Raw genomic sequence first — 64,267 nt, forward strand, 5'->3', positions numbered from 1 at the left:
CTTGGGTTTCAGACTTATCCTGCAAAAAGAACACCCAAGTGAAGCGGGAAAAGTCATCAACAATAACTAGACCATACTTACTTCCCCCTATGCTTAGATAGGCGACGGGTCCGAAGAGGTCCATATGCAGCAGCTCCAGGGGTCTTGAAGTGGTCATCACATTCTTGCTGTGATGCGCTCCTCCCACCTGTTTCCCTGCTTGACAAGCTGCACAAGGTCTATCTTTTTCGAATTGAACATTGGTTAGACCTATCACGTGTTCTCCCTTTAGAAGCTTGTGAAGGTTCTTCATCCCCACATGTGCTAAGCGGCGATGCCACAGCCAGCCCATGCAAGTCTTAGCCATTAAGCATGCATCTAGACCGACCTCTTCTTTTGCAAAATCAACTAAATAAAGTTTGCCGTCTAATACACCCTTAAAAGCTAGTGAACCATCACTTCTTCTAAAGACAGACACATCTATATTTGTAAACAGACAGTTATATCCCATATTGCACAATTGACTAACAGATAGTAAATTATATCCTAGTGACTCTACTAAAAACACATTAGAGATAGAGTGCTCATTAGAAATTGCAATTTTACCTAACCCTTTTACCTTGCCTTGATTCCCATCACCGAATATGATTGAATCTTGGGAATCCTTATTCTTGACGTAGGAGGTGAACATCTTCTTCTCCCCCGTCATATGGTTTGTGCATCCGCTATCAATAATCCAGCTTGAACCCCCGGATGCATAAACCTGCAAGGCAAATTTAGGCTTGGGTCTTAGGTACCCAACTCATGTTGGGTCCTACAAGGTTAGTGCAAATATCCTTAGGGACCCAAATGCAAGTTTTGTCTCCCTTGCATTTTGCCCCTAACTTCCTAGCAACAATTTTCTTATCCTTTCTACAAATAGCAAAGGAAGCATTTAAAGCATAATAAATTGTGGAAGGTTCATTTGCTATTTTCCTAGGAGCATGAATAACATTCCTTCTAGGCACATGATGAATAGCATTTCTTTTAGGAACAACATTTCTCCTAGTAACATTTCTATCATACACATAAGAGGAACTAGGAGCAAACATGGTATGAGAATCATAAACATATGAATCATAAGCAACATGACTTACATTTCTAGTTTGTCTTCTATCATGATACAAAAATGCATGGTTCCTTTTAGCACTAGTAGCCATAGGGGCCTTCCCTTTCTCCTTGGCGGGAATGGGAGCCTTATGGCTTGTTAAGTTCTTAGCTTCTCTCTTGAAGCCAAGTCCATCCTTAATTGAGGGGTGTCTACCAATTGTGTAGGCATCCCTTGCAAATTTTAGCTTATCGAAATCATTCTTGCTAGTCTTAAGTTGAGCATTAAGACTAGCCAGTTCATCATTAAGCTTGGAAATTGAAACTAGGTGTTCACTACAAGCATTAATGTCAAAGTCTTTACACCTAGTACAAATTTCAACATGTTCTACACAAGAATTGGATTTGTTTGCTACTTCTAATTTAGCATTTAAATCATTGTTGACACCTTTCAAAGTAGAAATGGTTTCATGACAAGTAGATAGTTCAAAAGAAAGCATTTCATTTCTCTTAACTTCTAAAGCATAGGATTTTTGTGCCTCAACAAATTTATCATGCTCTTCATACAACAAATCCTCTTGTTTTTCTAAAAGTATATTCTTTTCATTCAAGGCATCAATTAATTCATTAATTTTGTCTATCTTAGATCTATCTAAGCCCTTGAACAAACATGAATAATCTACTTCATCCTTATCACTAGATTCGTCCTCACTTGAAGAAGCATAGGTAGAGTTGCGAGAACATACCTTCTTCTCTCTTGCCATAAGGCATGTGTGACGCTCGTTGGGGAAGAGGGTTGATTTGTTGAAGGCGGTGGCGGCGAGTCCTTCATTGTCGGAGTCGGACGAGGAGCAATCCGAGTCCCACTCCTTGCCTAGATGCGCCTCGCCCTTTGCCTTCTTGTAATGCTTCTTCTTTTCCCTCTTGTTCCCCTTTTCCTGGTCACTATCATTATCAGGACAGTTAGCAATAAAATGACCAAGCTTACCGCATTTGAAGCATGATCGCTTCCCCTTGGTCTTAGTCTTGCTCGGCTGTCCATTGCGACCCTTTAGCACCGTCTTGAATCTCTTGATAATGAGGGCCATTTCTTCTTCATTAAGACCGGCCGCCTCAATTTGCGCCACCTTGCTGGGTAGCGCCTCCTTGTTCCCTGTGGCTTTGAGAGCAAAAGGTTGCGGCTCGTTGATCGGTCCATTCAAGGCGTCGTCCACATACCTTGCCTCCTTGATCATCATTCGCCCGCTGACGAATTTTCCTAGTACTTCTTCGGGCGACATTTTGGTGTACCTGGGATTCTCACGAATATTATTCACCAAATGAGGATCAAGAACGGTAAAGGACCTGAGCATTAGTCGGACGACGTCGTGGTCCATCCATCGCGTGCTTCCGTAGCTCCTTATTTTGTTGACAAGGGTCTTGAGCCGGTTGTATGTTTGAGTTGGCTCCTCGCCCCTTATCATCGCGAACCGTCCAAGCTCGCCCTCCACCAACTCCATTTTGGTGAGCAAGGTAGCGTCATTTCCCTCATGAGAGATCTTGAGGGTATCCCAGATTTGCTTGGCGTTATCCAAGCCACTCACTTTATTATATTCATCCCTGCACAATGAGGCTAGAAGAACAGTAGTAGCTTGTGCATTCTTATGGATTTGCTCATTAATGAATATAGGACTATCCGAACTATTAAAGTGCATTCCACTATCTACAATCTCCCATATGCTAGGATGGAGAGAGAATAGGTGACTACGCATTTTGTGGCTCCAAAATCCGTAGTCCTCCCCATCAAAGTGTGGGGGCTTGCCGAGTGGAATAGAAAGCAAATGTGAATTTGAACTTTGCGGAATACGAGAGTAGTCAAAAGAAAAGTTAGAATTAACCGGTTTCCTTTGTCTGTCGTGGTCGTCGTCCTTTTGGGAAGAAGAGGACTCATCGCTGTCGTAGTAGACGATCTCCTTGATGCGTCTTGTCTTCTTCTTCTTCCCATCTCTTCGCTTGTGGCCCGAGCCCGAGTCATTGGACTTGTCATCCCTTGGCTCGTTGACGAAGGACTCCTTCTCCTTGTCGTTGATCACAATTCCCTTCCCCTTAGGATCCATCTCTTCGGGCGGTTAGTCCCTTTCTTGAAGAGAACGGCTCTGATACCAATTGAGAGCACCTAGAGGGGGGGGGTGAATAGGTGATCCTGTAAAAACTTAAACTTATAGCCACAAAACTTGATTAGGTGTTAGCACAGTTTATGCCAAGTGGCTAGAGAGGAGTCAAAACACAATAACCACAAGAATCCAATCACAGAGATGACACAGTGGTTATCCCGTGGTTCGGCCAAGTACAAAACTTGCCTACTCCACGTTGTGGCGTCCCAACGGACGAGAGTTGCACTCAACTCCTCTCAAGTGATCCAATGATCAACTTGAATACCACGGTGTTCTTGCTTTTCTTTTCTCAATCCCGTTTGCGAGGAATCTCCACAACTTGGAGCCTCTCGCCCTTACAAAAGATGTTCACAGAGAATCACAGAGCAAAGGAGGGATTAGCAACTCACACACGACACAAAGATCACAGCGAATACGCACACACAAGACCCAGACTTGAGCTCAAAAGACTAGCACACTAGAACGGAGCTCAAATCACTAGAATGTCGAACAAGTGCGCGAGATTGATGTGTGAGTGATCAAGAGTGCTCAAGGAATGCTTGGTGTACTCCTCCATGCGCCAAGGGGTCCCTTTTATAGCCCCAAGGCAGCTAGGAGCCGTTGGGAACAAATCTGGAAGGCCATCTTTGCCTTCTGTCTCGTGGCGCACCGGACAGTCCGGTGCACACCGGACACTGTCCGGTGCCCGATTTGTTTCCTTAAATGGCGAAACCGACCGTTGCCGACCGTTGCAGATCTGGCGCACCGGACAGTCCGGTGCACACCGGACAGTCCGGTGCTTCCTTCCGACCGTTGGCTCGGCCACGTGTCGCGCGCCGATCGCGCGGCCGACCGTTGGCCCGGCCGACCGTTGGCTCACCGGACAGTCCGGTGCACACCGGACAGTCCGGTGAATTTTAGCCGAAGTCGCCGGAGAAAAACCCGAGAGCGGCTGGTTTGCGCTGCGCTGATCTGGCGCACCGGACACTGTCCGGTGCACACCGGACAGTCCGGTGCCCCAGCCCGAAGCAGCCTTTGGCTGTACACAGCCACTCTCCACTTCTTTTCTTTTCTTCTTTCTCCTGTTTCTAACACTTAGACAAGATGTTAGTACACAAAACTAATGTACTAAGGCTTAGAAACATACCTTTACTTGTGATTTACACTTTGTTCATCCATGAGCATATTTTCACATTTAGGCCCTTGTGTTTGCACTCAATCACCAAAATACTTAGAAATGGCCCAAAGGCACATTTCCCTTTCAGGGAGAGGAGAACTCATGCTTGATGCCCTCCTCCTCAAGGAAGCCTTCGATTTGAGAGTTCTTGAACTCTGTCCCGTTGTCGCTTCTTATTTTCTTGATTCTTAAGCCAAACTCATTTTGAGCCCGTCTCAAGAATCCTTTTAAGGTCTCTTGGGTTTGAGATTTTTCCTGTAAAAAGAATACCCAAGTGAAGCGAGAATAATCATCCACTATTACAAGACAATACTTACTCCCGCCGATGCTTATGTAAGCAATCGGGCCGAATAGATCCATGTGGAGTAGCTCAAGCGGCCTGTCGGTAGTCATGATGTTCTTGTGTGGATGATGGGTTCCAACTTGCTTCCCTGCTTGGCATGCGCTACAAATCCTGTCTTTCTCAAAATGAACATTTGTTAATCCTAAAATGTGCTCTACCTTTAGAAGCTTATGAAGATTCTTCATCCCAACATGGGCTAGTCGGCGGTGCCAGAGCCAACCCATGTTAGTCTTAGCAATCAAGCAAGTGTCGAGTTCAGCTCTATCAAAATCCACCAAGTATAGCTGACCCTCTAACACTCCTTTGAATGCTATTGAATCATCACTTCTTCTAAAGACAGTAACACCTACATCAGTAAATATACAGTTGTAGCCCATTTGGCATAATTGAGAAACGGAAAGCAAATTGTAATCTAATGAATCAACAAGAAAAACATTGGAAATGGAATGGTCAGGTGATATAGCAATTTTACCCAGTCCTTTGACCAAACCTTGATTTCCATCCCCGAATGTGATCGCTCTTTGGGGATCTTGGTTTTTCTCATATGAGGAGAACATCCTTTTCTCCCCTGTCATGTGGTTTGTGCACCCGCTGTCGAGTATCCAACTTGAGCCCCCGGATGCATAAACCTACAAAACAAGTTTAGTTCTTGACTTTAGGTACCCAAACGGTTTTGGGTCCTTTGGCATTAGACACAAGAACTTTGGGTACCCAAACACAAGTCTTTGACCCCTTGTGTTTGCCCCCAACAAACTTGGCAACTACTTTGCCGGATTTGTTAGTAAGCACATAAGAAGCATCAAAAGTTTTAAATGAAATGGCCTGATCATTTGATGCATTAGGAGTTTTCTTCTTAGGCAACTTAGCACGGGTTGGTTGCCTAGAGCTAGATGTCTCACCCTTATACATAAAAGCATGATTAGGGCCAGAGTGAGACTTCCTAGAGTGAATTCTCCTAATTTTGCTCTCGGGATAACCGGCAGGGTACAAAATGTAACCCTCGTTATCCTGAGGCATGGGAGCCTTGCCCTTAACAAAATTTGACAATCTTTTAGGAGGGGCACTAAGTTTGACATTGTCTCCGCTTTGGTAGCCAATGCCATCCTTAATGCCAGGGCGTCTCCCATTATAAAGCATGCTACGAGCAAATTTAAATTTCTCATTTTCTAAGTTGTGCTCGGCAATTTTAGCATCTAGTTTTGCTATATGATCATTTTGTTGTTTAATTAAAGCCATATGATCATGAATAGCATCAATATCAACATTTCTACATCTAGTACAAATAGTGACATGCTCAATGGTAGATGTAGATGGTTTGCAAGAATTAAGTTCAACAATCTTAGCACGAAGTATATCATTTTTATCTCTAAGATCGGCAATTGTAACTTTGCAAACATCAAAATCTTTAGCCTTAGCAATCAAATTTTCATTCTCTAATCTAAGGCTAGCAAGAGAAATGTTTAATTCTTTAATCTTAGCAAGCAAATCATCATTATTATCTCTAGGATTGGGAATTGAAACATTACAAACATGAGAATCAACCTTAGCATTTAAACTAGCATTTTCATTTCTAAGGTTGTCAATCATCTCACGGCAAGTGCTTAGCTCACTAGACAATTTTTCACATTTTTCAACTTGTAGAGCGTAAGCATTTTTAACCTTAACATGTTTTTTATTTTCCTTGATTAGGAAGTCCTCTTGGGAGTCCAAGAGATCATCCTTCTCATGGATGGCACTAATTAGTTCATTCAATTTCTCCTTTTGTTCCATGTTAAGGTTGGCAAAAAGAGTACGCAGATTATCTTCCTCACAACTAGCATTATCATCACTAGAAGACTCATATTTAGTGGAGGAGTTGGATTTAACCTTCTTCTTTTTGCCGTCCTTTGCCATGAGGCACTTGTGGCCGACGTTGGGGAAGAGGAGTCCCTTGGTAACGGCGATGTTGGCGGCGTCCTCGTCGTCGGAGGAGTCGCTTGAGCTTTCGTCGGAGTCCCACTCCCGACAAACATGGGCATCACCGCCCTTCTTCTTGTAGTACCTCTTCTTCTCCTTTCGCCTCCCCTTCTTGTTGTCACCTCGGTCACTGTCACTAGATATAGGACATTTAGCAATAAAATGACCGGGCTTACCACACTTGTAGCAAACCTTCTTGGAGTGGGACTTGTAATCCTTCCCCCTCCTTTGCTTGAGGATTTGGCGGAAGCTCTTGATGACGAGCGCCATTTCCTCATTGTCGAGCTTGGAGGCGTCTATTGGTTGTCGACTTGGTGTAGACTCCTCCTTCTTTTCCTCCGTTGCCTTGAATGCAACGGGTTGAGCTTCGGATGTGGTGGCATCATCAAGCTCGTTGATCTTCCTCGAGCCTTCGATCATGCACTCAAAACTTACAAAATTCCCGATAACTTCCTCGGGGGTCATTTTAGTATATCTAGGATTACCACGGATCAATTGAACTTGAGTAGGGTTAAGGAAAATAAGAGATCTTAGAATAACCTTAACCATCTCGTGGTCATCCCACTTTACGCTCCCGAGGTTGCGCACTTGATTCACTAAGGTCTTGAGCCGGTTGTACATGTGTTGTGGCTCCTCCCCTTTGCGAAGCCGGAACCGACCGAGCTCCCCCTCGATCGTTTCCCGCTTGGTGATCTTAGTGAGCTCGTCTCCCTCGTGCGCGGTTTTGAGCACATCCCAAATCTCCTTGGCGCTCTTCAACCCTTGTACTTTGTTATACTCCTCTCTACTTAGAGAGGCGAGGAGTATTGTTGTTGCTTGAGAGTTGAAGTGCTCGATTTGGGCCACCTCATCCTCATCATAGTTCTCATCCCCTACCGACGGTACCTGTGCACCAAACTCAACAACATCCCATATACCTTTGTGGAGCGAGGTTAGATGAAATCGCATTAAATCGCTCCACCTAGCGTAATCTTCACCATCAAAAGTTGGTGGTTTGCCTAATGGGACGGAAAGTAAAGGTGTATGTTTGGAAATGCGAGGGTAGTGTAGGGGGATCTTACTATACTTCTTGCGCTCTTGGCGCTTAGAAGTGACGGAGGGCGCATCGGAGTCGGAGGTCGATGTTGATGAAGTGTCGGTCTCGTAGTAGACCACTTTCCTCATCCTCTTGTGCTTGTTGCTTTTCCGATGCGGCTTGTGGGAAGAAGATTTTTCCTTCTTCTCTTTGTGGTGAGAAGAGGAAGACTTTTTCTCCTTCCGTTTGGAGGAGTCCTTCTTCTTTTCCTTCCTCTTGGTGCGGGACTCTTCCGATGAAGTGCTCCCGTGGCTTGTAGTGGGCTTTTCGCCGGTCTCCATCTCCTTCTTGGCGTGATCTCCCGACATCACTTCGAGCGGTTAGGCTCTAATGAAGCACCGGGCTCCGATACCAATTGAAAGTCGCCTAGAGGGGGGGTGAATAGGGCGAAACTGAAATTCTCAAAAATAATCACAACTACAAGCCGGGTTAGCGTTAGAAATATAATTGAGTCCGCGAGAGAGGGTGCAAAACAAATCGCAAGCGAATAAAGAGGTGAGACACGCGGATTTGTTTTACCGAGGTTCGGTTCTCTCAAACCTACTCCCCGTTGAGGAGGCAACAAAGGCCGGGTCTCTTTCAACCCTTTCCTCTCTCAAACGGTCCCTCGGACCGAGTGAGCTTCTCTTCTCAAATCACTTGGGAATCAAACTTCCCGCAAGGACCACCACACAATTGGTGTCTCTTGCCTCAATTACAAGTGAGTGTTTGATCACAAGAAAGAATGCGAAAGAAAAGAAGCGATCCAAGCGCAAGAGCTCAATTGAACACTACAAATCACTCTCTCTAGTCACTAGGGCTTTGAATGAAGTTGGGAGAGGATTTGATCTCTATTGGTGTGCCTTGCAATGAAAGCTAGCTCTTGTAAGGTGGTTGGAAGGTGAAAACTTGGATACAATGAATGGTGGGGTGGTTGGGGTATTTATAGCCACAACCACCAAAAGTGGCCGTTGGGAGGCTGTCTGCTCGATGGCGCACCGGACAGTCCGGTGCACACCGGACAGTCCGGTGCCCCCTGCCACGTCATCACTGCCGTTGGATTCTGACCGTTGGAGCTTCTGACTTGTGGGCCCGCCTGGGTGTCCGGTGCACACCGGACAGGTACTGTTTGCTGTCCGGTGTGCCAGCATGGGCGCGCCTGACTTCTGCGCGCGCAGAGCGTGCATTAAATGCGCGGCAGAGAGCCGTTGTTCCGGAGTCGCTCCGGACAGTCCGGTGCACACCGGACAGTCCGGTGAATTATAGCGGACTAGCCGTTGGAGTTTCCCGAAGCTGGCGAGTTCCTGAGGCCGACCTCCCTTGGCGCACCGGACACTGTCCGGTGTACACCGGACAGTCCGGTGAATTATAGCGCGAGTGCCTCTGGAAATTCTCGAAGGTGGCGAGTTTGAGTCTGAGTCCCCCTGGTGCACCGGACATGTCCGGTGGCACACCGGACAGTCCGGTGCGCCAGACCAGGGGTGCCTTCGGTTGCCCCTTTGCTCCTTTGTTGAATCCTAAATTTGATCTTTTTATTGGCTAAGTGTGAACCTTTGACACCTGTATAACTTATACACTAGAGCAAACTAGTTAGTCCAAAGATTTGTGTTGGGCAATTCAACCACCAAAATTATTTAGGAACTAGGTGTAAGCCTAATTCCCTTTCACTAGGCAAGTGTTACTTGGCCGAACCACGGGGTAAAAAACGCGTGTCTCTTGTGTTGCTTTCTCTGTGATTGTTGTGTTCACAAGAACTCGCTTCAAAGCTACTTAGTCGCACTAACACTTTAATAACCAAGTTTATGGCTATTTCGAGTTTGATTTTACAGGATCGCCTATTCACCCCCTCTAGGTGCTCTAAAAAACGATCTATTTAAGTGAAGGACAATTTTGCTACCATTTAGATGCTTGTAAAAATCACCACCTTTACAATCAAAGCACTTCAAGTCATTTGTAAAGATCAACATTTACAAGCACACTGCCTTAAACAAGACCGCCTGCAAAGATAGTTTTTATGCAAACGGATGCACGTTAAGTCAACCATTTAAAAAGATTTTGTTACAAGCCTCTTAGCGTGTGTACACAAGTTACATACATGAAACATCAAGCTATAAACATGTCAACACAAAAAACATGAAAACATGGGACAATGATCATTTCCAGTCATTACAAACGTGTTCATGCATGTTCAATCGCCGATGAGCCACAATGACACCCTCACTGCCTTGTAAGTTGCAAGCAGCAAACCACATATACTACTCCAACCAACCTACTTCTAAATGAAAAGAAAGGGTTGCAAACATGGTCCATTGGTCTATTTCTTCATTGTCTCTTCTCTTCCTACTATTTTTTTACGTCTAGGGATGCAAAGGAACTGGATCACTTGGGATAACCATCTACCATTTTCATTTTCACATTTAATTTTGGAAACAAGATAAAAAATAGGACCATCGAAACTGGTCTAGTGAGATGACGAAAACGAACCAAAACAAACTGAACAAATCGATAACGAGTAAGAATCGGACGTAAAAAACGGAAACAACACCACATATAGTATAAAAAGTAGTATTGAGATCAATTGAATTATCTATGGACTTATGGGAGTAATATATTATGATATATATGGCTACCAAAGAAAATAATCAATGTACGGATTAGTTTGTTGCGATGTGACATAGTCATCTATGATTTGTTCATTGTATTATCTAAAACGTGATATTATATGCGGGTAAATACGTGATATTCTGACTAAAAACCAGGAAAGCAAAAACAGTCGGAAAAACATCCATGCCATTTTCGTTCCGTTTTCATATTTGTCAAAAAGGAAAAACATCTGAGATGTTCATAAATACAAATTCAAACAACAATGTAGAAATCGGAACAGAACAAGATATATCCCAATCATTTTCACCCCTATCACATCTCCTTTGACGCAGTCATCATTAATCATGTTTAGTCCAGAGGCCCAACATATGTATATGTAGGGGGGAGGGGGCGAAATAGTACTTTACTTCTCTGGTTTTAGTAAATACTTTCGAAAACTAGGTTTACTGACTGAACTTGGAATGAAGACCTTTTCAATAGCTTGGGAAACTGAGTAAAACCTATGCTATCAATAAATTAACTTTGGGAAACTGAGTTCAGTCAATGAGGCAACTTTCTTGCCTATTGTAACCTGTACTGATGCCCTCATGTTATTGGTTTGTTTGTTGACAGCTCTAAAGAACTGGAGTACTAGAAACATAGGAGTGGGGTGAAATGGACGTGATTTGACCTCATGCTCACGAGCTGCATACGAAATATTGGAGTGTGTGTGTTTTTTAAATCCGTGTGAAATGCTAGTGTTTTATTTATTTAACCTATGCTAAATGCTGCTACCGTGCTTGTGTGCTTGCAAGAACAAAGTTCTCTTGCATAGACGTGTAAGCAAGCATGCTGTGCAATTGTGCATGGACTTCAATGAAACTTGATTAAAACTATACATGCAAGACTACTTTGCTGCCAAATGGAAAGGTCTATTTGAGAGTGAAGTATTTTTACCGTTTCTAATAATACTATGGTTTTTAGTAATACTATAATATTCTGTACCTGAAAACTATGTTTTCAAAACCATGGTACTATAGATACTTATGTATTTTTTGAGTATTGGAAATTCCAGTCCAACCCAAAATTTCCATGACATGACTAGTTTTTGCCTAATAACATGGTTTACAATGATGTATTAAACAGTGTTTCTCAAAACCATAGTATTTTTGGAGCTACCAAAACTACGTTATTGCTATACCAATTATAAAGTATAGTATTATAAACCATGATTTTAAGAAACAATGTTGCTAAACAGGGACGAAGTTGGATTGTACTTCTATAAAAAACTACGGTAATTAGTAAACCATGGTATTGTAATATTATAGTGTTTAAAACTGGGTTGCCAAACAGCCCCTAAGGCTATCTCTAACAGTTTACCTATCTCTCTATATATATTTAAACTCTACTCTGTGAACAGTATAAATAATCTATATTAAATAACATATGATGAGGTCTAAGAAAAACAGGCAAGCTCAGAACGGTAGCAATTTGAAACAATATATGGGCCCAAAAACATGGCTGTCAGCCTTCGAGAGTCCGTCGTAACAGCCCATCTGAACTCTCACCAGCCTAGCAGCTTCTGCTGCCAGTCCACCAGCTCGACAAGTTTGCCCGAAATATCATGGACAGCCCGTGGGCCAGAAGTCTGGGTGGTGGATTCGACAAGTGTTCGCAGCCCAGCCGGTGAAGATTTCATCCTCACTGGACAACGGACCCCAGTATCAGCCACGACAGCCGGCCCCACTCCGCAGCCTCTCTGCTGCTGGTGGGCCAGCGTTACGGCGCGCAAACCTCCGCCTCTCCCCTCCCCTGTCCCCTCCAATCCTCCATTCTCCGGCCACCCTCGCTTCTCCGTCCCTCGGCAATCCGCTTGTCCCCCGTTGCCCGCTCCGTTCAGAAGCGCCTCGCCGCTGACCGGTCGTGACCCGCCTCGCACCTCCGCCTTCTCCGTCCCTCGCGGCCGCGGCTGCCGCCGAATGGAAGCCGCCTCATGCTGCCGCGTAAGCGCCGCCGCCACCCCTTCCGTTCTAGGAGAACCTACTAGAGAGAGGCTTGACTTATACTACCTGCTGCTTCTCCCCCCTCGCAGGTCTTCTCCACGCAGCGGTGCCGCTTCCCGCTCCGCAGGCTGTCGGCGCCGCCGTGGCCGCAGCCGTTCTGCACCGAGTCCAGCGGCGGCCTCGTCACCCCGTCGGCCTCCAAGCGGAGGTCCAGGGGCCCCGTCATGGCCGCGAAGAAGGCCGCGGAGGGTCAGCCTCGTCCCTATCACATTGTTTTTGTTCTGCCATTGCTATTTAGGACTTTGTATCTGGTCATGATTTGTTTGGCCATGGTTTTGGATGAGGAATCCATGCCCGTTTGTATGGTATCGCGATACTTTTGAAGTTCATTGAAACGGAGTAGCCGAATTTGGGTAAAATTTTGACGCAGGTGCTTTGAGCGGTCTGTGCTTGCGGTCATTTGCTTAAGGGATTCCGTTTTTGTTTTTGTTTTTGTTTTTTGTCTGCGAAGCTTGGGATTGGTGAGCTTCTGTGAGATTGCCTATTTGATTGAGGTGATCAGGAGTTGACATAGACAATTGGCTTGGGATTTGGTCACATTGCGATGATGCGATCTATCATCTATGTCATCCAGATGAGCAGTGCCTGTAACTTTAACATCTATTTACTCAGTTTACGTTGAAAGTAGGTATAACTGTGACAACTTTAGCAACTATTGCGGCTTTGTTTATTCCGAATTCTATGCATATTTGACTCATCTATTTTCATAGCTAGCATTGTCTCGGTAAACATAAATAGTAGACTACTGTTATTTAGTTTAAGCAAGCACCTTCATCACTGTTCAGTGCAATTTATCCATATGACATTGCTTGGTTATACCCGTAAATTTGATCTGATTTGTTTTTTTTTTGAGATAAAAAAGTGAAGCAGTCTGTTGATATTTGACAGTTTGATCTCTGCTCTGGCAATCAGTCCTGCTTTTATTGTCGGGAACAAAGTAGTAGAATTGAGTTTGGCTCGTTTGCTCTTGCTAGGCGAAAAACAAGAAGATGGAAAATACAAGCACACTGTGGATCTCCCGAAAACAACATTTGGGCTGAGAGCGAATTCTGTACAGCGGGAGCCAGAGCTCCAAAAATTATGGGACGATAATCAGGTTCTGAAAAGGGTTTCTGAAAGGAACACTGGGGTGAGTCGATATATTCAAGTATATAACTTTAAATATTTAATAGATCTGTGAATCTGATTTAGTTGCTTGTTCTGTTTGGATGATTGATTAGACTGCTTTTGTTCTCCACGATGGCCCTCCCTATGCTAATGGTGATCTTCACATGGGCCATGCGCTCAATAAAATCCTCAAGGATTTTATAAATCGCTACAAGGTATTAACTGCCATTCATATGACTATTGCTGTAGGTTAGTGTTTCAGAATCACAGCTCTGCTTATACTTTCTTGAGTTCTTCTGTATGCAGCTGCTTCAGAATCATAAAGTGTCCTTTGTTCCTGGTTGGGATTGCCACGGCCTTCCAATAGAACTAAAAGGCAAGTTCATTTGTACAAAGGTCTATATAAGTTCATCAAGTTATGCTAATTTATTAGATTTGGTGGATTAATAGCTGCAAACTTTTGTGCATACATGAGACTGACCAAGTAACTGCAAATTATTTTCTGCAGTTTTGAAGTCAATGGATAAGGAAACTTTGAGTGCTCTTACACCCATAAAATTAAGACAAAAAGCTGCAAAATTTGCTAAAGCAACAGTCGATGCACAAATGAAATCTTTCAAGGTAGTCTTTTCATCCCTTAAATTGTTTTAATGGCAAGTTGATCTAACCTGTCAACAGTTGCTATCTGTTTTGGTGATGTTTTTATGTGTGTTTGCAGTTTTTTTTAAACCGAAGCCAAATTCATGTTGTGGCTCTTGTTCTGTTGATTGATCCAAGCCTTTCATTTTTTAGCCTTTCGTATCATGTAATTAATTAATAAGTCTACTGTTTGCAGCGGTATGGTGTATGGGCCGATTGGGACAACCCTTACCTAACTCTGTCACCGGAATACGAAGCTGCTCAGGTTTTCTGTCTGCTTTCTGCTTTTACAGAATATGGCAATGATATTAACGTGTATATTTGACATAAATGAGAACTTGGAGGTCTGACATTACTTGAGTTGTCTTCCGTATCTCTCTTGTGGACGACATTAGATTAGTGCATTTAATTTTCTTTATTGAAATCCATCTGTGTGGCCAGCAAATATTTATCGACAATATGGTGTACTATAACTGTAAATTTTGTGTTATGATGATTAGCATGTTCCATCGCAATCAGAACCTCTTACAGAACAAAAGTCATTTTGTTTGCTTATCCATTTTGTTATTCCAGTTGGAAGTGTTTGGGCAAATGGTTATGAAAGGATATATCTATAGAGGACGAAAGCCTGTCCATTGGAGTCCATCATCACGTACGGCTTTGGCAGAAGCTGAACTGGAGGTATGCATGGAATACACTATTGTAATGTGTCAAATAGGTAGGAAAAATGCTTAACTGTTTTGATTCTGTCATTGTAATTATGCATCCTGAGGGCGGATATTTCTTGTAACATTTGTTTAAACCAAGGAAACAGAACATTTCGGTTAATAAGTTGCATAGCTCTGTTCTAATTTTGTAGAAAAAGGCATTTGATTAATTGTGTCACCGTAAGTTGAAATTAAGTTTGTTTGGATAATAGGAATTCAGATTCAAATCCTAAATATTTGTAGAACAAATCCTCTCTTCTAGTCACATCCTAAATCTGCATGTCTCTTGTTTGTGGATAAAATGGAAAGTAATTACCTAAGCGTTCTTTTCTTGTTGTATATTTGATACTCTTAGAGAACATATGACATGTACTGTGTTGGTAATTCCATTGTTTTTGGTTCCTCACATATGCCCCTTTTATCTTTCTCCAGTATTCCGAAAATCACATTTCCAGAAGCATATATGCCGCATTCAAGATTACTAATCCATCTAAATCTGGGATGCTAGACGATTTTTTTCCAAATGTATCTTTGGTCATATGGACCACCACTCCATGGACAATTCCGGCTAATGCTGGTGAGGTGATGCCTTGATTGCTTAATTTTAAGGGAAACATCCAGTGAGAGACCTTCTAAATAAGATATCATGAGAGCTACCTGAAATTATCTCTGAAATTTAAAATTGTTGCTAGCTATGAAAATAGAGTATTCAGCCTGCATGTATTTGTATATGGAAAAACAATGAGATTTAACTATCAAAGGAGTAAATGATATAGCTCTTAACCGTTTAAGTTTTCCCCATGTGAATTTTGTTCTATTTCAATTCAACAAAGAATATCCCTATCTACAATTTTGTGTAGTAAACTAGTAAAATACACAAAATATGGATATATCACATGGACATGAATTGCATGGGAACTTGTGAGTATGATTGATCTGCTTATCCTGCTACTGAAACAAACATGCTCATTGTGCAATGTTGCAGTTAGATCTGCCTGTCTATGCTAACTTTTATCTGTTATATTCCTTTGATTAAATATTTAGGAAATATAACGACTTATCTAAAATTGTCTCTACCTTTCTTTACCAGCTGTTGCTGTGAACCCAAAGCTTATTTATGCAGTAGCTGAGGTACAGTCTGTATTTGAAAGTGAGTCAACATCCGGTGGTAAACAAAGAAAAGTTGGAAATATATTGAGTTCTGAGAAAGGAAAACTGTTCGTTATTGTGGCTTCTGATCTTATCACAACTCTTGAGTCCAAATGGGGTGTGAAGCTTGTAGTACACAAATCATTTCCCGGATCTGCCTTGGAGCACTGCAGGTCTGTTTTCGTGTTGCCCCTCTCACTTAATTATGGTTGCTCAACTTTTATTTGAACCATCTATATGTGCTTATTTCATGCCATGCTTGATGCCTTCAGGTATGCCCATCCTGTGAATAGCAACGAATGTTCCGTCATTCTAGGAGGAGATTACATTACAACTGAATCGGGCACTGGCCTTGTTCATACTGCCCCTGGCCATGGCCAGGAAGACTACATAACAGGTTTGAAGTATGGGCTTCCTATCATTTCTCCTGTGGACGATGAAGGGAACTTCACGGCTGAAGCTGGACAGTTCGGTGGTTTGTCTGTCCTGGGGGCTGGCAATGCTGCAGTTGTGAAGTATCTGGATGAACAGTATTCACTCATTTTAGAGGAACCATACAGTTAGTAACTTGACAATAGTCTTCATGTTCTTTTGTTTCCACTTTTATCATAGAAGTTTGGCTGATTAGTTTCACCTGGTTTTCAGAACACAAGTACCCCTATGACTGGAGATCTAAAGAACCAACTATATTCCGAGCAACTGAGCAGTGGTTTGCATCTGTGGATGGTTTTCGTGATGCTGCAATGGATGCAATCAGACGAGTAACTTGGGTTCCTTCTCAGGTATTTAAGTTGTGTTCTCTCTGTTTTTTTAAGTTAGCAGTTCATGTTTGATGCCAGATCATGTAATTATTTTTCTTATTTACGCTTCATCAGTAATTTCTCAATTTGTACTCATGTGCTTGAAGAGACAATGCTTAGTAGGATACTACTTGTCAGAAGTGTTTTCATTTTCATTTTTGTGCATATTTCTTGCCTTTACTTTGGAAGAAGACGGTTAGTGTAATCTAAACTAAACTAGTCTGGTCTTGAATTATGCCTTCTGAGTTCTGAGCGTAAGTGATTGCTTGATCCCATTTTCTGTGACCAAGTAAATGCATTTCTGTCACTATGTAGTACTCCCTCCGTTCCGTAATATAGTTCGTTTTAGACCAAACACACATTCATTAATCAATCTATGAATGTAGTCCATATGTATGTTTGCATTCATTGTCATTCATTCAAATATGGATGGAAAAAAAGAGGACTAGAAAGAACTATATTTTGGGATGGAGTATGTAATATTTTTGAGTTATATATTTCCTTTTTAAACCCTCTGCCAATCAGCAATGATGAAATGCTACTGCTTGTTACTTCTATTGTTGCTATCTTGTGTTGTTTGATAAGAAGACCATGTTTTATGGCTTTTGTTTTGACGTTCCCAGGCACAAAACAGGATTGTTGCCATGACCTCTAGCCGTTCTGATTGGTGTATTTCACGGCAGAGAACTTGGGGTGTCCCTATTCCAGTTTTTTACCATGTGGACTCACAGGAACCTCTTATAACTGAAGAAACGATTGAACACATCAAGGGTATATCAGTCTATTTCTTGCATTTCTTTGCGACATTTCTGTTGTGGTTGGAACATCATCACTGTTTGCTGGTGTCTGGGAAGGGTACCAAGTTTTAGGCACTTATCCTCTAAGAGCTTTTATGAACAAAACATTAACTGAACGATATGTACATTTCAGTCTCAGATCCATTTTGCTTAATCCTTTGAAAGTTCAATTGACATGTCTAATCTGCCTTCCATCTATTATGGAACGACTGTTATGAGACTTGTAGTTTTCTACTCCATTCCAAATTGTAAATTGTCTTCTGGCTTTTCTAAGTGTTGAAGTGTATGAGTGGATTGTCTACCTTGTCCTGACAACTTAAGCTTTTTGGGTTGAACTGGTTAGTGCATCCACTCTAATATGGTATCAAAGCCAGATGTATTGAGTTCGAATCCTGACAGAGACTTTATTTGTGCCTCCGCCCCTTTATTTCCACATTTACGTCTTCCTCTCTGGCGGCACGTAAGTGGTGGTGTTGAAGTGTATATGTGAATTGCCTAACTTCTCCCAACAACTTAAGCTTTTGGATTGAACTGGTTAGTGCGTCCACTCTAACACTAAGTATTGGAGTGGGGAACCCTTGATGTATTTCATAGGAGAAGGTTACATATGTATAGAGACTTAACCCTAACCCTAATGGGCCGACAGCCCAACAGTGGTGCCCCCACAGTCTAACATCCTCCGACAGTCGCAACGGGGCACCGCACACGATGAGACTGGAGTAGAAGCCGAAGGTAGGGGCCGATGGGTTGAAATCCCCCCGCAGTCGCGTCGTCGTGAGGATGCGAATGTTGCGGCTGGAGTAGAGACCAGTGTGGACTCCGAGAAGACGATAGCCCCTAGATACCGAGGTAGCCGAAGTCGAGGTGGTCGTGGTCGGGAGACACACAACAATAGCCTGTTCTTCGGGAGAGGTCGACGTTCGAGCGTTAATTGTCGGCAGGGCGACACAACTAAACAACACCAGCATGCCGACCTCCTTGCTTCTTCGATTGTCTAGACATCGAGGACCCCCCCAGGGAGGCCGGCGACAGCGCACGTGTCTGCGCCGATCATGGTGGCCGCGCCCACGGCATAATAGAAGGGGTAACGACGGATCCTGCCGGGAAGGCCACGACAACGATAGATCCAGTCAGGAAACCGACGATCCGGCCGAAGGGACGACAAATATATCCGGGAAGGTCGTGGCAACAGTGAATCCGACCGAAAAAGCCATGACTGCGAAGGATCCAACGAAGGCGATGAAGGGGAGGGCGACGGGGCGGGTCCAGCCGGGTAGGGGCTTGCTCCGGACCTGGCAAGGGGTGGTTTGACGCCGGCGACGGGAGAAGCTCGAAGTGGGAGGCGCTGCTGGGGTGTCAGTGCGGGTAGTTACGAGGTGGCCAGTGTGATGACGAGGGGATGCACGGGTGGAGATGCCGGCGCAGGGGAGAGGTGCGCATGGCAGCCACGCCAGGGAAGAGGTGGCCGACGCTGGTGAGGACGGCACAAAGGGGCGAGAGCGGCCAAGGGGAAGGAGGCCCCCACGACCAGAGAGGCGGCGGAGCGGGCGACCGACATGAGCACCGGCAGCGGCAGATCTAGACCAGTGGCAGGGTTCCGGGTCATGGTGGCCAGCCCTGGACGTGGCGGCCAGCCCTGGACGTGGTGGCGGCCAGCCCTGGACATGGTGGCGGCCAGCCCTGGACGTGGTGGCGGCGCGGATTCGGGTGATGCTGTAGAGCCTCAAGAGGGAGGGGTGAGCGGCGCAGGGGCTTGCTCGGCCATGGACGGGGAGTCGACAGTGCAGAAGGAGAGGGAACCGCTGCCGGGGGCGCCTGCTGCAGCGGCGGCGAGGCCACCCACGCCAACGGTTGTCGCGGTGAGGTCGCCCGCGCCCACTGTAGTGGCAGCATAGCTGAGGAGCGTGCCCGGCGGCGGATCTGGGCCGGTAGCGGGGAGACTGTGCGGGCTTCGTCGACGGGCGCAAGGGACGCGCGGAAGCAGGGGAGGTCGCTGCAGTTGTGGAGGCCAGCGCTGGGGTGTGCACGTCGGCAACCCGATGAGGAGACGACCAGCGGTGGGTTGGAGGCGCAGGGTAAGGAGCTGCTCGCGGCTGGCGGCTGCTCCCGCGCTTGGCTGCACAGGAGGACGACGACTGGCCCGTGGGCATCGGCACGGGCTTGCGCACTCGGTCCGGCGGCGAGAGCGGCCAGGGAGAGTCGCCGGCCATAGTGAGAGGGAAGGGCGTCCAGTGGCTGCTGCTGCAGTTAGGAAGAGCTGTCGGGCTGGGGGAGGGGCGACTGGGGGAAGGAGGTGCCAGCAGAGGCAGAGGACCGACGACTTGCAGGGGCTGCAGGTGGCCGGCGGAGAGGGAGGAGAGCCGGCGACCTGGGGAATGGCCTGACAGTGGGGTTGGGGAGGGGGGCCCTGGAGGGAAGGGCGAATTTCCTCGGGCCGGCGGCGCGTACGGAGTGGTGGGTGGCGGCTGTGGAGTGGGAGGGCCAAAACCTAGCTTTCTGATACCATATTGGAGTGGGAAACCCTTGATGTATTGCATAGGAGAATGTTACATATATATAGAGACTTAACCCTAACCCTAATGGGCCGGCAACCCATGGTGTCGGCCCACACACACATTCTAACACTAAGTATGTAGCTTTTGTCATGTATCTAGATACACTTTATGTCTAGATGCATGATAAACGCTCTGTATGTAGAAAAAGATAGAAGTACATTGTTATAGAACAACCCAGTGTTTAGCAGGTTTATGTTCAAGTGCTTGATATACTTTGGTTTTTTTGGGGGAAAGAATTCTGTGTCTTTTTCTTGTGCTTGAAGAATTATATGTTGCATTTTGTGCAGCTATTGTGTTGAAGAAAGGTAGCGATGCATGGTGGTATATGACAACTGAGGAACTTCTTCCAGATAGATATCGGGACAAAGCATCTGAATATCGCAAGGGAACTGATACAATGGATGTTTGGTTTGACTCTGGTATATTGTTTTCATTATTCCTCTACTGAAATATATAGCTCCGTGATTGATGTTTTCCAATGGATATAAATTAATTTGTCATGGAAAATGTTTTCCTGTGCTGTCCAAACACTCCTCCCCCATCCCTCCCTAACTGTACATGTCAATAATGATGATACTGTAATGCTGTAGAAGTATTTTTAGTAGCCATTTAGTTTTATAGTTTTGATGTCCAGTTTTGGTTGTAAAAACATATTGAATATTGTTGGTCAAATTATGTAAGTTTTGGTTTCATAAATTTGTAAACATGAAATAGAAAAAGATTGGATGGATTTTTTTCCTTTGACTTGAATCTATCTTTTTTACTATATCCTGAAAATTGAGGAAATCTCAAAGCGATGTTGTTATCTTGTGCATTGATGGTTGATGCTGGTTTTGTACTTTTTACTGCATCAATTTCTCTGAGTTCTACATTCTTCTCTCATCAGAAATTGATTTATATTATATTTATATCTTTCCTTGATTCAGGCTCTTCATGGGCAGCTGTTTTAGCAAAAAGGGACGGTCTTAATTTTCCTGCGGATATTTATCTTGAAGGTTCAGATCAACATCGTGGATGGTTCCAGAGCTCATTGTTGACTAGCATTGCTACAACAGGTATTTGTGTTTTTTTAGTTTTCAGAGTTATTTTCTTGTCATTGTTTTCTGATTCCTCTATGGTTATATCTTTCCCAACAATCAATTTCCATGCCTTTTCAATTTTTTGTTCTAGTTTTTTTTTTTGACATTTTTCTATGCAGAAGTGTGGAAAGCCTGCCACTCATACTGTTTGCTTTTCTATGATGTGTCTGTAGTTTGGAAGAATAACAGTATTTTTCTATAACTCTTTTTTCCATCTAAAGTTCCATTTGTCTAAATATTCTTCAATTTTTTCCATGAGAAAACAGGGAAGGCTCCCTACTCCAGTGTTATTACACATGGATTTGTACTGGATGAAAAGGGTTTCAAAATGAGTAAATCAATTGGTAATGTAGTGGACCCAGAGAAAATCATTGTTGGTGGCAAAAACCATAGGGTATGTTCCTGAAAGAGCTTTTTTTGCTTTTAGTTTTACAGAATGAAATGTTCATTGGTCTTGTGCAGGAAGAACCTGGCTATGGAGCAGATGTTCTCCGTCTATGGGTTTCTAGTGTTGATTACACTACAGATGTGTTGATTGGCCCACAAATCTTGCGCCAGATGTCTGACATGTATAGAAAACTACGAGGCACGATGCGATTTCTTTTGTCGAATCTCCATGATTGGAAGGTACGTCCATCTGGTCAAACACAACAACAACAAAGCCTTTTCATGGACTTCTTTAAAATGATTGAAGCTGCAAGGAATTACTTCGGCTACCGATTTTTCATGGAAATCATCGCAATAGTTGCTTGGGAAATTTGGAAACAGAGAAACGCCTCTATCTTCAGGGACTCGGTTTCCTCTTTCTTCTCATGGCGGAGCTGCTTCAATGACACATTGAAGCTTCAGATGTTTAGATTTGGCCCTGATCTTTTTTCTCTCGAACGTGCAGGAGAACTGCGCATCTTTATAAAAATTAGGGAAAGGAAACAAAACAAAAGGGTTTACAAAGCAGAGAACCTGCTAAAAAACACAAACACAAGACCAAAGAGCTAGATGGCGAAGGAACCGGCCACATTCAAAGGCCCTAGCTAGGTATATGGAACCTAGGCCCCTAGCATCAGCCATAAGTCCATAACCCAACAAACTGATTCATCAAGGAAGCTCCTTTGAAGCCTTCCCAAAGAAGGGGAATCCCCATCAAAGACCACCCTGTTACGATGAAGCCATATACACCACGCCCCTAAGATGATGACACTGTTAAGCCCCTTTTTTGTGCTTTTCTGCACACTGATCTTAAATTTCGAATTTCCTTATGGCTGAATTCTCTTTAGCTCCCTCTTCCTCTTCTCTTGGCTTCTTTTGACTTTGTAAAGTCTGTTTTCCTTAGTCTTAATAAAATTTTGCTCTAGGGGTTTCCCCTACAACATTTATACGTAAAAAAACAAAGCCTTTTCATGCGGTCAAACACATCTCTTCATTTTGTATTCTGATAACAATGTGCCAAAAGCTTGAAGGAAATGTCTATATGTTAAGGAATATATTGCTTGGACCAGGAAATTATTTCAGTAGATGTTTCCTTGACTGATGATATTCTAAAGTGCCCTTTTGATTAGTATTTTCATAACTCTTACTTTTGCCTCTTCTTTTGTTTCTTTTGCCTCCATTTCAATGAACATCTATTTTCCTATAAAATCATCTTTGTCTCTGTATGTTTTTTATAGCCGGATAATTCTGTGCCGTACAATGATCTGCCAAAAATCGACAAGTATGCACTTTTCCATTTGGAGACTGTCATGACTTCCATGAAGGATAGTTATGAAAGTTATCAATTCTATAAAGTATACCAGGTATGTCTATATTTTGTTTGTCTGTGCCAATTTCACAAATTTGACTTCTTAGTTCTCCTTTTCCTTTCTTTGAACTTTGCATTGTAACGAGTATATGTACATGTGCGTTCTCATGAATGCAGTCTGTGTTTGGATAATATTTCATTGGGTTTATTGTAGATGGGCTTCTGGTAAACATAAATCATGCTTGGTGATCACATAGTTGACTCCTTGGTAGGCATTGGTTTATCGATCATAGCTTGGATGGTCAAAGCGTCAACATTTAGAGTTTTTGCTTGAAAGTGGCAATTATGTTGTTCAGTAAACTCCCTGGCCTTTTGAATCTGTAGGTTTGTGTAGCTTTCTTAATTTTCTAGCATGTTCTCAAATCATAAACATAAACACATGACATGATTGTACAATTTGTACTATGTTGTGTTTTTGATGGCACTGACTTAATATATTCCTAATTTCTTTGTTACGTGCTCAGGATGATCTACTTTACATATGTTTTATGTTTTTACATTACTGACTTCTTTTCCTCCATGTCTCAGATCCTTCAAAGATTTGCTACTGTTGGTTTGTCCAATTTCTATTTGGATGTTGCAAAGGATCGCCTTTATGTTGGGTATTGCCTTTTCTCTCATATGGAGTATTCCTGATTTTATTCTATTAGGTCAAAATCTTAGCCATTATCGTTGGATAATATGGATTCAGAATTTTGATGATGTAATTTCTGTCTTATCAGAGGCCGAGTCAGCTTCACAAGGAAAAGTTGTCAGACTGTGCTCATGGCACATCTGCTCTACCTTGTTAGGGCCATTTCCCCGATTATGCCTCACCTAGCTGAGGATGTCTGGCAGAACCTACCCTTTCAATACACCTTGCAGGATGGATCCCTTGCAAACTTTGTTTTTGATCTGAAATGGCCAGAAAAGAATGAAGAATGGCTCTCGGCCCCGAAGGATGATGTTGATTTCCTGGGTGTTATCCTGGAGGTACTCAACTTTTTGCATCACTTTGACATGTTCATTGCCCTAAGAAACGGAAAGAAAGAAGCAGCTGTATTGTCTTTCCACAAATATGGTTCATTATATATATATGGTTTCATATTCTATAGCATTAAAAATCTTTTCTTCCTAAAGGTTAAGCAAACATGCAAAACTAGTGATGTCAGAAATCTGCTTTCAAGTTTGAACATTTTTTCTTGAACGTGCAGGAGAGCCGCACATCATCATATTAAGAAGAGGGGTTCAAAATAGACCAACTCCAACCAAATACAAGCCTCCTTATGGAGGACGGAAACAAAGATACATAAAAACTGTCATAAGAAAGAACTACCCTACAACTACTCTAACTTAGGCCAAATACCTGCCAACCCAAAAGCTCCAACTAGAGACCATTTAATGGTGTCATCCCGGATGGACTGCAACAGCTGATGGGCACACGAGGACTGCCCCTCGAAGACACAAGCGTTCCGATGTTTCCACAACCACCAAGCGATTAAGATTACAGCTGAATTGAAGCCTTTGCCTTGACTTTTATCCACCTGTTGCTTTACATTCCTCCACCAGTCTTGAAAAACATGATCATGAGGTTGAGGAGTCAAGACTTGCCAGCCCTGTGGGAAAAAACATGCCAACAGATTTGTCTAGCAAATACACACGACACTAAAAGGTATTGCGTCCTCTCAGGATGGTCAAGCCCTCGTCGCGCAAGACAATCAGCCATCTAACACCTATTAAGAGTGGGAAGCCAAATAAAGAATTTACACCTTGGTGGTGCTCAACATTTCCCTATTCTCTGGCAGGGTTCAAACCCAATAGAACCTTCAAAAAAACCTTCTTAGGCTGATTTGGAGTAAATTCCTAAGGTTGCTGGTGCCCAGAGATGGTGGTCTAGCACCCCGTGTATGAGTTGAATGCCTAGTAGAACTTCCCAGAGCAAGAGAAAATCAAGGCTTGCACATGTAGACCCTCCCCTATTGTCCTTGACCCACTGCTTATTCAACAAGGCATCCTTGAGTGTCCTTTCTTTAAAAACTCTCTTTGGGATGAGCAGAGAGAGTTATGGAGCCATTTGGGCCAAGGAGACTGCGTGTAACCATTTGTCCGTCCAGAAAAGAGTAGTTTCCCATTCCCAACTGAAGTCACCACCAAGATTGCAAATATAGCAACAACATTAGGATGCACCTGAATATCTAACCCAGACCAAGGCCGACCAGGTTGTGTTCAACTTTGAACATTTAACCTAGGCAAATAAAAGAATTTGACTTGACCATAATAAACCTCTTGTGATGTGAAATGTCAGCATTTATACTGTTTTTGCTGATCATACACTAGATAAGTGTGTAGTCCAGTCGTGAAGTCATGATTACTGTCAAGGGCGTCAAGCCCCCAACTAGCCGAACCGCGGCTACGCAGCTCGTAGCTGTTGGCCGTCCTCTTCGGTGAGGTTATCCCCCTCAACCTCAGGCTTAACAAAGAGAGAGATTAAAGATATAATTCTTGCTTAATTGATTGTCAAGTGCTTCCAAGTATATATAGCCAATGGTCCAACCGACATGGAGAAGGTTCTCCTTGATTCTAGGGATTTCCAAAACAACTCTCCTTGATTCTAGGGATTTCCAACAACTTACTAATCTAACACATGCAGCGCCTGCCCAGCGCGCTTAGCCGCGCGACGTAGGTCACAGGCGCGTCTGCGCCTGGCATATGTGCGTCCGCACATGACATCTCTCCCCGCCTCGAAGTCCAGCTCGTCCTCGAGCTGAAAGGAAGGTAACCGAGCATGGAGGTCGTCTAGATCCTCCCATGTAGCCGAAGCCGGTGGTTCACCTTGCCATTCAACGAGCACCTGGCGCACTCCTCGGGCTAGCCGAGCTCGAGTCACCCGAGCAGGTGCAGGAACCACAACACCGTGCAGGAGTGGAGGCAGCAGCGGTGGAACGGCCGGTGGGGTACCGACAAACTTCTTGAGGACACCTGGCATGGAACACATCATGAAGGCGAGCGTCGAGAGGAAGTTGTAGCCGCATTGCCACCTCGTTGATGAGCTTCGTCACCTGGTACGACCCGACGTATTGCGGCTTGAGCTTCCCTGTTGCCGAGCGTGGGAGGGATGCTGCTGCCTGCTGCCGAAGGCGAAGAAGAGCCCACTCACCGACCTGGAAGGACACCGACCTGTGGTGCTGCTCGTAGACGCGCTTCTGGACCACCTGTGCCTGTTCAAGGTGATAGCGGATGTCGTCGAGGAAGGCAATGCGCTTCTCCATCTCATGGGCGACCATTGCGACACGGGACTCGCCGGGCTCATAGGAGCGGATGGTCGGGGGGTCCCGACCATAGTCCACACGAAATGGAGTTTCGCGGAGCGATGATTGATAGGCGGTGTTGTAGGTGTACCCCGCCCACAGCAGCCAACAGAGCCACTACCGGGGACGGTCGCCGGTGAAGCAGCGCAAATACATGACAATGACCCGGTTGGCGGCCTCGGTCTGGCCGTTCATCTGCGTGTGAAAGGCAGGTGGACGACATTTAGAGCTTTGTCCCAGTGAGCCGCATGAGTTCTTGCCAGAACGCCAAGGTGAACACTGGATCACGGTCCAAGACGATGGACTGCGGAATGCCATGGAGGCGAACGATGTCAGCGAAGAAGGCGTGAGCGACGGACTCAGCGGTGTAGGGGTGCGCCAGGGGGATGAAATGGCAGTACTTGCTGAAGCGATCCACAACAGAGAGGATGACCGTCTTGCCTTGCACCTTGGGCAGCGCCTCAATGAAGTCGATGCCGATGTCAGCCCACACAGTAGACGGAACCGACAGTGGCTGCAGCAGACCGGCTGGCCTGAGGTGGTCAGACTTGTACTGCTGACAGGTGACGCAGGCCTTCACGAAATCCTGCACCAAGCGACACATGTTGGGAAAATGGTAATCCCGTCGGAGCCTGTGGAGGGTGCGGTGGATGCCCTCATGGCCGTCGTTGTGGACCGCGACCAAGATCTCCTACAGTAGTGGCAACGCCGGGGGAATGTACAGGCGGCCGTCGAAGGCGACCATGCCGTCCACCAGCGCCCATGGAGCGGCGCGGGTGCTAGCCTGGACCTCATCGTGGATGGTGACCAGGGCCGGATCAGTGGCCTGGGCGTGGTGGAGGCGCTGGATGAAGTCAAAGCGGGGCGCCGAAATAGCCATCACCTCGCCTACGTCATTGTCGCGACGGGAGAGGGCATCAGCGACGACGTTCGTGGCGCCCGACCGGTACTCCACCGAGAAATCGAAGCCAGGAGCTTGCCGTCCTAGACTCCTAATGGTGCTGAGGGGTCGTGGCGAGGCGCCGATCGAGGAGGTACTTCAGGCTGTAGTGGTTGGTTTTGACGATGAAGCGCCGCTCCAAAGATACGGGCGCCAGTGCCGTACCGCCCGGACGAGGCCGATGAGCTCGCGCTCGTATGCGGCTAGCGAGCGGTGGTGCGGCGTCACAGGCCTACTGAAGAAGGCGACCAGATGGCCCTCCTGGACCAAGACCGCGCCGAAGCCGAACGACGACGCGTCGCACTCGACGGTGAACAGCTTGGCGAAGTCGGGCATGGCAAGGATGGGGGCGGACGTGACGGCGGCCATGAGTGCTGTGAATGTCGCGGCCCTCGCGTCGTCCCAGGAGAAGCCCTCCTTGAGTAGGGCCGTCAGTGGTGCAGCGATCGCCCCGTAGTTATGGACAAACTTGCGGTAGTGCCCGACGAGGCCGAGGAAACCGCGCACAACCCGTTGCGAACCTGGAGTCGGCCAATCATGGATCACCTGCACCTTGGCTGGGTCCATGGCCACACCCACCGCAGATCTGACATGGCCGAGGTAGGCGACGGAGGAAGCACCAAAAGAGCACTTGGTGCGCTTGACGAAGAGTTGGTGGCAGCGTAGTTCGTCGAGGACGGCTCGAAGGTGGCGAAGGTGATCAGCCCATGTCTTGCTGTAAATCAGAATATTGTTAAAAAAATACCAGGATGAAGCGGCGCAGGAACGGGCGGAGCACGTCGTTCATCAAGGTCTGGAATGTCGCCGGGGCGTTGCACAGCCCGAATGCCATCAACAGGAACTCATACAGGACGCCGTGGCTGCGGAACGCCGTCTTGTGCATGTCCTCCAGCCGCATACGCACCTGGTGGTACCCGGACCGAAGGTCCAGCTTGGTGAAGAACTTGGCGCCATGGAGCTCATCGACCACTGGGATCGGGAAAGCATTCTTGACATTGAGCGCGTTCAGCGCCCGATAGTCGATGCAGAAGCGCCACGAACCATCGGGCTTCTTGACGAGGAGGACGGGCGACGAGAACGGCGAGTAGCTGCGACGGACGATCTCTTGATCAATCATGGCGGCACACTGCCGCTCCAACTCGTCCTTGTGCGTCGTGGGGTACCGGTAAGGGCAGACGGCGACGGGCTGGCCGTCGGGCTTGAGAATAATGCGGTGGTCGTGCGCACGCTTGGGGGGCAGACCGACGCGTGAAGAGCCCCCCAAACGAAAGCAGCAGCGCCTCCAAGAGGGGACCAGCCTTTGTTGTTGCGCCCAGGGCCGACACGGAAGGGCTAGCCACGCCGGTCCAATAGATGGTGCGTCCCTAGCGTTGGAAAGACATGCGCCGAAGTCCCAAACAATGGGCCCCCACTCGCCGAGCCACCGGGTGCCGAGGACGACGTCGTACCCGGCCAGTGGCATGACGTAGAGGTCGGCCGGGAACGAATCGCCGTCGATGAGCAGGGGCGCGTCGCGAATGACGCCGACGCAGGTGACCCGCTCGCCATTGGTGACCAAGGCTGTGAGGCGGTGGGGGCGTTGGCGGAGGGGTAGACCGGAGCGTCGCACCACCTCCTCCGAGATGAAGTTGTGCATGCTGCCGGAGTCGAGGAGGGCTACGAGGGACGCGACGCCTAGTGCCACGGTGATCTGCATGGTGCCCACCATGGGAACCCCAACCATGACCTGCAGGGAAAAACAGGGCGCCTCGGCGTCGTGCTCCGCGTTGCCCGCGTCGTCCTCGATCTCCACGCCTTCAAGGAAGAAGATGCGCCGCAGAACCTGTTGTGGCCAAGGGTATATTTTTCATTGCAATTAAAACAGAGGCCCAGACGACGCCATCTCGTCCGGGTTGAGGCGCCTCTAGTTGCCCTCGTCGCGACCCTGCTAGGGGTGGTAACGGGCCATTTAATTTAGCCTAGCAAATTTAAGGATCGAATCAAGTTAGGGTCGGATCATAAAACAATATAATTTTGAACTAACAAAATTAAGGGCCTTTTGGTTTGTGAAGCAAGTATTAGGGCCATGATCCATTACCACCCCTAGACCCTGCTAGCCGGCCACCGGAGGGCCAGGGAGCGCCAGCGGCTGCTGGGGCGCCGAGAGCGCTGGCCGAGGCGCGGGAACGGGAAGGAGGCCGCACGGGGGCGCCCGAGGGGGAGGCTGCATCGGGCAGTCGATCTCCATCAACTCCACTTGGCGAGCCAGGCTCATGGCGACTGCGAGCGTCTCCGGGTTGTGGAAGCGGACGACGTGGCTGAGCGGTGGCAGGAGTTCACCAGTGAAGAGTTGGACGCACTGAGCCTCATCAAGACGACCCGCGCGAGGCAGGAGGGCCTGGAAGCGATTGGAGTACTCCACGGTCCCTGCACGCCAGCACTCGGCGAGCTCGAATAGCGGGGCCAAGCGGAGGGGAGGCCCAAACCACAAGCTCAGGAGCTCCTTGAATCGCCCCCACGCGGCGTACCCTCGTCCTCCTGGAGTTGGATGTACCAGAGTTGCGCAACGACCTCCAAATTGTACGAGGCCATCCACACGCGTTCCTCCGCCAAGGTGCGCTGTTGGCGAAAATAGGATTCACGCTTGTTGATGAAGAGCATCAGATCGGTCTTGCCGTCGTAGCGAGGAAATCTAATTTTTGGAATCCTGGGGGGCGATCAAGATCGCGTGGCCCCTCTGGGTGGCCGCCGGCGCCGCTGTCCGCCGACAAGGCCGACTTCTCCTTCATAGCCTCCATGTCGGCCTTCATGGTTTTCATCTCCGTGGTGATGGATTTAAACATCTCAATCACATCGACGATGGTGGGATCGCTCATGACTGCTGGTTGCGGCGCGAAAGCGGAGGAGGACTGCGGCGATGGTGGAGGGCTAGGGTGGTGGGCGGCGGCTGTGGAAGAATGGGTGGAGCGGGTGGGAGAGGACCGATGTGACCGAGATACCAGGTTGTCAAGGGTGTTGAGCCCCCAACTAGCCGGACCGCGGCTACGCAGCTCGTAGTCGTCGGCCATCCTCTCCGGTGAGGTTATCCCCCTCAACCGCAAGCTTAACAGAGAGAGATTAAAGATATAATTCTTGCTTAATTGATTGTCAAGCGCTTACAAGTATATATAGCCAATGGTCCAACCGACATGGAGAATGTTCTCCTTGATTCTAGGGATTTCCAAAACAACTCTCCTTGATTCTAGGGATTTCCAACAACTTACTAATCTAACACATGCAGCGCGCTTAGCCGCGCGGCGCACGTCACGGGTGCGTCTACGCCTGGCATATGTGCGTCCGCACATTACAATTACTCTTTTCATTGGTATATTTCAGTTGCACACTTAGTTTTTTCTTCAAAATTGGTTATTTATTATGTAAATTGTAAAATTATGTTGGTATGTGCAGTTGAGGTCAGAGGTCAACAAAATTTTGGAGAATGCTCGCACTGGAAAGTTGATTGGTTCTAGCTTAGATGCAAAGGTTTATCTCCATACCGAAAGTTCAGATACGGTATTAAAGCTAAAGGAGCTATCTTCTGCATCCAATGATGCAGACGCTCTGCATCGCCTGTTTATCACATCTCAGGTCAGATATACTTTTCAAAACAACCATCTTCCACTATCTCTGCACGTACGATGCTTAGCATTTCCTTCTTTTTCTGCAGGTCGATATTCTTCCAATCCTAAATGAAGAGATTACATCATCTGTACCATACACAGGAAAGTTCAGTAACCCACGCACTGGAGTCATATGGATTGGTGTGACTCGTGCGGATGGTGCAAAATGTGAGAGGTGTTGGAATTACACACAGGACGTTGGATCTTTCCATGACCATCCTACTCTCTGCGTTCGGTGCTATGGTGTCATTGAGTTGCAGACACAACCTGCGGCCGCAGCTGTCAGTTGAAAGGAGTGATGTTAACGTATCCTATCGAACCATCTAATTTTGAGGATCATTGGTGGAATTCATTCTTTTGGAGAGCTTTCACGCTACCATGTGGCGGTAGCCTGGGACTCCAGCTTGAATCAAGTTTTGCATGCAGCAAGCTGTACTTTAGATTCTTCATACATAGGTCACGAGAGTTGTTTGGAGCTTGGGTCATCGCTTACTTTCCCATACTACTGGGGGGCTTATTTGGAACAGTTTTTTACACAAAACTCCTGACCTGTAAATCAATTTTGGAAAACCGTATCCGGTGGTCGATCCATGTATTAATAGAGTAATAATGTTACTATGTTCATCCAAATCTCAAAGACGTGATGGTTGTGTTGAAAAAACAGCTTGAATCACTTGCTTATGCTCAACTGTTTTTTCTTCATGTACATGTGACGGAAGTTTACTGCTGATTGTTTATTACATCCAGTTATCATAATCAAATGTCCAACGAGGTGGCCCCACCTGCAGAGTCCCCATCAAACCTTACGAGGTGGGCCATCCCTGACTAGTTAACCACGGGATGTTACGAGGCAGGAGGTGGCACCGCACCGCATTCCACTTCCACCGCGCCGCGTCATCTTCTTCCTTCAGCGTTGAGCGGAATCGCGAATTGAAAACGGAAGTTACCAATTCACCCGACTCGATAGACACACCGGCTCTGCTCTAAGCGAGAATCCGAGGAGCGCTGCCAAGCGCCTCCGCGACGGGATCGACGCGACTTGATTCGCGAGTTTCAACGTCGCGAGGAGAGCAGAAAATTACGCAGGCAGAGCGGCTGCCGGCTGGGTGTTGAAGCTAGAGCGGCTAGGAGCAGGTTCGGAGCGCTACCAAACAGGCCCTTAACCTAAGCGCTCCTGCCCTTCGGATCCGGAAGTTGGAGGCGCGCGAGGAGGCGAGGCTTGCAAGGTCTCCCTTGCTAGACGGCAACGGGGTGACGATGGCGCACGAGCGGGGCGCCGCCGCATCCGCCCACCCAGCGGCTCCAACCTCCGAGGAAGACGCGCTGTGAGTCTACTTGTGAACCCTAAGGTCTTAGTAGGCATGCCAGCGGACGCTGCGACTGCGCATTTGGTGATCTTTGATCTGAAGCCCGCGGCAAATGGCAGCGCAATTTTGGTCCAGGTCATTGATGGTTAGGATTTCCGTGATGTCTGGTCTTTGTGCGGGGCGGGATCGGAAGTTTGGCATCTCGCTGGGGCTTTGGCGTGTTCATGCCGCATGCTCCCGTGACTATAGACCGAAGTTCTATACTAATGCCTTTATTTGCTAAATTTACGTTAAAGTAGCATGGGCAAGTTAATTTTGAAGCATCTGAAAATTCTTCTGTTATCTAGGTTTATTGATTTATTACATGAAGCGCCCCTGTCTGGTCACCGGGAGCCTAGAAGCATAGTTGGTGGGACCTTGTACTGTATCTTATTGGTAAGTGGAAATTTCTTACCCATGTTTTATCGTGCCTAACAGAAGATCTTCTCAGATAAATAACTGTGTATCATGAATTATAAAGAAGAACCGAAACATTGTGCAATTTGTCATCTCCTTCTGGCTGTTGTTGGATGTTGTCATGACATTGCTTCACTACTATATTCATTTTATATGAGGCTATCCGCACTCATACTACTCTAAATTCGTACTCTAAAAGGAATATTCTATCCTATTCAGCAAGATTATCTACCCTATACCACAATCATCTGCGGTCATGTTTACTCTATATCTCTACCCTATACAAACTACCACATATTTTATTATTTATTTTCACCCCGCTCTTCCCAGCCTCCAGCTCCGTCTGCCTCCGGCCCCACGTCTGGTCCCATTTCTGGGTTTGCAGTAGCACGGAAGGGACGCTGTATATAGCGTTTGTGTGGTCTCGGTAAAGTTTACAGTATCAGATAGCGTGCGCCGCTGCAGAATTATTCTACTGCATATTTCACTCGATCTGTCGTAGCGTTTCATTTACAGTTCGCCGGTGCGGGTAGCCTGATAGCTGTATTTGTTTATCTTGTAGGTAGGTTTTGCTGCTGTTGCCATTTCAGCTCCATGGATATTTCTTTTCGCGCCAGATATGATCTCTCCATTGCTATGTAGCTCCAATGCTATCCTCCTCGTTCTTACAGGTTTTCTTTTCTATACCTGCTTCCTTTGGGTTTGTTTCACATTATGTTTCTGGCTGTGAAGAATGGTTCACATGAAATTCAATGCAGGCATTTTTCAACAATATTGGGTTCACCAGGTCAGGAAAGTGAGATTGCAGGTATTACCACTTAAAAGGGTGTTTTGACTTTGTTTTGTTTCAAACTTCCAATCATATCTCATGCAATGGAGTCGATGCATTAGTTGTAATAATTGATTTTATCAGATTTAATATATGCATTTTGGTGAAGAATGTATTTTCAAATTACTTAATGTGTTCTACTTTTACATGCAGGGCTATTACGATTTTAGCCAGAAACTGAAGCGTATTGCTCGACTTCCATTTGCTACTATTGCTTGTGGTGAGAATCACCAACAAATCTATGTGACACTCTAGCGGAGCGCTAGCATTTATCATTATTTTCTTTTACTTATTACAAACATCAGTCGCTTTGTGAAGAACCATTTTTCACTTTATTGCTTTATACCTTTTTTCTCGAAAGCGCAGGAGAGCTGCGCATCATTATATTAAGAAAGGAAAGGTCCAAAATGGACCGAATTACAACACCAAGACCAAACCCTCAAGCCTCCCCCACAAGGGGAAGCCTGAAGGGCCCTACGAGACCCTATTTAAAGCGACAATAATTCCCAAACTGTCTAAATGCTTCGCTCCCGCCTTACTCCAACTAATCAACTCATCTAGAAACAACCTCTTTGTCAAATTAATGGAAGGGCTCACTGCATCAAAAACAGCCCTATTACGAGAGAGCCACAAGCACCAAGCTCCAAGGATAATGACACTATTGAAACCCCTCCTCTTGCACCTATGGACTCTTTTAGAGACCCTCTCCCACCATGCAACAAAGGACTGTTCAGCAGCAATAGGAGTGAAGTTACCAAACCCGATGGACGACAAAATGAGATGCCAAAAATCCCTAGAAAAACTGCAGTTGCAAAGAATATGCTGGATTGTTTCCTGCTCCTGATCACATAGGGGGCAACTCGCCGGGTAATGTAACCCTCTCCTCTGAAGTCTGTCCGCAGTCCAACATTTATTCCTTATAGCCAGCCAAAGAAAAAATTTGCATTTAGGGGGGGCCCAAGTCTTCCACAATCGTTTCCAAGGCTCAAAGAAAATGGACCCCAGGAAGAAGGCATTATAGCAAGACTTTGAGGAAAACTGCCCAGAAGTCGTGTGTCTCCAAACAAGCCTGTCCGCCTCCTGTGAAAGAGTCACCTGTCCAATCTCATCCCATAATTTTAAGTACTGCTGCAGCCCAAGCATAGAAAGATGACTCCCAATATCCCTAACCCAACGCCAGTTGTCCAAAGCTTGAGCAACCGTCCGGGTCGAGCTGACTCTACTGTCCACCAGACAGACAACCTCTGGAGCAATATCAAAGATAGCCTTCCCATTCAACCATTTATCAAACCAAAAGAGAGTGCTAGTTCCATCTCCGACCACATGAAAGACCGAAAGATTGAAAAACTGTCTCACTTGCTGCTGAATAGGAAGACTCATTCCCTGCCATGGTCTGGACGGATCGGTTCTTTGCAGCCATAACCATTTCACCTGTAGAGCCCAACTTTTGAATTGTAAATTAGAAACTCCAAGACCGCCATACTTTAGAGGCCTAGTTACTATCTCCCAAGGAACAAGACAGCTTCCACCATTAACATTCTTCCTTCCTTTCCATAGAAAACCTCTCCTGAGTTTATCATGTGACTAACCTGGATTAGGTGAGATTATCATCCCCTCGGGGTACTGTAGCATATATATAGGCAGTCAATAATATATGGGCCTTATGGGCCTTAACACCCCCTGTCAAACTCAAGGCGGAAGTGGAGGATTTGAAGCATTGAGTTTGAGTAGATGAAACTGATGTTGTGCCCTAGTTTGTGCTTTTGTGAAGAAATCCGCAAGCTGTAATTCTGAGGGCACATATTGAAGATCAATGGTCTTCTGATGACAATGAGATCTAGTGAATGAGACATCAACACCAATGTGTTTTGTGAGTTCACGCTTCACTGGATCATGACAGATTTGTATAGCTCCAGTGTTGTCACAGCGAAGAAGAGTAGGCGAGTCACAAGAAACACCTAGATCAGCCAAGAGCCAACGAATCCAGATAATCTCAGCAGTAGTAGTAGCCAGGGCTCGAAGTTCTGCTTCAGTACTAGATCTAGATACAGCAGCTTGCTTCTTGGATTTCCAAGCAACAGGGGATGATCCAAGAAGAATACAGTAACCAGTGATGGAGCGACGATCTGTAGGATCACTGGCCCATGTAGCATCAGAGTAAGCATGAAGCTGAAGTGGGGAATTTGAGTCATAAAATAAACATTGTGTTTTTGTCCCCCGTAAATATCTAAGCACACGAAGTAGGTGCCCATAATGAACTGATGTAGGAGCAGAGACAAACTGACTCAAGATCTGAACTGCATGAGCAATATCTGGCCTGGTGACAGTAAGGTAAACTAAGCTGCCAACAAGATGTCTATATCGAGATGGATCCTCCAAAGGTGTCCCATCAGTCGGACAAAGAGATAAGTGAAGATCCATAGGCGTGGCAACAGTGCGAGTGTCACTAAGACCAGAACGATCAAGAAGGTCTTGTATGTACTTGGCCTGAGAAAGATAAATACCATTTTGAGTCTGCAAAACCTCAATGCCCAAAAAATAACTGAGTGCCCCCAAGTCAGACATTTGAAATTCCTTACTCAGGTACGTCTTCACATGAGCAATATGGTCTGGATCATCGCCTGTAATCAACATGTCATCAACATATAGTAATAGCAACGTGCGGCCTCGTGAAGACACATGAATGAACAATGCAGGATCATGATCACTAGAATAGAAACCACAAGCCTTGATGACAGAAACAAATCTCTCAAACCAAGCACGAGGAGCTTGTTTGAGACCATACAAGGCTCGACGAAGACGACAGACATGTCCTGAGGGAACCTCTATCCCAGGAGGTGGATGCATATAGACTTCCTCATGTAGGTCACCGTGAAGAAACGCATTTTTGACATCCATCTGAGAGATACTCCAAGAAGATGAGGCTGCAACAGCAAGTAAGGCTCGGACAGTAGTCAGATGGGCCACAGGTGCAAAAGTCTCATCATAGTCAATACCCTGAGTCTGTTGAAAACCTCTGGCCACAAGACGAGCTTTATATCGCTCAATAGACCCATCAGATTTGGTTTTAACTTTGAAGACCCATTTGCACGTGATAGGTACAACACCAGCAGGTAACGGAACAACATCCCATGTACATGTGCGATGAAGGGCATTTAATTCATCAGTCATAGCACGCTGCCACTCAGGTATAACAGAAGCCTCTTTATAAGATGATGGTTCAGCAATGACTGCACCGGCACGGGAAAACCCATAACGTTCTGGAGCTGCAATAGTGCCACGGTCACGAAGATGATACCCCTGATTAAAAACAACATGAGAGTCATCATTGTTAGTACAAGTATCGGCAACAGGATCATCAGCAGGACTGGCCGTGGGATTAGAGCGAGGACGACGAATGTAAGTCTGAGTAACAGGTGGTTTGGAAGAGTAAGACTGAGATGATGTGGAAGTGGAAGGTGGTGTGATGGGAATAAGAACATCGGGTGTAGAAACAGTAGGTGGTAATGCTGATGAAGTTTCAGAAATGGGAGGAAGGCTCATGAAGGCGGTAGACTCTGTGGAATGAAAAGAAGAATGAGTGGAAGAGTTGTAAAAGAAGGGTCGGTTTTCATTAAAGCTCACATCTCGAGAAATACGCATGCGACGAGAAGATGAATCATAACACCGATAGCCTTTATGTTCAGGGCTGTATCCAAGAAAAACACACTCAACAGATTGAGCAGTCAACTTAGTACGTTCACGAGGTGATAATAGTACATAACACGTACATCCAAAAACTCGAAGGTGGTCATAACGTGGAGGAGTTCCAAAAAGGACTTCACCAGGTGTTTTGCCAGAGAGTTTGGATGACGGTTGTCTATTGATGAGGTAAACCGCAGTAGAAACTGCTTCACCCCAAAAATGTGAAGGAACAAAAGAAGATATCAACAAAGTGCGAGCAGTTTCTATAATGTGACGGTGTTTGCGTTCAGCCACACCGTTCTGTGCATGAGCACCAGGACAAGAAAGCTGAGCAAGAGTGCCCTCTGAAGTCAAAAACTGGCGAAAATTATCAGATAAATATTCACCACCAGAATCAGAACGAAAGGTTTTAATATGAGTGGAAAATTGAGTGTGAATCATGCGAGCAAAGGTTTTATAAATAGAAATCAGCTCAGAACGGCGTTTCATGAAATAAATCCAAGTGTAGCGAGAATGATCATCAATAAAAATGACATAGTATTTATATCCACCTTTTGACACAAAAGGTGCAGGACCCCAAATATCAGAGTGAACCAAATCAAACGGTTCAACAGAATGAGAATTACTAGTAAAATATGGAAGTTGTATTTGTTTTCCAAGATGACAACCCTTACAATGAAAATTAGACTCAACCGAAGTATGACCTAAGCAACCTGACTTTATTAGAGTAGACAATCTAGAGCCACACAAATGACCTAGACGATGATGCCACTGGGCAAAAGACGCAACAGAAGCAAGGGTAGCTGAAAGGACATGCGCTGGAGATGTAGCCAAGGAAGGAAGCCGCAAAGAGTCCAAGATGTAGAGGCGAGGAGCTGCTCTACGGCGACGGCCAGTCCCAATCACTTCCCCTGTGCGAAGGTCCTGTACAAAACAAGATGAGTCATCAAATCCGACAAAGCAATTATGATCCGTAATTTGACCTACCGAAAGGAGATCCATAGATAGGTCAGGGACAAAGAAAATATTAGGTACTGTAAAGTGAGGATCAGAAAGAGAACCCTTATGAGTAATGTGGCATACAGTACCATCAGCTGTCTGCACTGAAGCACCATCTGTGACAGGTGTAGTAGAAGCCAACTTTGACTGATCAGACGTGACATGAAAGGAGGCTCCTGAATCAAGTACCCAAGCCGACTCTGAAGTAGAAGCGGACGAAGTGGCAGCAACAGCAACTGAACCTCTAGTAGACGGTCCTGGACCACGACCACGAGCAGCACGTCGTGCACGAAAATCAGTCAACTTCTCAGGAAACTTGACAAAGCAAAGCTCAGATCGATGATTGGTCTTGCCACAATGATCACAAGGCTTAAAAACATTCTTAGGTTTCTGGGCAGCAGCCAACACACTGTGAGGATTACCACCAGTAGAGGAAAGTGAGTGAAGACGAGTCTCTTCAGCAAGTAAATCAGACAATGCCTTAGCCATTGTGAGAGTGTCAGAGCCCTGAAGTAAACGAGCACGAAGAGAATCAAACTCGGCCCGAACACCCATAACAAATCTGTAAGTGAAGAACTTCTCAATAAACTTATGAGCCGGACATGGATCAGCAGTACAAGCAGGCACCATTGATGTCAAAGCACTCATCAGGCGATCAAAGGCTGAGTAATACTCATCAATGCTCATATCATTTTGCTCAATAACATGTGTCTGCTGCATGAGGGTGTGTAATAGAGCACCACTATCCTGAACAAAACGCTCCTTCAAATGAGACCAGATGGATTTAGCAGTTTTGAATTTAGACAAACTCATAATCATAGACGGTTTGACGCTGTTCACCATAGCAGCCATCACTTTACCATCATTAAGTTGCCACGTTTTGATATCAGCAGCATTGCGACGATCATCAGCAAGAACAGGTGCCGCATCAGTCAAATGGAAGAGTAATCCATGTCCCCGGAGTGCAGTCTCAACACAGAAAGCCCACTCCGGATAGTTTTGACCATCTAGAGTGATATTGACCACAATAACATTTGTCGCCATATTGAATTCAATGGAGATAAGTGAAACCAAACAAACCAGAAGAGCCGCAGCTGACAGCAGTCCGACTTGGACAAGTTGGCGAAGATCCTGGGCAGCAGAAGCTGAGATGGACAGCAGTTAATGCCCTGCTGCAGAGAATCGAGATCACTGGCAGCCACCTGCGCAGAAGCAGCGACAGCAGCAACGGTGTAGAGTTGCAGTCCTGCTCGGCACAGAAGTGGCGAGGGCGCAGATCCGGATCAGACGGATCAGACAGACAGCGCAGAATTGCTGACAGCGCAGATCCGGTGAAGGCGCCCTGCAGACTGCAGTTCGACTCGGCAGGCAGCTGGCCAGCCGCCGAGCCGGCGGACCACCAGGAAGGAGATGGCGGGCTCCTGGCAGGCACAGCGACAGCAGCAACGGACTCCTGGCGGGCACAGGAAGAGGGCGGCGGACGGCCCCTGGCGGCGGACGTGACAGATCCGCGCGGGGCGACCAAGATCCGGTCCTGGCGGGCACAGGAAGAGGGGGAGCTCGATCCACGATGAAGCAGCAGATGGGGCGCAGACCGAGACGGCGGATCCGGCGGACGGTGGATGCGCAGGCTGGATCCGGCGGACGGCAGACGGCGGACAGCAGGCCGCGACGGCGGCCGGGAAAAGGAGGCCCGCGGCCGCGACGACGAGCGGGGAGGGAGGGCCGCGACAGCAACCGGAGAAGGGGAAGAAGCTGGCTGTGAGGGCAGCACAGCGACGGCGCGACGGCGCCGAAAAAAAATTGGATCAGGGTTGGGTTTAGATGTAAACCCTAACCCTAACCTGCTCTGTTACCATGTGACTAACCTGGATTAGGTGAGATTATCATCCCCTCGGGGTACTGTAGCATATATATAGGCAGTCAATAATATATGGGCCTTATGGGCCTTAACATATCAATGGACTTGATCACCCATTTAGGAACACTCATGGCCATAAGGATATAAACTGGAATTGCCGAAAGCACATGCCTCACTAATGCTGTCCTACCAGCCAGACTCAGCAAACGAGCCTTCCAGTTGGGAAGCCGGTCAGCAATCTTATTAACCCACACCATAAAATCCCTTTTCCTCAGCTTTTTATCAGAGATAGGCAGCCCCAAATAGCTGCACGGAAAGGATCCCGAACTGCATTGCAAGATATTGCAGCCAGCCTGACTCTCCAGCCCTCCACATCTAATTGGAATAGCAAAACTTTTACGCAGATTTGTTACCAGCCCCGTTGCTTCACCGAAGCAATCCAAAATCAATTTAACACAATTCAGATCATCCACCAAAGGTTTAACAAAAAGCACCACATCATCAGCGTAGATCGAGAGCCTATTCCGAATCCCAGCTGCCTCCAATCCTTGTAACAGCCCCCTGCTTTCAGCTGCCCTGAACAGACTATTAAGAACATCCATGACCATCACAAACAGCATAGGAGAAAGGGGATCACCCTGACGAAGGCCTCGCCGATGAGCAATACGAGCACCAGGCGAGCCATTAAGAAGTACTTGCGTAGAAGACGTGAACATTAGGGAGGAAATAAGATTCCGCCAGATTGGACCAAAGCCAAGATGGACAAGAATTTCAATAATGAAGGCCCATGACACGGAATCGAATGCCCTTGAAATATCTAATTTTAAGAATAGACCCGCAATCTTCCTCTTGTGCAGCGACTTAATAGACTGCTGAACCAGCATAAAATTATCATGAATTGATCTCCCTCTCACAAAAGCGCTTTGGTTGGCTGCCACCAACTCATGAAGATGAGGGCCCAACCTGTTGGCCAGCAGCTTGGTGACCAACTTAGCAAAACTGTGGATGAGACTAATGGGCCTATAATATGAATTATGTGTAAAAAAACTCAGCCGGTAGGGGAAAGACCGCCCCCACGGTAGGGAAAAGACCGCCCCCATGGTAGGGGAAGCCCCGATCGAGAAAGGTCACGAAAGCTAGTCCCCGTGCAACATGAGGGTCCCCTATAGGCTAGATCGTGCAACATGAGGGTCCCCTATAGGCTAGATCTTTACTCGTGCTTTGTGCCCTCTCAGCCCCTACACGAGGATGCACCCCCATAGGTCAGTACATCTCGTGTGACCTTTTTTAAACTCAGCCTGAAATTCGCTCCCACTGGGATTTGAACTCAGGACCTAAGTAGTACTACTCAGATCATCTAACCAACTCGGCTAGAGGTCCTTTCACATATGGTGTGTTTCTAAGTTTTATCTAGCTTTGGCTCATTTAAGAACATGTTAGGAGAACAGATTTATACTAGAACAAACAATATATTCATTTTCGTTTTCGATTTTCACACTTGTTACCTGAAGTCAAAATGGCAACCGGTAAGTGGTAATGGTCTCTATTTTTTGCAGGGACTGCTTTGATGCTCTTAATCATGGTCTGGCAACCTCTTTTACAAATACTATCAGTTTCACTGCTTCTCAGGTGCACATTGCTATCTTATGTAGCTTTAGTAAATTGTCTGAATCTGTCTATGCATTGTTCTAGAGCAGCCGAGCAGGTCTAGTGTGAGAGTTGTCTCACTGAGTCACCAGGTCGTGGGCCGCATTTGCGGGGGTGGCTTGCCTCGATTTATCCCTTTCCCAAACTCCACTCACGTGATTCTTCAGCACTGGGTTTGCCCTTTGTCTATGCATTGCTCTATAAATGGGAGTGAACATTCATCAGGGAAGGAAATAGAGAATGCATTTTTATTTCTTAAGATAACGTTTTAGTACGTCTATTTTTATTGTTTGTATTGTGAAGTTTCAGTTTATTTCAATGATGCTCTTTGTAAGCTTATATGCTTGTAACAATTCACGTAAGCTATATTTAGACCTGTGATATGTGTGCAACATAAACCTTACTGGGATTCTGGAGGTGAAGTCCTTATGGCTTGGGATCTTTATCTAGGCAGATAACGGATTCCCATTTTGCTTGTCTCTTATAATCTATCCCTACTCGTAAGTCCGTAGGTTGGATTGTTGGATGAACTCGACAACAAAACCTTCTGATGATAATATGTTTACATTAGCTTGCGCGCATCACATGAGATTCTGTGTATGTATAGAACATTGCAGTTAAAACCTTGTTTTCCTACAATGCAGGATTGCCATTGTAGTTGAAGTCACGTGTGCTGGATGTTTTATGGGCTTATATTTATGTGAGTTAGTTCGTGATATTTATCTTTATATTCAAGAATATACAGGAGCTTAATTTTTCAGTTGCATGTGCTGTTACATATCTGATTTGTGTCTGTTGCCCTTAAATTGCAAGCTTCGAATCCCTCAAGATTTTGTAAGATTTGTGGCATGTGTCTGCTTGTTTCCTTTTTCAGGGCACATCCACAAATACAACTCTTTGAATGGGCAGCCTGATATTTTGCGGTCATTATATTCTGCACTCCAACCATCTAATACTTTGGAAGATCGAAGGTACAATTGCATTAGGCACAGAAAATATACTGATTTTTTCATGTTATATGACAAGTTTCTATATATGAACATTTGAGAAATGCCAAACTTACTCTTGTCTCAGCACACCCAAGGAATAATTTATTTGTGCTGCACTTTTTGGCTTACTTTCTAACATTGGAAAATTCTAATATCGAACCTGCATAAGCATATATATTAGAAGTATTTGAAAATTGTCTTCAACTCATGTCTAACAGATATGACTCCAAAGTATCACAATTTAGCATGTATTGTTGATTAGTTATCTTCTCTTAACATACTGCCACTGTCATGGAGATTGGCTAGCTGATGTATTTTTGTCTCTCTAGATATCATGATGCCCGTCTTTCTGATCAGCAGATGGCGTTACTTCAGTACCAAAGAGAGAATATCCATTATCTGAGTGAGGAGGTACATGGAAATTTCATGCAGGATAGTTGATAGGATCCCCGCCAAATTTCTATTTCACTTATTTCTGTAAGAATAATTTTACAGAAGTATTTGTACTACATGCATTTAAATTTGATTTCTAACATTGGAAATGTTGACAGCCAGCAGCCCCGCACAGGTCAGTAGCACCTCAAACAGCAGCAGCAGCACACACACACACACACACACACACACACACACACAACACCTCTGGCCTGCATTTAAATTTTATTTCTTACATTGCAAATGTTGGCAGTCAGCAGCTCTGCACAGGTCAGTAGCACCTCAAACAGCAGCAGCACACACACACAACACCTTTGGCTGGAGTTAGAAGAGGGAGTGAGCACAGAACACAGCACGAGCACACCTCTGCTTGTGCAGCAACTGAACTGATTTTCCAGTGCCATGCTAACTGATATATACACAGCTCTAACCACCAACAGCAGGGTACACTAGTACCACTACATTTACTATAACCACTACTTGCTGCAACTACTATTGGGCTGAGATCAACCACTACTTGGCACTATTTCCATACTGCTACAGTAGATAGAAGAACAGCAGAGTTTACCTATTGTCTAACTCCTTCTGCAGCAAAGCAAGCAAGGACTGCAGCAGACTATTTTATAGCAAAAACATTATTTAGACATACAAATTATTTAACTAGTAGGCAAGGCATGTCAAGTACAGAATTTAGTCTTAGGATTTTATGGACAGGACAAACATGATGTGATGATAAAGGCTTACATAGGAGTGTAGCTGTCAGGGCCTAAGCAGGAACGTCGGTTTCATAATATTTCATTTCTAGAGGAAGGGATTAAGCCCGGTTTCGTATATTAAGCCACAAGAAACTATACAGGGAGAGGTTAATTGACAGAAATTAATGAAGGGTTTGTACCGAAGCTAACAGGGAAAGTCTTGCGGTACTCTATGAGCTTGTAGGAGAGTGATATTGATAAACTGTGGGACAGTTTCTTGGAAGTGATAACAGCCGGTATGTCTTCTCCCCCTATCCCAGCCCCTCCCCCCGACCCCAACCCCTCCCCTTCCTCCACCAGCCACCACAGCCCCTCGACGGCTGCTACTCCGGCGCCGGCGACCACACCTCTGCCCTGTTCTCTTGGCTTCTGCACCTCTCAGGTGGGGCGGTCCAAGTTCCAGCGATGGGATGACAACGCTTCGGGTTCCTCCTCTAGTGGTACGGTGCACTCCTATAAAGAGGCCCTCCTTTCCTCTTCTAGCGCCACCTCCCTGGAGTTGGACGTACGCACTTCTACCATAGCAAGGCCGAAGCTCTGTGACAAGGAAAGGAGGCTGTGCCGGCGTGAAGACCTGGTGCCGGTCGACAAGGAGGATGGCTGGCAGGTGGTGAAGAGCAGAAAGCAGTCTCGTTGTGCTTCGGCGCGGAGAGGGACCAGTGTGAACCTCCGCGGGAGATGCTTCAACTGTCTCTCTCCAAACCATCTCGTGGCTTCGTGTCGGTGCCCCCCTCGCTGTTTTGGGTGTTTCAAGCTCGGACATCAAGCCTCTCGGTGCCCTGCCATTCAGGCCGGCCCTCTGCAGCTGAAGACCCCAGGTCGCTTGCGTGATCGTCTGGAATTTGACAAGTCATACCCGGTGGGCAAGAGGTCAGTCTGGCATCGTTTAGAAGAGCCCAGCAAACGCCTCTCGGTGTTCAAGAGGCTATCTTCTCAGAAGGTCTCCCCCCCGCAGTGCAGAGCTGGGAGTGCTGCTCCTCCAAAGAAGAAGAAGTCAGTTTGGGTGCGTATCTCTCCCGCACCCCAAACATCCGACCAGAAGACTAATCAGCCATCTCCAATGTTGAACAACTGTGCCCCGGGTGTTGATCAACGTTCTTTTCGCAACAAGAGGAAAAGAAGAAGGTCCAAGAGCAAAAAAGGAAAAGGTCCTGCTGAAGCTGCGGGTTCGGGGGTGTGTTCAGATTCCCCTCCCTCATCTCCTGAAGCTCATTTCTCCCAGTCGAGGATGGAATTCCATGCCGCATCTCCCCCAACCATTGAAGCTTCACGTGTTCTTACGTTCACTGATGAGATGGCAAGGGAAGAGATCAATTTACGAAAAGCCCTGTTCGTCACCATCGCAGGTACTAGACCTGTGGTACAGGGATCGGAGGTGTTGGATGAGGTGGCTCGCAGCTTTGGGGTATGTATTGATAACATGTCCATCCAACATTCCTCACCAGAGGATTTTCTGCTTTTCCTGCCGGATGAGGACACTGCCTCCAGGATTTTCAATGGGGGCAGATTATTCACTGGACCTCGTTTCTGCTTAATGTTCAAAAGATGGTCTCGTTTCTCGCATGCTTCTATGTCTCGCATGTCTCACTTAGTGGATGTGCGGATTAGGGGAATCCCTGAACATGCATGGTCTTGCTCCACTGCGGAAGCTGTTCTTAACGACTCATGTCATATTGTTGAGATCCATTCTGATACCCTGATGAAAAAGAGTCTCTCATCCTTTACAGTGCGAGCATGGTGTTTTGATTTTAAAAAGTTACAAAGGCAGATGACGCTACACATTATTGAGAGAGGGCTGCAGAGCAATGACAAGGGCTGTTTATCATACAAGATCAGTATCAGTGCAACCATGGTCAATCCTGAGGACACGGATTTGGGGGGATTGCACTCCTCGCCCCCAGATGACGCTCATCAGCCAGAAGATTTTGAAGATCAGGATATTGGCAACAGTATGTTCCCTCGTCCTCCTCGTCTGGGTGCCCCTTCTGCTGGTCGGCAGTCAGTCCATTCCAGGCTGGGACCACAGCCGCCACAAGGAAGAGGAGGGGTCTCGCGTGCCAACAGAGAGCTGAACACGCCTGCCACCACCAAGGATGCGGCTGATTTCCTGAAGCTGGGGCATTTAAATTCCTTGGACAATGGGAAGGATGCGGCTGGAGGAGATCTCTTGTGTATTCCCGAAGCAACAGTGCTGGACCCAAGGTCGGCTGATGAAGATCTCCTGGCGCCGGAGCATTTAAATATCTTGGAAGACGGGGAACATGCGGCTGATTTCTTGAAGCTGGGGCATTTAATTTCCTTGGACAATGGGAAGGATGCGGCTGGAGGAAATCTCTTGTGTATTCCCGAGGCAACAGTTCTGGACCCGAGGTCGGCTGATGAAGATATCCTGGCGCCGGCGGCTGAACTTAACTGCCTGGGTATTCCCGAGGCATCAAGGCTGGACCCAAGGAGGAAGACGAACAGTACCCTAGGCATGGCCCCCACTGTCTGCATGAGTGAGGCACGCGGGTCGCTGAACCCTCCCAGGAATATTTCGCCCCAGTCCATGGTGACTGGGCCGCTGGAATTAATTGGGCTGGGATCGCCCCATGCGCCAACTCCTGTTCTCCCCCCGACTGGGCCCGTCCCTGGGTCGCTGGAGATGGTCAGTCCATCTGTGGTCTCGCCCCACATAATTGGGCCGCTGGAGACACACAATCTCAGATCAGTCTCGCCCCAGGGACTTGAGTTTGAAGGAGATGCCTCTGTTTTTGAGTCTGGGCCGCCTGAGACGGTTAGTGTGCATGCGGTCTTGACCCTTACTGGGCAGGTCGAGACCCAGTGCGCAGTACCAGTCTCGCCCCAACTCCAGTTGAAGCAGAGTTCTTGTAAGCCACTGCTCAAGGTATACTCAAGAAGAAAATGTGGAACAACTCAGCTGATGGAAATGACCACTGATCTTCAGAACAGTGAGGAACCCAGTCAAGGCATTTCGGATGGGATAATTAACTCGGCCACTGACATCTCAGAACAACTGACGATTCCATCATCATCCCTCATCAACATGATTAGCAGAAAGCCTTCATACCTCCTCCCTGCACCAGGGACTGGACTGAAGAGGCAAAAGGACCTAACTGTGACTATGCCTCGACGCAGTAGGCGTGTGGCTGGAATTGGCGTGGAATTCTCCATGCAGGATTGGCGCAGCAAGGCATCCAAGAAAGCAATGAGGGCTTTACGTATTATCAATGAGTCTGATAAGATTACTTCTGATGCCATCATGGAGTATGCTTTACTTTTTCAACGCCCGCTTATCCAGTCTCATGTTGATGCCTTAGCTGCTCTGTTTGGGTGGTCTACACCTGAAGAATTAAGGTCTTAGGTCTGTCCAGTTGGCGTTTTCTGTTAGTTTTCCAATGGATCCTTCCAAAATACTTTTCTGGAATGTGAGAGGACTTAACTCTTCGATCAGGCAAGATGCTGTGAGAATGCTGGTTGATTCTGCTAAAATTGATGTTGTATGCTGTCAAGAGACTAAAATGCAATCTATTTCTAGAAGAGATATACTATCCATGCTTGGTGTCGAATTCACAGAATTTGTGTTCCTGCCTTCGATAGGAAACAGTGGGGGCATACTAGTGGCTTGGAAGAGGAATATTGGTCATACTGGACTCCAGAGAATTGATAATCATTGTGTTTCAGTGCAGTTCTGTAGACAAGACGGCCAGCCATGGTGGTTAACATGTGTCTATGGGCCTCAGGGGAATTCTGAAAAAATTATTTTTCTACAGGAGCTGAGAGATACCCGAGCGGCTTGTGTTGGCCCTTGGGTGGTCGCAGGAGATTTTAATCTAATCTACAAGAACAGTGATAAGAACAACTCCAACCTCAACAGGGACATGATGGGCCGGTTCAGATCGCTGATCAACGATCTAGCTCTTAAAGAAATTCAGCTACATGGCAGAAAGTTTACCTGGTCCAATCAACAGGATAACCCAGTGCTTGTGAAGTTGGATAGAGTACTCTGCTCGGCTGACTGGGAATCATACTTCCCAAATGTGCTTCTGCTCAGTTCATCCTCTCAAGATTCAGATCATTGCCCGCTGCTTCTTGGTCTAAAAGACAATATTGTTGGCAAGAGAAGGTTCCATTTTGAGTCCTTTTGGACCAAAATGGAGGGATTTCAGGACGTGGTGCTGGAGGCTTGGAATTCTGTACAGCCGGTCAACTGTCCCTTCATCACCCTGGATAGGAAACTCAAGGTGACAGCCATGAGGTTACGCAGCTGGAGTGATAAGCAGGTAGGACATATTGTTTCGCAGCTTTGTCTGGCAAAGGAATTGCTGCATAAACTCGAAATCGCTCAAGATCACAGGGCCCTATCTCCGGCTGAATGCTGGCTTAAAAATAGACTCAAGAAACAGTCCCTGCTGCTGGCCTCCTTCAAGCGTACCATGGCAAGATTAAGATCAAGAATATCCAGGATTAAGGAGGGGGATGCAAACACCAAGTTTTTTCATATGCATGCTAGATATCGGAAAAGGAAAAATCTGGTGACCTTGCTGAAAGACGGTGATAATATTATTACTAGCCATGCTGCCAAAGCAGATTTAGTGGATCAGTTTTATTCCAACCTTATTGGTCAGTCGGTCTCCAGGGAGAATACCATTGATTTAGCTGCTCTCGGCCTCCCAGCTCATAACCTCTCCATCTTGGACGCCCCTTTCACTGAGCAGGAGGTTCTAGCAACTGTCTTGAACCTACCTGCTGACAAGGCCCCTGGCCCAGATGGTTTTACTGGGAGGTTTTATAAGGTTTGTTGGAACATCATCAAAGTGGACGTACTCAATGCAGTTTCAGCAATTTGGTGTAGGAACTTCAATAACTTGGATAAAGTTAATTCTGCATATATTACTATGATCCCAAAGTTTGATGGGGCTGATCAGGTGAAGGATTTCAGACCGATTAGTCTTGTGCACAGCTTTGCAAAATTGGTAACCAAGATCCTGGCCAATAGGCTTGCTGGTCATCTGAATGAGCTTGTCTCCCCAAATCAGAGTGCCTTCATCAAAGGCAGATTTATACAGGACAATTTTATGTTAGTGCAGCAAACTTCAAGATTTTTACACCAGCAAAATAAGGCATGTCTTCTTTTTAAGCTCGACATCACAAAAGCCTTTGACTCGGTTTCATGGCCTTTTCTGATTGAGGTGCTGCAGGCTTTGGGTTTTGGCCAAATCTGGAGAAATATAATTTGTGGGTTACTTGGTTCCTCAACTACTCAAGTGCTGCTCAATGGGTGCCCTGGCAGTAAAATCCAACATAGAAGGGGGCTCAGGCAAGGAGATCCCCTCTCCCCCATGTTATTTATTTTAGTCATGGATGTCCTTTGCCTTCTATTTGCCAAAGCTGAAGAGACAGGGTTGCTGCAACAATTGTCCAACAGAAAGAAACTTCATAGAATTTCTATTTATGCTGACGATGTGGCCCTCTTCCTGCTCCCAACTCAGAATGACATTTCCACTACTCTGGACATTCTCAACATCTTTGGGAATGCCTCAGGTCTACACAACAATGTGCAGAAATCCAGTATTTATCCTATCAGATGTTCGGAGCAGACCATCCTGGAGGTTCAAAGCTTGTTACCTTGTGGGGTGGAGTCCCTACCCTGCAAATACTTGGGTCTCCCTCTTTCTCTACACAAACTAACCAAACAGCAGCTTATGCCCTTTATTGAGAAAATTGCAGATCTTCTCCCAAGCTGGAAGGCAGAGTTGTTGAACAAAGCTGGCAGAAGAATTCTAGTGCAGCATGTCCTAACTAGTATGACAATCTATACTGCAATGGCTATTGATTTTCCTAAGTGGGCTTTGGATGCAATTGATAAAATTAGAAGGGGATTCTTATGGAGAGGCAGAAAGGATGCTAAAGGAGGTCACTGTATGGTAGCCTGGGAAAAGGTTTGTAGGCCTCTACATATGGGAGGCCTCGGGATTTCTAACCTGACTAAGCTTTGTTGGGCTCTCAGAATGAGGTGGTTGTGGCTGCAAAAAACTGATTCTTCGAGGCCATGGGTGGACCTACCCATTCAGGTCCCAAGTATTGCCAGGTCCTTCTTCTCTGCAGTATTGATGTCAGAGGTTGGCAATGGTGCGAATACTCTTTTTTGGGTGGATAAATGGATTAATGGGAAAAAGGTAGCTGATATAGCACCAAGATTGTTCTGCACCATATCAAAAAGAATTGCCAATAAAAGAACAGTTCAAGAGGCAATGGACAATAGGAGATGGATTAGTGATATTAGGGGCGCTCTCTCAGCAGGGGCCTTGATTGATTTTCTGCATCTCTGGGAAGCTTTAACGGATTTTCAGCTGCATCCTGATATTGAAGACAGACACATTTTTACCATAGCGCCAGATGGTAACTACTCAGCAAAAGTTGCTTATGAAGGGCTCTTCCAGGGATCGTGCTCCTTTCTTCACCACAAAAGAATCTGGAAATCCTGGATGCCACCCAAGTGCCATTTCTTCCTGTGGCTGGTGGCACATGATAAATGCTGGACTGCTGATAGGCTGCAGAAAAGAGGCATGAACCATCCGGCTAGGTGCCCTCTTTGTGATCAAGAACCTGAAAGCATTAATCACCTGCTGGTTTCCTGTGTGTTCTCAAGAGTTTTCTGGTATAGGCTTTTGAGAAAGTTTGGGTTACACAGCTTATCCCCTCAGCAAGTGGAGCCTTCCTTCCTTGGTTGGTGGGAGAATTCCTCGGCTCAGGTCCTCAACATGAGAAAGAAAGGACTGGACTCCCTTGTTGCTTTAGGGGCCTGGATGATCTGGAATCATAGGAACAAGGTGGTGTTCGATGGAAGGACCCCCTCTATCTCCTTCCTTCTTCAAGCTGCTGAGGATGAACAGGAGACGTGGCGGCTGGCTGGTGCCAAGGGGCTTTCCTTTTTGGCCAGCCAAACTACCTAGCTCCTAGGGCTGTAGTGTTTTTTGTCCAGTTTATGGATAGCTTTGTGTACGCTTGTTTCTGGCCTCCATAAGGAGTGCTTGTACCTGGGTCATTATGGCCCTTTATTTTCCCTCTACTTTAATATATGGGTGCGCAGTCCTCCTGCGCTCTTTCGAAAAAAAAAAGATATTGATAAACTGTTTTTCAGGACGTGTAGCTTGGCTGCTTGTTCTTAAATGATTAGATCGTTTCTTCGTTTCAAATTTTCCAAGCAGCAATAATGAAAATTTTCATGAAGGGATTTTGAAAGTATTGTTTTGCCTTCCCCATCATGCTGAATCCTTTTTGTTGATTAACAATTCGTTTCTTTTCTTGCAAGGTTCTCCGCTTGCAAGAATGCTTAAGCAAATACCAGAGAACTGCTGGAACCACTCCTCAGGTTCTCTCTCTGTGCATTGCACAATGATGTTGCTTGCTGTATCTCATTGACTAGTAGTATGATGGTTCCCGATTTAGACAGAAGGAACTCACTAACTTTTTAGATGGTGGATTTTCTTTTAATCTTCAGGTTGATCTTGCCCATCTTTTAGCAACTCGTGATCAAGAACTCCGAGCACTCACTGCTGAGGTAACTATGTTTATTGAATTTTTATTACCATGTTGTACATTCCTCAGAAAGTACAACTTACATGGATACCGAGATTTATTTAGTGGTTTGGGATGCAATGGTATATTACTAATTTACTATCATAAGCCAGGCTGCCATCTTATGTAAATTAGTAAGGGATGTCCTTAAGAAGAGTTGTTTCTGCCTACTTTGTACTTCTTGCGGTAACTACTTACAGTAGTTTTAGCTACTGAGTGATCTGCTTCTTGCAGATGTAATAGATGTGCTCGTTGACATGTTTGTGTTAGTTCTTTATAGCGTGAAAAAGTCGAACCAAACATTCATTAGATGACTAGATGATGAGCGAGAATGCAAAAAACCAAAAATGAGTAATTCCGCACTGACCGTGCAGATGAATCAAGTGCACTCCGAACTTCAACATGCCCGTGGTTTGATCGATGAAAAGGATTCAGAGCTCCAGCGTATCCGTCTGAGCAACAACCAGGTATGTTGTTTAACAATCAAGGGTCTACCGTAGAGTGCTGACAGATTGGGTTTGGAAAGCACTGATTACTTTATCATAAACATGTTTTGATGCAGTATGTTGAAGAAAACGATAGGCTCAGAGCTATTCTCGGTGAGTGGAGTGCTCGAGCCGCAAAGGTACTCTTGGTGCAGTGCTATTGTGTATTTATGGCACTTGTCCTTGTTCTCGTTATCAAATCTTTGAGTATGTTTAACAGCTTGAACGTGCATTGGAGGCAGAGCGGGTGTCAAACGTCGAATTGAGGAAAAATATTGCAAAGTTTAGAGGTCATTTGTACAAAGAGCAGGAGGCCTGACTTCGGTATGTTATAGCTGGTTCCAGAATTTTACCTAAGACACCTGACTAAAGGCACAATTTTTGATATAGAAGGGTATCTCGGTCTGGATCCATTCGAACTGAGATTGGCACGTGATTGTTCGATGACGCATGGAATATGCGTCTAGTGGTTTGTAGAATGCGTAGTTTGATGTACATGTGTTCGTAGGTTTGAGCATGTAGAGTATGGTATCCCTCGGGAAAAAAAAGGAGTATGGTATTCATGTGGTTGAAGACTGCTGAGTATTGTGAACATGGTAGTGTCTTGTGGGGTGTGGTTCGCAGGAGACAAGAGGAGGAGGTTGCAGCACTGGTCGTTCTTGTAGGTGTGCGGCAGATAGGATTATGCGTACTAACTGAAGAGGCAGCTAGGCAAGAATCTTAACACAAACAAGAAGAACAGGATCGCCCCTCCGACTCTAATCAATAGAGTTCATTACAGATAAGCGACGCAGTGCGATGAAATGTACCACCTACATTCACAGACCCAGTTGGGCGTACCGTTGAAGCCTCATGGGCCACTCGCGCCTGAACCCAGTTGCCACTATAGTTTTCTTCTTCGGATTTGTTTGTTTTTTCATTCTATTTTCTATTCTATTCTGTGTGACTTTCTTTTCTTTGTTGTTTAGGGCTCATTTGATAATAATTCAGATTGGTTCATATCAATGTTCTCTAAAAAAACGTTCCAGATGACGAATCGGAATTGCTTAACCATTTGACTGTAGAATTAGAATCACTTGGACCCGTTTCTAGCAGAAATGTTTCACGTTTATGCTGTTTGGCATAAACTTTTTGGTTCCAGACAAGAATCCGGAAAACGACTCAGCTAAGGGCTTGTTCGGTTAGCTCCCAATCCACATGGATTGAGTGGGATTGGATGGGTTTAAATCCCAACTAAGTCAAACTCTTTCTTAATTTTTTCCAATCCCATCCAATCCATGGGTAACGGGATTAACCGAACAAGGCCTAATCTGGTATCCTCTACGTAGGTCTTCGTAACTTGTTACCTGTTATAGGATATTCCTGTGCTTACCTTAAAGACTGACGAGTGGTCACGTTATTGCGTTTATTTACTTCCAATGAATCCAGAGGCAGCAATTAATTCGCGTCGACAGTCTAGAATGGACACGTCCACGCAGGAGATGCTTGCCCATGGATCAATCAGTACGGACAGAAATTCGATTCCAGAATCAGGGAACACGAAATGGAAACGAAGTCGACGTTTTGTGGCTTGTGGCTACAGTTTCGGTGCCGGGAGAACAGACGCTTTGCCAATGGCTTTGGCTTCTCTCGTTTTCCCACACCACAGGTGGAGGCGTAAAGCCAGACACGGACAGATCATTACTGCAGCTAAGGAAGGAATCTCCATGGGAATATTTTGGTAAGGGCCAGTTTGGCAGCCGCGGTTATTTTAGCACAGGAGAAAACTTCAGCGGTGGGTTTTATCCTACATTCATTTTTCAGTGGGTAAAAAACCCGGATAGGATAATTTAACCGGTGGTCGTTTGGAAGGAGCAACTGCCATCCAGTTTAGTACAAAACTGAATGCATACATGAACGCATACTGGTGACATTTTTCTGTATGTCATTCAGTTTGGGGCAGATTGCATACACAAACGCATACAAGAACAGTCACCATGCATACACGGCATACAAGAATGCATACATAAGCAACCAGGTTTTAAACAAGAATGCATACAGAATGCATACAAGAAAGTCACCATGGTTTTAAACCAACAATAGAAGAATATCTCAAAGTGCAACTGCCATTCAGTTTAGTGCAACTGCCATACAAGAATTAATTTAAACCAGCAATACAAGAACTATACTGAACCATACAAGGCATCATTTCTCATAAGGTAGATGGTTCTCAGTGATCTGCTTGTCCAGGAAATTACTGGGAAAATCATTCCACCAACAGATTAGTGCAACTGCCATTCAATTTTTCATAGGTTAGAGCTGAAACTGAACTACAATCACCATTCACCATAACAGAACTGCAGTTGTCTGAAAAAAGATAACATGTAACTAGGATTAGTACAAGGGAACAAATAACAACTATAGTATCTAGAATATCTCAAAGTGTAGAGCTTAAATGATCTCAGCAGAAAAATATAGCCATTGCCAACTAGCTCTAGGTGAGAAGATTGTAATTTAAAGTAAAATTTGAAATAAAGATGCTTGAAAGAACATACCAAATTTGCTCATATCATTTGTTCAGGCCATGCATCACTCCCACGAAGCAACCTACATTTATAAAAATGATATTATATGCTTGTAGTCTACAATATTGCATGCTTAGTAGATTCAAGTTATGGCATACCTAATTTTGCGCTTGAAGCCAAATTTCTCTAACATCATGCTCTGTTGTTAAGAAGAAATTGTTGCTCATGGGTCATGGGTTAAAGGACAGTGTTGGCTTGCAGTCCCAGGAATGGTATCAGCCATCAAAGAGATGTTCATGAAGACAACCAACCACCAGCATATGCTCAACTACCACTTGCTTCACTTCACCTCCATGTTTTCACGTTGGCCAATACTGAGGTTGAGCAATAGATGAACTGGCATTGATTGATGCTAGCGATCAGTTGTGAAATTAATCTACACACCTCCCCAATCTTTTTTTGATGTAATGACCTCCCCAATCTAGATATTACGAACTGTAAATTTCGGTGCTATTATTGAAAAAAGGACAATGCGGTGGTGGGATACTTCCTGTTCAGGTCGACGGAGGACACAAAGGAGCAGGTCCAGATCTGAAGGTAGGTAGGTACTGACCTCGCCGGAGCTTGATCTTCTTCTTGTGGGTGACGATGGTAGGAGGCTTCCTGTTCGGGTCGACGGTCTGCGTGGCCTTGGCGTCGTCCGGCGCGAAGAGCACGGCGTCGATGCCCTGCACGGAGATCCTGCCGTCGGTGTAGATGTCCGGGTCCAAGAGGTAGCGGATCTTGTGCGGCAGAAACCAGAATCAAATGTACCTAGTGCGGCAGGCGCAGGGTGTCGTAGCTGGATCAGAGAGGCAAACCAGAATCAAACGAAGATGCAGGTCGGCAGAAACCAATCGATGAAATCTTTGCTAACCCCCGCGCCCCCGGCTTAACCCCCGCGCCCCCGGCTCAGAAACACGCGTACCTGGCTGCAATAGAGTTCTACTGCTGCAAGAGCTGGAGTGGCGTTGGAGTTGTTCGGTGGAGCGGCGGAGGCGCTCGTGGCGTTGGAGTGGCGTTGGAGGCGCTCAAGCGTTGGAGCGTTGGAGCGGCGGAGGCGCTCGTGGACGTGGTGCATAGCGAAGACGAGACGAGGCGGCGGAGAATCGCCTGGCCTCCTAAGGCCAGGGTTGTTTCCGACGGGAAAATGGGACAAATCTCTGCACGAGATTGGGCTGCCAAATGACACACATGAATAATCCGAGGACAATCTTCTGGTGGGCTTTCTTCCAGGAGAAAAGGCCAGGAAACCGGCCGGATTTTGGGCTGCCAAACCAGTCAAAAATATCCTCCCACCGTTTCTTTGTCAATGGAGTTGCAATTTGTGTGGTAGAACATCAACATAACGTGGGGTCCCATCTTTAGCCTGGTGATGGTGACCAAATGCCCTTCTGTTTGCTCCTGGAGTTATTATGCTACCTCAAAGCAATTGAAAGAAGTATAAGAAGCACCAAGTCCACAATTAATATTTGAGTTAATATAGGAATGATCTATATTTTATTTAATCAAATCAAATAAATTTTATATCTATATTAAAGGCCTTGAGACCCTTCGAAGCCGTCGGAGATCTCGGCGGCCGCCGAAGCTCTGTTCCTCTCAATCATCGGGGCCTTACGAGATAATCGGGCCCTATGGGACCATCCAGAGGTTTTTAAGTTCATCAGGATCTTTAGGGTCGTCGAGCATGTCATAGCCATTAATGTGTTTGTGACTGATGTGCGGATGGATTATATTTGTGACTTGGATCATCTTTAGGGTCCGTCCGGAGGTTTTTAAGTCCATCAGAAGGAAACTTATGGATCGATGGAGGTGTAATGGGCTTAATAGACATGTTAGTTACGTAGTTACTTTATCCTCCCATTTTTTCTAAAACTCTTGTCATCATTTCCTATTTCTAACGGATAAGCAGTCACATATCAAAGCGCACACATACACCTCTCTCTTAGTTTACTTGTTGCAAGAGTTTCCTCGTCCCAATCCTCTACCCACAGAGAGAGTTAGGAGAGCAGGCATCAAGAACCATCGCCCCAATCCTTCATATAATGTCGATCTTACTAAGGTTTCTAGTGCCTTTGAAGTCTAAATATCCCAGATACTAAGGATGGATATCAAATAATGAATCAATTCTTTCAATGTGGTATTTCAAGTGGTATACACGCTTTAAATGTTTGTCATATACACCTTAGTATCGTCTCTCTCAAAATATCACATCCTACATATGTCCAAACCTTAATCCAAACATAGTAAGCACATATGTAGGGGGGCTAATACTACCAAATAAAGTTTGTGAAACTTTGTCCAAAGCTTCTCAAAATATGCAAAGTGCTTGGACAAGCAACACAAATCCAAATAAGTCAGTAACTCATAATTGTGTGCATTACTAGCTTAGAATTTTAAATATAATTCATATCTTTATATGGTTGTTATCAATTACCAAAAAGGAAAGATTGAAAGCTCCATGTGTGGTTTTGGAGATAACTAGTAGACTAATCTTTACTCTAATGCTATATATGAGAAAGGTTAAGTCTACATCGAAGATTGATCAAGAATGACAACCATGGAGATGGTGGTTACCATAAGCGTTGGACGAGTGCTCAAATGGAAAAAACAAGAAAAAGGAAAAATAAGTGTCGGGGACCATAATTAGGGGTACCCCCAAGACTCCTAAATCTCAGCTGGTAACCCCCATCAGCACAAAGTTGCGAAGGCCTGATGGGTGCGATTAAGGTCAAGGCTCGGTCCACTCAAGGGACACGATCTCGCCTCGCCCGAGCCCAGCCTCGAGCAAGGGCAGCCGACCCCGGAGGATCCATGTCTCGCCCGAGGGCCCCCTCAAGCAACGGACACAACTTCGGCTGTCCGAGGCCCAGCCTTCGCCAAGAAGCAACCTTGGCCAGATCGCCACACCGACCGACCGTATCGCAGGAGCATTTAATGCGAGCATCGCCTGACACCTTATCCTGACACGCGCTCTTCAGTCGACAGAGCCGAAGTGACCGCCGTCACTTCGCCGCTCCACTTACCGGCCTGACAAGAAGACAGCGTCGCCCGCGTCGCTCCGACTGTTGTGCCACTCGACAGAGTGAGGCTGACAGCAGCCAAGTCCGGCCTCGGGCGCCATAGGAAGCTCCGCCTCGCTCGACCCCAGGGCTCGGCCCCCGTCTCGGCCTCGGACGACGAATTCCGCCTCGCCCGACCCCAGGGCTCGGACTCAGCCTCGGCTCCTGAAGGCGACGGTCTCCGCCTCGCCCGACCCGGGGCTCGGACTCGACCTCGACCTCGGAAGACAGACTCGACCTCGACCTCGGAGGAGCCTCCGCCTCGCCCGACCCAAGGCTCGGACCGACCACGTCACAGGGGGGGCCATCATTACCCTACCCCTAGCTAGCTCAGGCTACGGGGGACAAGACCGGTGTCCCATCTGGCTCGCCCCGGTAAACAAACAATGATGGCGCCCCGCGTGCTCCATGACGACGACGGCTCTCAGCCCCTTACGGAAGCAAGGAGACGTCAGCAAAGACTCGACAACCCCGACAGATGTCCTTCCGCAAGGCTCCAGCGCTCCTCCGACGGCCACGACATCACATGAACAGAGTGTCAAGACCTCTCCGGCTGCCACGACGGCATGTACTTAGGGCACTAGCTCCTCTCTGCTAGACACGTTAGCACACTGCTACACCCCCCATTATACACCTGGACCCCCTCCTTACGCCTATAAAAGGAAGGTCCAGAGCTCTCTTACGAGAAGGTTGGCCGCGCGGGAGGACGGGACGGCGCGTAAAGTCTCTCGCTCTCTCCCACGCGAACGCTTGTAACCCCCTACTGCAAGCGCACCCGACCTGGGCTCAGGGCAACACGAAGGCCGCGGGTTTCCCCTTTTGCCTGTCTCCCTCTCTTTTGCCGCCCTTCGTGCTCCATCTCGCGCCGACCCATCTGGGCTGGGACACGCGGCGACGATTTACTCGTTGGTCCAGGGACCCCTCGGGGTCGAAACGCCGACAGTTGGCGCGCCAGGTAGGGGCCTGCTGCGTGTTGACGAACAGCTTCCCGTCAAGCTCCAGATGGGTAGTCTCCAGCAACCTTTCCAGCCCGGGACGGTGCTCCGTTTCGGAAGTCTTGAGTTCATGTCCCTCGACGGCAGCTACGACATGACACTCCTTCCTCCGCTGCGCGACAGCGACAATGGCGGCCGTCAGCCCGCCCGCCGACGGCGGAATCAACGACGTCTTCCCCACATGGCGGAAGAACAACATCCGGGTTTGTCCCGTCGCCTCCCCCGCCGACGGAGGAGGAGGCGGGGCAACCAAGGCCAAGCAGGAGGCGGCACCTCGTCGGCTGTCGAGCGAGTCGACGGCGCCGGCGCCCCAACGGGGGACACGTCGGGCGTCGACCTCGCGTCTGAGACGAAGGCGAGCGTCGTTTCCCCGCAACACGCCAACTCCAAGCGGACGGACGACGCCAGCACGCTCGCAAAGGACTTGCTGGGCGTCGCCCTCGTACCCGAGACGACGGTGCAGTCTGCCCCTGACGCGACTTCGTCCCCGCCCGTCGACCAAGAGGTACCGACCGATTCCCATCTCGTGCCTTTTGGATTCAGCCTCGACCCACCAAGCGACCTCGCTTCGGTGGAAGCCTTCATAGAGGCATGTCCAAACCCTCCGGGGTACGGTATGCGGTCACCCTGGGACCGACTGACGGTCGTATCGACCTACGGACCCTCGGGTTCCGAGAAAGAAGACGAGCCTGACTTTTGTTAGGATTTCTCCGAACTCGGTAACCCCAGTGCCATGCGGGACTTCATGACCGCATGCGACTACTGCCTTTCCGATTGTTCCGACGGTAGCCGCAGCTTCGGTGACGAGGACTGCGGCCCAAGTCGTGAATGTTTCCACGTCGATCTAGGGGGTCCCGGCGAAGGCAACCATCTTGGTATACCAGAAAACGGTGATCCCCCTAGGCCCGCGCCTCGCATTGACATCCTTCGGGAGCTAGCTGTGGTCCCAGTCCCTACGGGGGGTCAGGAATCACAGCTCGAGCAAATCCGCGAGGGGCAGGCCAGGCTCGACGAGGGAGCAGGAACACTTGAGCAGTTCCGGCGGAACACCAGGCAGGAATGGGCAGACCGAGCTCCGCCCGGAGAAGCGCGTCATCTGCCCCAGGGCATCCAGCACTGCATTGCCGACGACGTCAGGGCAAGGCCGCCACCGGCTTCTAGTGGGGTCGGCCAGAACCTGGCTGCGGCAGCAATACTACTTCGCGCGATGTCGGAACCATCGACCACCGAAGGGCGGCGTATCCAGGGAGAGCTCAAGAATCTCCTGGAGGATGCCGCGGTCCGACGGGCCGAAAGCTCTGCCTCCCGAAGGCAGGGATACCCCTCGGAGCATCGCGCCGCGACTTCCTGATTCATGCGGGAAGCCTCGGTCCACACCGGGCGCACGCGCAACACAGCGCCTGGATCCCCGGGTCGCCTCGGCAACGAGCACCACCACCGCAACCATCGAACCCACCTCGACGAGAGGGTGCGTCGAGGCTACCACCCCAGGCGTGGGGGACGCTACGACAACGGGGAGGATCGGAGTCCCTCGCCTGAGCCACCCGGTCCGCAGGCTTTCAGCCGAGCCATACGACGGGCGTCGTTCCCGACCCGGTTCCGAACCCCGACTACTATCACAAAGTACTCGGGGGAGACGAGGCCGAAACTGTGGCTCGCGGACTACCGGCTGGCCTGCCAACTGGGTGGAACGGACGATGACAACCTCATCATCCGCAACCTCCCCCTGTTCCTCTCCGACACCGCTCGAGCCTCGCTGGAGCATCTGCCTCCGGGACAGATCTCCAACTGGGACGACCTGGTCCAAGCCTTCGCCGGCAACTTCCAGGGCACGTACGTGCGCCCCGGGAACTCCTGGGATCTCCGAAGCTGCCGCCAGCAGCCAGGAGAGTCTCTCCGGGACTACATCCGGTGATTCTCGAAGCAGCGCACCGAGCTGCCCAACGTCACCGATTCGGATGTCATCGACGCGTTCCTCGCCGGCACCACCTGTCGCGACCTGGTGAGCAAGCTGGGTCACAAGACCCCCACCAAGGCGAGCGAGCTGATGGACATCACCACCAAGTTCGCCTCTGGTCAGGAGGCGGTTGAGGTCATCTTCTGGAAGGACAAGCAGCCCTAGGGCCGCCAGCCGGAAGATGTCCCCGAGGCGTCCACTCAGCGTGACACCAAGAAGAAAGGCAATAAGAAGTCGCAAGCAAAACGCGACGCCGTCGACGCGGACCTTGTCGCCGCCGCTGAGTACAAGAACCCTCGGAAACCTCCCGGAGGTGCCAATCTCTTCGACAAGATGCTCAAGAAGCCGTGCCCCTATCATCAGGGGCCCATCAAGCACACCCTTGAGAGTGTGTCATGCTTCAGCGCCACTTTCACAAGGCCGGCCCACCTGCGGAAGGTGGCAGGGCCCACAACAACAACAAGAAGGAGGATCACAAGGCAGAGGAGTTCCCCGAGGTCCACGACTGCTTCATGATCTACGGTGGGCCAGTGGCGAACGCCTCGACTCGGCACCGCAAGCAAGAGCGTCGGGAGGTCTGCTCGGTAAAGGTGGCGGCGCCAGTCTACCTAGACTGGTCCGACAAGCCCATCACCTTCGACCAGGGCGACCACCCCGACCGCGTGCCAAGCCCGGGGAAGTATCCGCTCGTTGTCGACCCCGTCATCGGCCACGTCATGCTCACCAAGGTCCTCATGGACGGAGGCAGCAACCTCAACATCATCTACGCCAAGACCCTCGGGCTCCTGCGGATCGATCTGTCCTCGGTCCGGGCGGGCGCGACGCCTTTTCACGGGATCATTCCCGGGAAGCGCGTCCAGCCCCTTGGACAACTCAATCTGCCCGTCTACTTCGGGACTCCCTCCAACTTCCGAAGGGAAACCCTCACGTGCGAGGTGGTCGGGTTCCGAGGAACTTACCACGCAGTGCTGGGGAGGCCATGCTACGCCAAGTTCATAGCCGTCCCCAACTACACCTACCTTAAGCTCAAGATGTCGGGCCCCAACGGGGTCATCACCGTCGGCCCCACGTACCGACACGCGTACGAATGCGAAATGGAGTGCGTGGATTACGCCGAGGCCCTCGTCGAATCTGAGGCCCTCATCGCCGACCTGGAGAGCCTCTCCAAGGAGGCGCCAGACGTGAAGCGCCATGCCGGCAACTTCGAGCCAGCAGAGACGGTTAAGTCCGTCCCTCTCGACCCCAGCAACGACGCCTCCAAGCAGATCCGGATCGGCTCCGAGCTCGACCCCAAATAGGAAGCAGTGCTCGTCGACTTTCTCCGCGCAAACATCGAAGTCTTCGCGTGGAGTCCCTCGGACATGCCCAGCATACCGAGGGAAGTCGCCGAGCACTCGCTGGACATCCGAGCTGGAGCCCGACCCGTGAAGCAGCCTCTGCGCCGATTCGACGAAGAAAAGCGCAGAGCTATAGGCGAGGAAATCCACAAGCTGATGGCTGCAGGGTTCATCAAAGAGGTATTCCATCCCGAATGGCTTGCCAACCCTGTGCTTGTGAGAAAGAAAGGAGGGAAATGGCGGATGTGTGTAGACTACACTGGTCTAAACAAAGCATGTCCGAAAGTTCCCTATACTCTGCCCTGCATCGATCAAATCGTGGATTCCACTGCTGGGTGCGAAACCCTGTCTTTCCTCGATGCCTACTCAGGGTATCACCAAATCAGGATGAAAGAGTCCGACCAGCTCGCGACTTCTTTCATCACACCTTTCGGCATGTACTGCTACGTTACTATGCCGTTTGGTTTGAGGAATGCGGGTGCGACGTACCAAAGGTGCATGAACCACGTGTTCGGCGAACACATTGGTCGAACGGTCGAGGCTTACGTCGATGACATCGTAGTCAAGACGAGGAAAGCCTCCGACCTCCTTTCTGACCTTGAAACAACATTCCGATGTCTCAAGGCGAAAGGCGTAAAACTCAATCCCGAGAATTGCGTCTTCGGAGTCCCCCGAGGCATGCTCTTGGGGTTCATCGTCTCCGAGCGGGGCATCGAGGCCAACCCGGAAAAGATCGCGGCCATCACCAACATGGGGCCCATCAAAGACTTGAAAGGCGTACAGAGGGTCATGGGATGCCTTGCGGCTCTGAGCCGTTTCATCTTGCGCCTCGGCGAAAGAGGCCTACCTCTGTATCGCCTCTTAAGAAAGGCCGAGTGCTTCACTTGGACCCCCGAGGCCGATGAAGCCCTCGGGAACCTGAAGGCGCTCCTCACGAATGTGCCCATCTTGGTGCCCCCCACTGCCGGAGAAGCCCTCTTGATCTACGTCGCCGCTACCAATCAAGTGGTCGGCGCCGCGATCGTGGTTGAGAGACAAGAGGAAGGGCATGCATTGCCCATCCAGAGGCCGGTCTACTTCATCAGTGAAGTGCTGTCCGAGACTAAGATCCGCTACCCTCAAATTCAGAAGCTGTTGTACGCGGTGATTCTGACAAGGCGGAAGTTGCGACACTACTTCGAGTCTCATCCGGTGACTGTGGTGTCATCCTTCCCCCTGGGGGAGATCAACCAGTGCCGAGAGGCCTCGGGTAGGATTGCAAAGTGGGCGGTGGAAATCATGGGCGAGACAATCTCGTTCGCCCCTCGGAAGGCCATCAAGTCCCAAGTCTTGGCGGACTTTGTGGCTGAATGGGTCGACACCCAGCTTCTGGCAACTCCGATCCAACCGGAACTCTGGACCATGTTTTTCGACGAGTCGCTGATGAAAACAGGGGCAGGCGCGGGCCTGCTCTTCATCTCACCCCTCGGGAAACACCTCCGCTACGTGTTGCGCCTCCATTTCCCGGCGTCCAACAACGTGGCCGAGTACGAGGCTCTGGTTAACGGGCTGCGCATCGCCATCGAGCTAGGGGTCCGACGCCTCGACGCTCGCGGTGACTCGCAGCTTGTCATTGACCAAGTCATGAAGAACTCCCACTGCCGTGACCCGAAGATGGAAGCCTACTGCGATGAGGTTCGGCGCCTGGAAAACAAGTTCTACGGGCTCTAGCTCAACCACATCGCCCGACGGTACAACGAGACTGCGGACGAGCTGGCTAAGATAGCCTCGGGGCGGACAACCGTCCCTCCCGACGTCTTCTCCCGAGACCTACATCAACCCTCAGTCAAGACCGACGACACGCCCGAGCCCGAGAAGGCCTCGGCCCAGCCCGAGGCACCCTCGGCTCAGCCCGAGGCACCCTCGGCCCCCGAAGGTGAGGCACTGCGCGTCGAGGGAGAGCAGAATGAGGTCCCGCCTAATCAAGATTGGCAGACCCCATACCTGCAATATCTCCGCCGAGGAGAGCTGTCCCTCGACCAAGCCGAGGCTCGGCGACTGGCGCGGCGCGCCAAGTCGTTCGTCTTACTGGGGGACGGGAAGGAGCTCTACCACCGCAGCCCCTCAGGCATCCTCCAGCGATGCATATCCACCATCGAAGGCCAGGAGCTCTTACAAGAAATACACTCGGGGGCTTGCGGTCATCACACAGCGCCTCGATCCCTTGTTGGAAACGCTTTCCGACAAGGTTTCTACTGGCCGACCGCGGTGGCCGACGCCACTAGAATTGTCCGCACCTGCCAAGGGTGTCAATTCTATGCAAGGCAGACCCACCTGCCCGCTCAGGCTCTGCAGACAATACCCATCACCTGGTCGTTTGCTGTGTGGGGTCTGGACCTCGTCGGTCCGTTGCAGAAGGCACCCGGGGGCTACACGCACCTGCTGGTCGCCATCGACAAATTCTCCAAGTGGATCGAGGTCCGGCCCCTAAACAGCATCAGGT

General features: G+C 47.6%; 2 protein-coding genes and 1 pseudogene across 9 annotated transcripts; 2 read left to right on the plus strand and 1 right to left on the minus strand.

The window, feature by feature from the left end:
- Positions 1 to 12,038: 12,038 nt before the first annotated feature.
- Positions 12,039 to 31,568, plus strand: LOC100275420 (uncharacterized). 3 transcript variants are annotated; one of them, XM_020553205.2, is made up of 22 exons: positions 12,039 to 12,313; positions 12,403 to 12,562; positions 13,348 to 13,502; positions 13,594 to 13,695; positions 13,787 to 13,856; positions 13,989 to 14,101; positions 14,316 to 14,384; positions 14,693 to 14,800; positions 15,259 to 15,403; positions 15,917 to 16,148; positions 16,248 to 16,534; positions 16,621 to 16,757; positions 17,399 to 17,546; positions 20,415 to 20,546; positions 21,054 to 21,182; positions 21,473 to 21,600; positions 21,669 to 21,833; positions 22,871 to 22,996; positions 23,530 to 23,603; positions 23,724 to 23,973; positions 30,655 to 30,834; positions 30,914 to 31,568. In XM_020553205.2, exons 1-22 carry the CDS (start codon positions 12,290 to 12,292, stop codon positions 31,154 to 31,156), a joined length of 3,177 nt encoding a protein of 1,058 aa, XP_020408794.1. In that variant the 5' UTR covers positions 12,039 to 12,289; the 3' UTR covers positions 31,157 to 31,568. The 3 variants fall into 3 exon arrangements, with proteins under 3 accessions (XP_020408794.1, XP_020408795.1, NP_001307124.1); XM_020553206.2 differs by having other exon boundaries at positions 12,043 to 12,313; positions 15,259 to 15,408; NM_001320195.1 differs by lacking the exons at positions 12,039 to 12,313; positions 12,403 to 12,562; positions 13,348 to 13,502; ... (12 more) ...; positions 21,473 to 21,600; positions 21,669 to 21,833 and having other exon boundaries at positions 22,957 to 22,996; positions 30,914 to 31,527.
- A 157-nt stretch (positions 31,569 to 31,725) lies between these two features.
- Positions 31,726 to 52,944, plus strand: LOC100276172 (uncharacterized). Of its 5 annotated transcripts, XM_035967868.1 has the most exons (16): positions 31,792 to 32,191; positions 32,521 to 32,608; positions 32,960 to 33,056; positions 33,192 to 33,300; positions 33,388 to 33,437; positions 33,612 to 33,678; positions 41,559 to 41,631; positions 42,294 to 42,349; positions 42,524 to 42,620; positions 42,968 to 43,049; positions 51,141 to 51,200; positions 51,330 to 51,389; positions 51,781 to 51,873; positions 51,969 to 52,031; positions 52,112 to 52,215; positions 52,516 to 52,944. In XM_035967868.1, the coding sequence occupies exons 4-15, from the start codon at positions 33,249 to 33,251 to the stop codon at positions 52,208 to 52,210; spliced, it is 852 nt and encodes a 283-aa protein (XP_035823761.1). In that variant the 5' UTR covers positions 31,792 to 32,191; positions 32,521 to 32,608; positions 32,960 to 33,056; positions 33,192 to 33,248; the 3' UTR covers positions 52,211 to 52,215; positions 52,516 to 52,944. The 5 variants fall into 5 exon arrangements, with proteins under 5 accessions (NP_001143494.1, NP_001391046.1, NP_001391047.1 ...); NM_001150022.3 differs by lacking the exon at positions 32,960 to 33,056 and having other exon boundaries at positions 31,726 to 32,191; positions 52,516 to 52,867; NM_001404118.1 differs by having other exon boundaries at positions 31,768 to 32,191; positions 52,112 to 52,779.
- Positions 52,945 to 53,852: 908 nt separating this feature from the next.
- LOC100383675 (LOC103634933-like pseudogene) lies at positions 53,853 to 55,588 on the minus strand (annotated as a pseudogene). The gene is made up of 5 exons (NR_159472.1): positions 55,363 to 55,588; positions 55,009 to 55,236; positions 54,554 to 54,791; positions 54,426 to 54,477; positions 53,853 to 54,237 (listed from the first exon to the last, which is right to left on the minus strand). The product of NR_159472.1 is annotated as a protein-like pseudogene (transcript).
- Between the last annotated feature and the right edge of the window lie 8,679 nt (positions 55,589 to 64,267).

This window comes from Zea mays, chromosome 5 (genome assembly GCF_902167145.1).
Source record: "Zea mays cultivar B73 chromosome 5, Zm-B73-REFERENCE-NAM-5.0, whole genome shotgun sequence".
NCBI lineage: Eukaryota > Viridiplantae > Streptophyta > Magnoliopsida > Poales > Poaceae > Zea > Zea mays.

What these genes read in the sequence shown, in the direction of transcription:
- LOC100275420 (XM_020553205.2), top strand. Translation starts at nt 12,290, where the DNA reads ATGGAAGCCGCCTCATGCTGCCGC. An exon ending in TTGGTGGCAAAAACCATAGG is followed by an intron (nt 21,601 to 21,668) that starts GTATGTTCCTGA and finishes GGTCTTGTGCAG; the next exon opens with GAAGAACCTGGCTATGGAGC. An exon ending in GCCTGTTTATCACATCTCAG is followed by an intron (nt 30,835 to 30,913) that starts GTCAGATATACT and finishes CTTTTTCTGCAG; the next exon opens with GTCGATATTCTTCCAATCCT.
- LOC100276172 (NM_001150022.3), top strand. Translation starts at nt 32,124, where the DNA reads ATGGCGCACGAGCGGGGCGCCGCCGCATCCGCCCACCCAGCGGCTCCA. An exon ending in TCAGTTTCACTGCTTCTCAG is followed by an intron (nt 41,632 to 42,293) that starts GTGCACATTGCT and finishes CCTACAATGCAG; the next exon opens with GATTGCCATTGTAGTTGAAG. An exon ending in TCCGTCTGAGCAACAACCAG is followed by an intron (nt 51,874 to 51,968) that starts GTATGTTGTTTA and finishes GTTTTGATGCAG; the next exon opens with TATGTTGAAGAAAACGATAG.